The sequence below is a fragment of the Coregonus clupeaformis genome, unplaced genomic scaffold (genome assembly GCF_020615455.1).
Source record: "Coregonus clupeaformis isolate EN_2021a unplaced genomic scaffold, ASM2061545v1 scaf0587, whole genome shotgun sequence".
Lineage (NCBI taxonomy): Eukaryota > Metazoa > Chordata > Actinopteri > Salmoniformes > Salmonidae > Coregonus > Coregonus clupeaformis.
This window is the reverse complement of record NW_025534042.1, coordinates 185,643-257,731: the sequence shown is the minus strand read 5'-3', so window position 1 is coordinate 257,731 and position 72,089 is coordinate 185,643. Positions and strand designations below refer to the sequence as shown.

The 72,089-nt window shown below is 46.7% G+C and overlaps 1 protein-coding gene across 1 annotated transcript; it reads right to left on the bottom strand.

Moving 5' to 3' along the window:
• Positions 1–27,457: 27,457 nt before the first annotated feature.
• Positions 27,458–69,998, bottom strand: LOC123485152 (protein naked cuticle homolog 1-like). Its single transcript, XM_045216045.1, has 10 exons — positions 69,653–69,998; positions 69,493–69,525; positions 69,074–69,213; positions 48,208–48,265; positions 41,501–41,607; positions 33,808–33,903; positions 32,242–32,389; positions 31,310–31,391; positions 30,969–31,129; positions 27,458–30,413 (listed from the first exon to the last, which is right to left on the bottom strand). Exons 1-10 carry the CDS (start codon positions 69,675–69,677, stop codon positions 29,866–29,868), a joined length of 1,398 nt encoding a protein of 465 aa, XP_045071980.1. The 5' UTR covers positions 69,678–69,998; the 3' UTR covers positions 27,458–29,865.
• Positions 69,999–72,089: the final 2,091 nt, after the last annotated feature.

Genomic DNA, 72,089 nt, shown 5'->3' with positions numbered 1-72,089 from the left:
GCTTGTTTATGGTGAGTTCCTGGGTGTGGTACGTACAGATGTTACTGTGTTGTTGATACAGTCTTTGCACTTTCTAAATGATGCACTGTGACTGTAGACACAGCTTTATGATTTGTGTAAAAATGTAGAATTTAGGAAGCAGACAAAATACATCTTCTAGAGTAATATACAGTACTTGGCAGAAATCACTGCCTTATTTCTTCTTCTCTTATAGCTGAAACCATACCCATTCCAGGAGCAATGATGCTAGCCAAGTCTCTACAGAGTACAGACCATTCCTACTAATTTCCTCCCTCAGTGATGAGGTGATTCTTGGGTCTGTGTGGGTCTCCAACGGTGCGGGACAACTTCTTAAATCTTGCCCAGACATATAATAATGTTTTTCACAGATATGTTACAGAGAGTCTGGCTACATTGTGTGTCTGATGATTAAGGGGTGGAAAGAAATCCCCAAATTGTTTGCAAAGGAGGATAATATATCCTGTTAACCCCTGGAGTCTATGCAGTCCTGCTGATATAACCTTGGAGCTAATTGTATCTCTCGTGCCAATTAGAAATCTCTGAACAAACAAACAGGAATATTCTGTCCATGCCGCTCTGTCATTGCTTGTCCATTTATGTATATATTCTTAAATTCCATTCCATACTAGATTTGTGTGTATATTTTGTGAAATTGTTAGATATTACCTGTTAGATATTACTGCACTGTCGGAGCTAGAAGCACAAGCATTTCGCTACACCCGCAATAACATCTGCTAAACACGTGTATGTGACAAATACAATTTGATTTGATTTGAACAGGGAGTCAGATGACAGAAGAGCCAGGATCTAGCTGTCACTGTTATACTTGTTCTTTAGTGTAAAAAGACAGTAAGGACTAGTGTCTGGGTGCCAACGTCTTGACACACCAGTCACCACCAAGCTCTTATGCTCTGGGTCATTGGTTGTAATGAAGGATCAAACTGATGTTGATCTGTTGATGTGGTGCAGGCCTGTGAGCTCTGCAATGGACACCTAGTGACAGACTGACATGTCTATGAATAGCCAGGACTGGGACTTCTCCATATATCTACTGTAGCCTCTAGCTTGTTCCAACCACACAGTCTATGGATCCAGCTAAGTACAGATCCCTGGACCTGAGCAATGGAGTAATAAAGGGGAATCAAGATGCCGATGGGACTCCAAGTTTCTATGGTCCTCCAAATCACCCTGTGAAAGAGAAGGAGAGAAAGAGGGGGATTTTAGAGGGAGATAATGTTCATTTTTCCACAATACCCACAGAGAGCCCCAGCCAAACCCCGACATGGCGGAAATGTTCATCAGCATGTGGTTTATTGGACATTAAAGTAAAGTCCTGCTCCATATGGACTCAATTCAGCTCCCTGCACTGCACTAAAGCAGCTGCAAAGCACTAAATAACTTTACTCCACACAGCCATTTTAACCTGATGGCTATGAATAACATAGCACAGCACAGCCATTGCAGGCTTATGGCAGTGAATAATGTAGTTCAGCGCAGCCGTTTCACCATCATGCATTTTTCTGCTCTTAAGATATCAAAAACAAGTGGTGATCTTGACGTTAGGCCAGGTGCATCGAGTGTGCACGTAATGTGGAAGAAAAAATGTAGGCTAGGAGTTGTTTTGAATACTAAGATATTGTAATACAAGATGTGTGATTGTGGATGTGACTGCAAAATAAATCTGGACCGCTCTTGCTTTGTGCTTGGTGTTAGATCAGTCAGACAAGGATAGGACTGGGAGGGTAGAGTAGGTCCATCCATTACCTGATGGGATCAGTCACAGAGACATTCTATATTTCCTTATCAGTGTTTGGACAGGAATGTAGTGTAGGTACCTATTACTACCTGTCTGTAAATTGGCTCCATGGTTCCATAGCCATCATCAGTAGCTGTAAATGTCAAGCGGCCATCTTTCTTTTCTTTTCTTTCTCCACAGACAGACAATAAAACCGAGTGCACTGTGAGGTCAGATTATGCATCATCATATCAAACTTTATGGACTGCTGAAATTCATGGGTTCCTTAAATCACTGCGCTGAGAACTTGTGGTGCGTTGGTCAAAATTAAACCATTAAATGCAGTGTAGAGGGTCCTCACTCAAAAAAGAGAGTTGAGCTCTGCTGAAATTCATAGAAATCTGGAAGATTAAATCGAAGGTGTGTGTGTTAATCAAAATGATAACAGCTTCCCTAGACAGACTAAATAAGCCACTCTAATGAGAGTGAGAGGGGGGATGGAAGATACAGGTGGGTACATTATTCTCCCAGTCAAATGATGGAGAGGTTAATTGGCAACAGGCTTTGCTGTAATAATGGTAAGAATGGGAGAGTGGTTTTCTGTCTCTTATTGACTTGTATGTTGATAAGATTGGTGTCCAATTAGTCAGTTCTCTCTAAGGCCGGCGAGCGAGGGAGGGAGGGAGGAACTTAAAACAAGAACCGGATAGAACCTATTTTAAAGGGAACAGAGCAAGGATGTGTGTGTGTGTGTGTGTGGCCGCAAGTGTGTGTGTGTGTGTCAATCGGGATTTAATTGACAGGAAGATTAAAGCTCACATCTGAGAGACGAATAAGCTTTTTGTGGGCGCCAGCAAAGCCAAAAAAAGAAGGAGAGTCTGGTCTCCTCTCCAGTGCCTGCCTGCCTGCCTGCCTGGCCGAGGTTTGGGGTGCGGCGGGCACGGCCACTCAAGGTTAGCGCTGGGGCCCCCGCTGAGCGCGTGCTGTCTGAGATGGGTCCTACTTGTTGGACATTCATTATCAAACTCTGTTTGCTCCTTTCATCTGCAGCACTCAACATAAACTACAGAGGCACCTTGCAGCTTGACATCTCTCCATTCATGCTGTACCTTTAACAGCATGCTGCCACTTCAAAGAGGAAGAGCTGCCTTTGATGTTGCAAAAAGAAAGATCCTCAATGATCTACTAAAACCAATGCAGCAACTTTTTGGAGGGAGCAGGCTGGCTGCTTTATTCATCTCCAACTAGCTCACTCTCTTTGAGTTTGAGAAGGGTTCTTCTTCTTAATGTCCAACCTGTTTTGTTCTTCCTGTCCATGGCAAGTCCTTCCTTTGCAGTCCCTTACTTTGCAAGTCCTTCCTTTGCAGATCCAGCAAACACAGAAAACCCAAGTTAGCCTTCGTAAAAGACAAGACACAAGAGCAGGTGGTTAATTCATTTTTATTCAATTTTTTTCAATTCAAAGGGCTTTATTGGCATGGGAAACATATGTTTACATTGTTTATTATCTATTTCACTTGCTTTGGCAATCAAAAATAAACAGTGAACATTACACTCACAAAAGTTCCAAAGGAATAGAGACATTTCAAATGTCATGTCTATGTACAGTCGTGGTCAAAAGGTTTGAGAATGGCACAAGTATTGGTCTTCGCAAAGTTCGCTGCTTCAGTGTTATGAGATATTTTTGTCAGATGTTACTATGGTATACTGAAGTATAATTACAAGCATTCCATAAGTGTCAAAGGCATTTATTGACAATTACATTAAGTTTATGCAAAGATTCAATATTTGCAGTGTTGACCCTTCTTTTTCAAGACCTCTGCAATCCGCCCTGGCTTGCTGTCAATTAACTTCTGGGCCACATCCTGACTGATGGCAGCCCATTCTCGCATAATCAATGCTTGGAGTTTGTCAGAATTTGTGGGTTTTGTTTGTCCACTCGCCTCTTGAGGATTGACCACAAGTTCTCAATGGGATTAAAGTCTGGGGAGTTTCCTGGCCATGGACCCAAAATGTCGATGTTTTGTTCCCCGAGCCACTTAGTTATCACTTTTGCCTTATGGCAAGGTTCTCCATCATGCTGGAAAAAGCATTGGTCGTCACCAAACTGTTCTTGGATGGTTGGGAAAAGTTGCCCTCGGAGGATGTGTTGGTACCATTCTTTATTCATGGCTGTGTTCTTAGGCAAAATTGTGAGTGAGCCCACTCCCTTGGCTGAGAAGCAACCCCACACATGAATGGTCTCAGGATGCTTTACTGTTGGCATGACACAGGACTGATGGTAGCGCTCACCTTGTCTTCTCCGGACAAGGTGTTTTCCGGATGCCCCAAATAATCAGAAAGGGGATTCATCAGAGAAAATGACTTTACCCCAGTCCTCAGCAGTCCAATCCCTGTACCTTTTGCAGAATATCAGTCTGTCCCTGATGTTTTTCCTGGAGAGAATTGGCTTCTTTGCTGCCCTTCCTGACACCAGCCCATCCTCCAAAAGTCTTTGCCTCACTGTGCGTGCAGATGCACTCACACCTGCCTGCTGCCATTCCTGAGCAAGCTCTGCACTGGTGGTGCCCCGATCCCGCAGCTGAATCAAATTTAGGAGATGGTCCTGGCGCTTGCTGGACTTTCTTGGGCGCCCTGACACCTTCCTCACAACAATTTAACCTCTCTCCTTGAAGTTCTTGATGATCCGATAAATGATTGATTTAGGTGCAATCTTACTAGCAGCAATATCCTTGCCTGTGAAGCCCTTTTTGTGCAAAGCAATGATGATGGCACGTGTTTCCTTGCAGGTAACCATGGTTAACAGAGGAAGAAAAATGATTTCAAGCACCACCCTCCTTTTAAAGCTTCCAGTGTCACGGTTTACTAAGCCAGAACCCAGAAGCAGACCAGGACAAGGTAAGTGGTGTCAAAGGTGAGTGTTTATTTAACTGATCCACGGGTGATGTTGAATAATCCAGGGAACAGAGCGGGCGGCGTGGATGAGTTGTAGAGGGTGCAGTGGTTGGTCCAATGATGGCTCGGCAGCCGCCGACCATCAGGCAGAGGTTGGGTGAAGGTTCCGGACGAGTGACTGTAGGGAGAACAAAACGGAGGTAAGCATACAACCAGCAAACAAGGTGCAAAACAACAAAACTAATGCTCTAAGCTCTAGGACTGATCCGCTGATAAACATACTGTTCATGGCTAACGATCCGGCAGGGAATGGATGTCAGGTCAGAGCTTATGAAGGTGATGATCAGGGCCAGGTGTGCAGATTGCTGATGGAATGCAGGTGTGGAAATCAGGAGAGCTCCCGCCTAGCAACGTAGCCCGGCAACCAGGCAGGGAGCGTTCCAGAACCCTCGGGAAACTGGAGATCCCGAGCAGAAAAACTAATACACATACAGGAACCGACTCAGACTGCCGGAATCGTTACAGTACCCCCCTCCGACGAACGCCACCGGGCGGACTCCCGGAGCGCCAGGATGGAGGCGGTAGAAGTCACGAATGAGGTCAGCATCTAGGATCTGTCGCCGCGGAATCCAACTCCTCTCTTCAGGACCATACCCCTCCCAGTCCATGAGATACTGGAAACCCCGGCCCCGCCGTCTGGAATCCATGATCGTCGCACCGTGTAGGCAGGACCACCTCCGATCATCCGAGGAGGAGGAGGAGGAGGCGGAGGAGGCAACAGAGGACTGAGGAAAACAGGCTTGAGGCAGGAGACATGAAAGGTGGGATGGACTCTGAGCGTCCTCGGTAGTTTGAGTCGAACTGCCACCGGATTGATCACCTTCTCCACCACAAACGGACCAATGAACTTCGGTAACAACTTCCTAGACTCAGTCCGTAAAGGAAGATCCCGTGTGGCCAACCAGACCCTATCTCCGATGGTATAGGTGGGAGCGGGGATCCGGCGACGATTCGCCTGGAGCTGATACCGGTCCGAAACTCTAAGGAGTGCCTTTCTGGCCCGATGCCAGGTCCGGTGGCAACGACGAATATGGGCCTGAACAGAGGGGCACTGAGAGCTCCTTCTCCTGAGAAGGGAACAAGGGAGGTTGGTAGCCATACAGGCACTGGAAGGGAGACATCCCAGTGGCAGATGTAGGGAGAGTATTGTGGGCATACTCAACCCAAGGCAACTGAGAGACCCAGGAGGTGGGGTTGGAAGAGACAAGGCAGCGTAGCGTGGATTCCATCTTCTGGTTGGCTCTCTCCGCCTGACCATTAGATTGGGGGTGAAAACCAGATGTGAGACTGACTGTAGCTCCAATGGCCAAACAGAAGGACTTCCAGACAGCAGAGGTAAACTGAGGGCCACGGTCGGAAACGATATCACTGGGCAAACCGTGGACCCTGAAAACCTCCCTAACCAGGATCTCGGACGTCTCCGAGGCAGAGGGAAGCTTGGCAATTGGCACAAAGTGGGCGAACTTGCTGAATCTGTCCACGATAGTCAGAACGACCGTGTTCCCCTCAGAAGAGGGCAACCCAGTGACAAAGTCCAGGGCCAGATGCGACCATGGTCGCCGGGGAATAGGAAGGGGGTGAAGTAGTCCAGAGCTGGGCCGATTGGTACTCTTATTCTGCGCACACACTGGACAGGCAGCAACAAAACCCCGAGTATCCTCGGCCATGGCAGGCCACCAAAAACGTCTGCGAAGAAACGCCATCGTCCGAGCCACGCCAGGGTGACAAGCCATCTTGCTGGCGTGGGACCATTTGAGGACAGCAGGACGAACCGACTCAGGCACAAACAACCGACCGGGTGGACCGTTACGGGACCGGGCTGCGTCCGAAGGGCCGCCATCACCTCCTCCTCAATCTTCCACATAACTGCTCCCACGACGCAGTTCCGGGGGAGAATTGTCTCGGTCTTGGACCCACTCTCCTCCGTCTTGGAGAACATCCGGGACAAGGCGTCCCGCCTTGCCGTTCTTAGATCCAGGTCGGAACGTCAGGGAAAAATTGAATCGTCCGAAAAACAACGCCCACCTGGCCTGGACGGGAGTTGAGACGTCTAGCCGATTGCACGTAAGCAAGATTCTTGTGGTCAGTCCAGACAATAAACGGTTGCTCCGCCCCCTCCAACCAGTGGCGCCACTCCTCCAAGGCAAGTTTCACCGCGAGAAGCTCCCGGTTGCCCACATCGTAGTTCCTCTCCGCAGGCGAAAGGCGACGAGGTAGTAGGCGCAGGGATGGAGTTTACTGTCCGTGGAGCATCGCTGCGACAGGATGGCGCCAACTCCCACATCAGACGCTGGCCCACTTCAACGACGAACTGACGGGCCGTGTCCGGTTGAGAGAGAATCGGTGCGTTGGTGAATCGTCTCTTCAAATCCAGAAACGCTCGATCCGCCTCCGGATTCCACTTGAAGGTCCTGATACTGGAAGTCAAGGCAGTTAACGGAGCGGCCACACGGCTGTAATCCCGGATGAATCTGCGGTAGAAATTCGCAAACCCCAAAAATCTCTGGAGCTGCAATCTCGTACCGGGCTGGGCCCATTCCAGAACCGCTCTAACCTTCTCCTGGTCCATCCTAATCTCTCCCCTGGAGATGATGTACCCGAGAAAGGATGTCGTGTGGGCGTGAAACTCGCACTTCTCGGCCTTCACGAACAGGCGATTCTCCAACAATCGCTGCAGAACCTGCCGGACATGCTGGACGTGGTCGGAAGGTTCCTTCGAGAAGATCAGAATGTCATCCAGGTAAACAAACACAAAGAGACCGATCATATCTCTCAGGACGTCGTTCACCATACTCTGGAATACCGCTGGAGCATTGGTCAGTCCAAACGGCATCACCTGATACTCGAAGTGACCCATCGGTGTATTGAAACCCGTCAACCACTCGTCCCCCTCTCTGATCCGGGACCATGTGATACGCATTGCGTAGGTCTAGTTTGGTGAACACCGTAGCACCCTGTAAGGAGTCGAAGGCAGAGCTCATCAAGGGCAGGGGATACTTGTTCTTGACCGTGATGTCATTCAACCCCCGATAATCAATACACGGTCGAAGAGAGCCATCCTTCTTACCCACAAAGAAGAATCCTGCCCCCCAGGGGTGATGACGAGGGACGAACGAGACCAGCAGCTAGGGACTCCTTGATGTAGGTCTCCAAAGCCTCACGTTCAGGTCGGGAGATACTGTATAACCTTCCCTTGGGGTAGACAGCTCCAGGGAACAGGTTGATGGCACAATCATATGGTCGGGTGGGGAGGGAGTGACAGAGCCTTCTGCTTACTGAACACTTCCCCCAAATCGTGATATGTCTCGGGAACCAGGGACAAATCTGGGGGTTTAGCCTCAATCACCTGACTGGGAACCGAATGGGGACAGGCAGTCTTGAGACAGTTAGCATGACAATCAAGGCTCCAACTTCGTTACCTTGCCCGTCACCCAATCGAACGTGGGATTGTGTTCCTTCAGCCAGGGGTATCCAAGGACCAGAGGAACATGGGAAGACGGCAGAATGAAGAATGAAATCATCTCAGAATGATTCCCCCGACAACAGCATCTTAACCGGTTCAGTCCTCATCGTGATACGTGCCAGACTACTGCCGTTCAGAGTGGTCGCTTCAATGGCTTCCGGCAATTGCTCCTTGGAAAGCCCCAGCTGTTCCACCAACTCGGCATCAAGAAAGCTTCCATCGGCACCTGAATCGATAAAAGCGTTAATCGCTAAGCTCTGATTCCTGTTCATAAGGGTAGCCGGGAAACGGGGTCTGACAGAGGTATTGAGAGGTCGAAACTGGCTCGCTAAAAGTCCTCCCAACTTTAGCGAGCCGCGCAGTTTGACGACCGCCGGGAACAGGTGGCGAGGTAATGTCCCGAACCACCACAGTAGAGGCAACAGTTAGTCCTACGTCTGAGTTGGCGTTCCTCCTTGGTTAACCCGTGCCGCCCTACTTGCATTGGTTCAGAATCGGGAGACAGGACCTCTCCACTAATCCTGTGTGGTGGACGATGATCGACGTATTCTGGTCCAATCACCGACCCGACTGGAACCTGAGAAGCTGATCGATTGGACGGAACCCATTGCTTCTCCCTCCTTCGCTCTCGGACTCGATTATCCACCCGAATAGACAAGGCTACCAAGCTGTCCAGGTCACTAGGCTCCGGATAGGAGATCAACTCATCCTTGAGCTGCTCCGACAGACCCTGGTAAAAGGCCGCTTGCAGAGACTCCTCATTCCACCCACTCTCCACAGCCAACGTCTTGAACTCGATCACGAAGTCGGCCACGCTGCGAGTTCCTTGGCGAAGCGAAAACAGGCGCCTAGCTGCGTCCCTCCCTCGGACGGAATGGTCGAAGAGCTTCCTCATCTCGGCCGTGAACCCCTGGTATGAAGCCATGCAGGGGTCCTGTCGTTCCCAAACGGCTGAAGCCCACTCCAGCGCTCGACCACGCAGCAACTCAATCACAAAGGCTATCCTAGCCTTGTCTGTGGCATAAGAGTAGGGCTGTAGATCGAACACTAACCCACACTGCATAAGGAAAGAACGGCATCTTCCCAGCTCCCCCTCATATTTATCCGCGTCGGAACCTTGGGCTCACGGAAGGACACAGCTCCAGAAGCGGCAGGCGAGATGGGTGAAACCGGTAGTGGATCCTCCACCGGAAACTTGCGCTGGTTCTGGACCTCCGTCAGACCGGTAGAAAGGTTCCGAACTGCCAACGCGATCTCCTGTAGCTCCGTGCTATGATGGCCCAACATCTTCTCCTGATGGGAAATGGCATGTGCGAACAGAGTCCAGGTCCGCTGGGTTCATACTGGCCGGATCGTTCTGTCACGGTTTACTAAGCCAGAACCCAGAAGCAGACCAGGACAAGGTAAGTGGTGTCAAAGGTGAGTGTTTATTTAACTGATCCACGGGTGATGTTGAATAATCCAGGGAACAGAGCGGGCGGCGTGGATGAGTTGTAGAGGGTGCAGTGGTTGGTCCAATGATGGCTCGGCAGCCGCCGACCATCAGGCAGAGGTTGGGTGAAGGTTCCGGACGAGTGACTGTAGGGAGAACAAAACGGAGGTAAGCATACAACCAGCAAACAAGGTGCAAAACAACAAAACTAATGCTCTAAGCTCTAGGACTGATCCGCTGATAAACATACTGTTCATGGCTAACGATCCGGCAGGGAATGGATGTCAGGTCAGAGCTTATGAAGGTGATGATCAGGGCCAGGTGTGCAGATTGCTGATGGAATGCAGGTGTGGAAATCAGGAGAGCTCCCGCCTAGCAACGTAGCCCGGCAACCAGGCAGGGAGCGTTCCAGAACCCTCGGGAAACTGGAGATCCCGAGCAGAAAAACTAATACACATACAGGAACCGACTCAGACTGCCGGAATCGTTACATCCAGTCTCGTTATTCTAACTCAATCAGCATGACAGAGTGATCTCCAGCCTTGTCCCCGTCAACACTCTCACCTGTGTTAACGAGAGAATCACTGACATGATGGCAGCTGGTCCTTTTGTGGCAGGGCTGAAATGCAGTGGAAATGTTTTTTTGGGGGATTAAGTTCATTTTCATGGCAAAGAGGGACTTTGCAATTAATTGCAATTCATCTGATCACTCTTCATGACATTCTGGAGTATATGCAAATTGCCATCATCAAAACTGAGGCAGCAGACTTTGTGAAAATTAGTATTTGTGTCATTCTCAAAACTTTTGACCAAGACTGTACAGTGTCTCTGTCTGTTTCTCCCATAATCTAAGGTCTTTCCTCCTCACACTGCTGTAATCATATTAGTGTCTCCCCCACACCTTAACCTACACAATTTGATCGTTCAATTGTATTTAAGCTAAAACAAACAGTCACAAAGCAGACTATTTCAATCATCATCCTCAGTCATAAAATAGTTACTGATTACATGCAATGTCAGCTTGCGGTAAATAATATGTTGCTCCAGAATCCAGTAATGATGACATGAAACAGGAAATACACATGGTGTGCACAGACACACACGCACACACTCGTCCATCTGGGACCAATCTAAACCAGTTGTTTCCTTTGAATCCTATGTTGCAGTAATTTGCAGTTTTTTCAAAGGATCTGTAAAGCTTGTGGAAATGACAAATGTGTTTTTGTTTTTCCTGTTTGTGACAGAGGCGGAGCCTTTAAATCTGGTGCAGAAATCACAGATATAAAAGGAGAAAGTAGGCGTTCTTCTTGACTGGTTTGTGGCCATCTTTAATCTTAAACATTGCTGGGAAATTGGGCAAAAAAGCCAGTTTGTTGGCCATGTGTGTAGACTGCAGACCCTCACTTTTGGGAAGATGGAGCAGGGAGGCAGGGCAGGCTGGATTACTAGAGGCTGGGGCTGTGAAGGCTACTGTAGGCCGCCCCCTCCACCCCTCCCACCGGTCAACCACACCTGAACACATAGACAACAAGTGCATCTACATTGATTTTCCGCTTTGATCTGTGTGCTGAGATCTGTTGACTTTTTTCCTTTTCAAATCAAGAGTAATTTCCAATCTAAAAGCGGCAATTACAGTCTGTTGGATATAAAAGGCCTGAAGCTACAGCCCCCCTTCATCCTCCATCCACCCAGACACTGAATAATTCACCACAGCAGAGTTCATTAGCAATCAGGCTAACTCCATTACAAACATATCCTTAGTGGCTGGAAAATCCAATGGCAAGCAAACCTGTGGAAATGTTATTATTACTGTACTGACTGACTGAGTCTCCTGGCATGAGAACACCTGGACCATTTAGTTAGTACTGTAGCTCCATGCCCTCGGAGCAGTTTCTGGATAAAATGATTGGGCTCTTACTTTTCATATTGATTAAACATCCATCATCCTCTTGCATTTACAGAAAAGTGTAATCTGATTGTTTAAAGGTGTAAAACTCATTATGTGATTTTGAAAACGTTCACATACTGCACCTTTGGTCCAAAGACATTAAGACATTACTTCACCTCCCTTTCTATGAGTGACAGCTAAGCGTGTGCCCAGGTAGAGCTGGAAAACAGGTCCCGGCTAACCTTGTCCCAGGCTAATTGCTAACGAGCCGGCTGGTGGATGAGGCTAGGTCAGGGCTAACAGTGATGGCCCACGATCAACACTGTAGGATCAGAGATGAGGGGGCGATGCTGCCTCTTCACCACACACGTACACACTCACCGAGTGATTATAGGGATGGCTGTTTAATCCAGCCAATTGTCATCTCATAAAATTTTTAACAAGCGAGGCCCGGTGCAAATGTCAACAGACAGTGAAAAGTGATATTCAGTGCCAGTGACTGACTACAGGGGCAGACGGCTTGAACTTCAGCTCCTTTGTTAATTCAATAAACTTGACAATTATTGAAGTGGCTTTATTTTCTACCCCTTCTTTTCTACACATGAAAGGCTGCCACACCAATTAGCCTTCATTCTATTTTCCCTCTCTTTTTTTCCCTCTTTCTTTTCATGCTCTTGAATCGGCAGAAACCGGCATATTCCAATAATTTGCATTATCCTGTGAATCTGGGCTTTGAAGTTCTGATATGCTGTAAGAAATAGGGGCCCACTTATCCTGCATGAAAAAAATATCAAAGCCCATAAATACGCTGGAACAGATGTACATTATCATTGGATTTGCTTTTTTCTCTTTGCTCCTATATTGGTAATAGAGTACCCCATATCCTTCTCATCCTTAGCGTTTAGCATCTCGTCTCTACAGAAGCTAGCACCCCACTGGGCCAATCCGCACTTCAAAGCTCTCACTGTCTATCTGCTGGAGACAAAGAGAACACATATGGCAGCCTCTCATTTTCCCACAATATCATTGCTTCTCCTGCTTTCGGCAACAACAAGATAGGGTTCATCTCCACCCCCTCCCCAACACCCCCACCTCCTCCCACCCGACTCCCACTCCCATCGCTCAACAACACACAATCTAAGGGTGTTTTCACATAGTGTCATCTTTAAAATAACCGATCTCAGTACTTTTTAAATTGAACTCTGGGGTCAAAAAAAGCCAAAGAACTCAGTTCTCTTTGTATTCACACTGCTCTTGCCTTTGAATGAGGACTCTTTTGCAGATTCACTTCACCTATTTTGGGGTCCGAGTCCTCTTTGCATATCAAATCAAATCAAATTGTATTTGTCACATGCGCCGAATACAACAGGTGTAGACCTTACAGTGAAATGCTTACTTACAAGCCCTTAACCAATAATGCAGTTTTAAGAAAGAATACCTAAAAAAATAAGAATTAAAAGTAACAATTAATTAAAGAGCAGCAGTAAAATAACAATAGAGAGGCTATATACAGGGGGTACCGGCACAGAGTCAATGTATGGGGGCAACGGTTAGTTGAGGTAATTGAGGTAATATGTACATGTAGGTAGAGTTATTAAAGTGACTATGCATAGATAATAAACAGAGAGTAGCAGCAGCGTAAAGGGGGGGGGGCAATGCAAATAGTCTGGGTAGCCATTTGATTTGATGTTCAGGAGTCTTATGGCTTGGGGGTAGAAGCTGTTTAGAAGCCTCTTGGACCTAGACTTGGCGCTCCGGTACCGCTTGCCGTTCGGTAGCAGAGAGAACAGTCTATGACTAGGGTGGCTGGAGTCTTTGACAATTTTTAGGGCCTTCCTCTGACCACCTGGTATAGAGGTCCTGGATGGCAGGAAGCTTGGCCCCAGTGATATACTGGGCCGTCCGCACTACCCTCTGTTAGTTTGTTGGTGATGTGGACACTAAGGAACTTGAAGCTCTCAACCTGCTCCACTACAGCCCCGTCGATGAAAGGAACTTGAAGCTCTCAACCTGCTCCACTACAGCCCTGTCGATGAGAATGGGGGCGTGCTCGGTCCTCCTTTTCCTGTAGTCCACAATCATCTCCTTTGTCTTGATGATCACATTAATAATTCACATTGCTATGTTTAGAAAGGAACCAAGATCTTTTTCCAACATTCACTCAATGCATTCTGGGTTTTTACAAAGTGCAGGACAAGCCATTCCATCAGAATGTGTTATCGGACAGCTAGATTTACATACTTTCATTTGGAAGCTAATAGATTGCATTTAGTTAAAAGATGAGACATAATTATAATCAGAAAATAATAACATAATAAATAGCAGAAGAATACCTGCAGATTAAATACCAGTTAAATGTAACTAAATGTAATTGAAAATGTAATCTATGTAATCCCCCGAAGTAATTATTTATCATGAGAGCATACTAATGCTGCATATCTAAGAAAGGTTCAAATCTGATTTCACTGGTAAAACATGGTTATAAATTGCTGAGGACACAAGCTCAAGTACACAGTACAAATATGATACAAATATGAAAATATGAAATATTTTATGTGATGTATTTCCTATTCAACAAAACTGTATGAATAAGGATTAAAATGACTTACATGCTTTCTAAATATAGTATAATCAAATTATACAATGACAAACTATAAGAGTTGACCTTCCTTATAACTGTAAAATACATATTTGTATGTTTAGTATTAGAGAAAATGTGCAGATTTTCTAAAGGTCTCTCGATCAAAACGTCTGCCCCCATCGCTGTGAACATCTCACATAGCTTTAGCTTGGCTTCCTGACAAACAGAAAGTGTTTTTTTGTTTAAACTCGTTTCATTATTTTAGATTCCTGGCTATAAATCAATCTCTGAATGTGCTACAGTGACGGAACCACTCTCCAGGCATATGCGTTGTTAGTGGCTGTGATGTAGGGTTCAGCCAGGAGTTGATGGACAGTCGTAAGAGCGAATGAAATAGTAGGAGGGACATCCCAGCTTCAATTGGTGTCAGATTTCACATCCTGCTTCACACAGGCAAAAGAAACACACTCCTGTGTCTGTGAGAATCAGGGCTACCGCTTAATGCAAAACATTTCGATTTACCGTATGGTGTCCACAGATCGATTTATAAGCGAAAATGTTGGTCGGAACCGATACCAGAAACACGCAGGTCCCCAAAACAGGGGACTTTACATTTAAGAGGTATAATGCTGTAATTGAAAATTGTACACCCAATGTAGGCTACTGCCCCTTTGAGATAGAATTGTATTTTATACCCTATGTTGTGATTCTGTCACGATTCTCTAAAGCAGAACCCAGAAACAGACCAGGACAAGGTGAGTAGAACGAAGGTGAGTATTTATTTACAGATTCAAATGTGGAAGCAGAATAATCCAGGAGATGGAGCGGGCAGCGGAGGTGAGTTGGTGGGAGTGAATAGGCAGATCCAATGATGTCACAGAAGCCACCGACGACCAGGCAGGGGTGGGGTGAATGTTCCAGGAGAATGACTGTAGACAGAGTAAACGAAGGTAAGTACACGGCAAGCAAAAAGTACAAAACAACAAAAATAACTCTAGTAACTTTGAGGCTGATACGCTGACACAACATACTGTTCATGGCTAACGATCCGGTAGGGAATGGATGTCAGGTCAGAGCTTATGAAGTGGAGAGGTGATGATCAGGACCAGGTGTGCAGATAGCTGATGAGATGCAGGTGTGGGTAATAGAGAGATCTCCCGCCTAGCTTCGTCGCCCGGCAACCAGACAGGGTGCGATCAGGAACCTCAGGAAACAGACTCCAGGACAGAAAACAGGCAACACAGGCAGAAACAGACTCAGGAAGTGGGATTCATGACAGATTCTCACCAAATATGTTATCTTCTCACACTATTCAAACCCCAAAATCGAATAAACAGCTTATGAAGCTCTCAGCCTAATAGATCACATATTCCAAACAAATAATCTGAACTAAAAACTCTACACATATTTTGGAATTTCTCTGACCAATCGATAATCAATATCCAAAAGCAGCACATCATCTTTTCTCTTTTGTGGCACCACTGTGAGGGGTTATGGCAGGGGAAACTGTGTTGCAGTAGTCTAGTGTGTGGTGTGGGAATAATGACAAGCGAACCTGGGGAGCTTTTTGTTCACATTGCCCTAAAAAAGGGAACCGGACTCTGGAATTCAAGCAAACCGATTTGTGGCACCTCTCAAGATGGTCTCAGTTCGGTTCGCTTCGGGGCTCTTTTCAGGGATTTGAGTTCTTTGGAGTGTTCACACTGCACAAGAAATTAAGCGAACCGCACTGAGTTCACAAAAATATATTATAGTTCACAAAAATATAGTTACTCTAAGGCTGCATTTATACAGGCAGCCCAATTCAAATATTTTTTTCCAGTAATTAGTATTTTGACCAATTACATCAGATCTTTTCACATCAGATCTTTTTCAGTGCTAATCTGATTGGTCAAAAGACCAATTCCTGAAAAAAATATTTGAATTGGGCTGCCTGTATAAATGCAGCCTTAGAGTAACCAGGGGTGTACATATGAATGAGTAATGACTTGAGATTGTAGCTTTAAATACCCACTGTGTGATGGGAATGGAGCTCTTCCTCAGCTGAGTGAACATAGCACCATCCTAACTGCCTTCTTTCCAACTTGTTCTCCCCATGTCTCTCAGGGGCCATCACAGACTAATCACTCACTGTATTACAGTGGAGTTAGGGCTCATCTATAAATGATCAGGACTCGTCTTCTGCTAACTGCAAATTCTGCAACCTTCCACACACTATAATAACCCTTTAACCTGGTTTCATCTGAATGCTCACACACAGAGCACCAAACACACAGACACACACAGAAAGAGAGAGAGAGAGAGAGAAGACCACATATTCACCCTGCACACCCTAATTGACAAACAAACAAACCAAAACAAAGGCAAAGTCTTCTCATGCTTTGTTGATTTCAAAAAATATTTTGACTAAATTTGGCATGAGGGTCTGCTATACAAATTGATGGAAAGTGTGGTTGGTGGAAAAACATACGACATTATAAAATCCATGTATACAAACAACAAGTGTGCAGTTAAAATTGGCAAAAAACACACACATTTCTTTCCACAGGGCCATGGGGTGAGACAGGGATGCAGTTTAAGCCCCACCCTCTTCAACATATATATCAACGAATTGGCGAGGGCACTAGAACAGTCTGCAACTCCTGGCCTCACCCTACTAGAATCTGAAGTCAAATGTCTACTGTTTGCTAATGATCTGGTGCTTCTGTCACCAACCAAGGAGGGCCTACAGCAGCACCTAGATCTTCTGCACAGATTCTGTCAGACCTGGGCCCTGACAGTAAATCTCAGTAAGACAAAAATAATGGTGTTCCAAAAAAGGTCCAGTTGCCAGGACCACAAATACAAATTCCATCTGGACACCGTTGCCCTAGAGCACACAAAAAACTATACATACCTCGGCCTAAACACCAGTGCCACAGGTAACTTACACAAAGCCATGAACAATCTGAGAGACAAGGCAAGAAGGGCCTTCTATGCCATCAAAAAGGAACATAAAATTTGACATACCAATTAGGATCAGGCTAAAAATACTTGAATCAGTTATAAAACCCATTGCCCTTTATGTTTGTGAGGTCTGGGGTCTGCTCACCAACCAAGAATTCACAAAATGGGACAAACACCAAATTCAGAATTCTGCAAAAATATGTACAACGAAAAACACAAAATAATGCATGCAGAGCAGAATTAGGCTGATACCCGCTGTGATGGGTGAGTTGAAAGAGTCAGGCGCAGGAGGGTAAATCACAGAATAACAGGATTTATTCAGGAAAATAGAGTTACGCAGTAATGTGTCAAAACGGTCCATTGCGCAAAAAAGGCACACTGGAACCAACAAGGCACACAAAATACAAGGAGCTCCACCGAGGTTCACTAGCCTCACAATAAACAATCACACACAAAGACAAGGGGGCAGAGGGAACACTTATACAGGTACTGATGAGGGGATATGAACCAGGTGTGTCTAATAAACAAGACAAAAAACAAATGGAATGATGAGATGAGGAGCGGAAGTGGCTAGAAGGCCGGTGACAACGAAAGCCGAAGCCTGCCAAACAAGGAGAGGAGGCAGCCTCAGAGGAAGTCGTGACAGTACCCCCTCCCTTGACGCGCAGCTTCAGCAGCGCACCGACACCGGCCTCGGGACGACCAGGAGGGCGCGGAGCAGGGCGAGCCGGATGGCGACAGTGGAAATCCTGCAACAGGGAGGGATCGAGGATATCCCTCACCGGGACCCAGCACCGCTACTCCGGACCATACCCCTCCCAATCCACGAGGTACTGAAGGCCCCCCACCCGACGCCTCGAATCCAGGATGGAACGGACGGAGTACACCGGGGCCCCCTTGATGTCCAGAGGGGGCGGAGGGACCTCCCGCACCTCAGACTCCTGGAGCAGACCAACCACCACCGGCCTGAGGAGAGACACATGGAACGAGGGGTTAATGCGATAATCTGGAGGGAGTACTAACCTATAAGTAACCTAGATTATTCTCCTCAGGACTTTGAACGGCCCCACAAACCGCAGGCTCAGCTTCCAGCAGGGCAGGCGGACGGGCAGATTCCGGGTCAAGAGCCAGACCCGATCACCCGGTACAAAGACAAGGGCCTCACTGCGGTGGCGGTCAGCGTTGGCCTTCTGGCGACGCACAGCGCGTTGGAGGTGGACGTGAGCAGCGTTTCACATCTACTCCACACGCCAAAACCAGTCGTCCGCCGCAGGAGCCTCGGTCTGGCTCTGATACCACGGTGCCAGAACCGGCTGATAACCTAAAACACATTGAAATGGCGTTAGGTTAGTGGAGGAGTAGCGGAGAGAGTTCTGGGCATATTCGTCCCATGGCAAAAACACCGACCACTCCCCCGGCTGGTCCTGGCAGTAGGACCTCAGGAACCTACCCACATCCTGATTCACCCATTCCACCTGCCCATTAGATTCGGGGTGAACACCAGAGGTCAGGCTGACCGAGACCCCCAGATGTTCCATGAACGCCTTCCAGACCCTGGATGTGAACTAGGGACCCCGGTCAGACATTATGTCCTCTGGCACCCCGTAGTGCCGGAAAACGTGTGTAAACAGGGCCTCCGCAGTCTGCAGGGCCGTGGGGAGACCGGGCAGAGGAAGGATGCGGCAGGCTTTGGAAAAGCGGTCCACAACGACCAGGATGGTGGTGTTACCTTGAGAGAGGGGAAGATCAGTAAGGAAGTCAATACACAGTGGGACCATGGTCGTTGTGGAACTGTTAAAGGTTGTAACTTACCAGCTGGGAGGTGCCTAGGTGCCTTACTCTGGCCGCACACCGAGCAGGAGGAGACATACACCGTCACGTCCTTAGCTAAGGTAGGCCACCAGTACTTTCCAGTCAGGCAGTGCACTGTACGACCGATACCTGGGTGACCAGAGGAGGGGGACGTGTGTGCCCAATAGATCAGACGGTCACGGACAAGAGAAGGCACATACTGCAGCCCAGCTGGACATTGAGGTGGAGATGGCTCTGTGCGTAACGCCCGCGTCCATCGCCCATACTACCGGCGACACAATGCAGGAGGTCGGGAGTATGGGGGTGTTGTCTATCGGCCTCTCCTCTGGGTCGTACAGCCGTGACAGTGCGTCTGCCTTCATGTTCTTCGTACCCGGGATGTAAGATAGGGTAAAATCAAACAGGGTGAAGAATAGGGCCCACCTGGCCTAGCGAGGATTCAGCCTCCTCGCTGCCCGGATGTACTCCAGGTTACGGTGGTCCGTCCAGACGAGGAAAGGGTGTTCCACAACCTCGAGCCAGTGCCTCCACACGGTCAGGGCTTTGACAACAGCCAACAGCTCCCAATCACCAACGTCGTAGTTCTGCTCTGCCGGGCTGAGCTTCTTGGAGAAGAAGGCACAGGGGTGGAGCTTGGGTGGCGTGCCCGAGCGTTGAGATAGGACAGGGCCTATCCCTACCTCGGACGCATCCACCTCCACTATGAATGGTAGTGATGGATTGAGATGGGCCAGTACCGGGGCTGAGGTGAACAGAACCCTTAGGTTACTGAAGGCCCTGTCAGCCTCAGCAGACCAGCGGAGCCGGGATGGCCCACCCTTCAACAGTGATGTGATGTGAGCTGCGACCTTGCCAAAGCCCCAGATAAACCTCCAATAGTAGTTGGCAAAGCCAATAAAGCGCTGCACCTCCTTAACTATTGTTGGATTCGGCCAATTACGCATGGTTGAAATGCGATCTCCCTCCATCTCCACACCTGAGGTGGTAATGCGGTATCCAAGGAACGAGACGGACTGTTGGAAAAACAGACACTTTTCTGCCTTGGCATGAAGGTCATGTTTCAACAGTCGGGCCAGCACTTTGCGAACCAGGGACACATGCTCGGCGCGCGTAGCGGAATACACCAGAATGTCATCGATGTAGACCACTACACCGCAACCAAGCATGTCCCGAAACACCTCATTCACAAAGGACTGGAAAACGGATGGAGCATTCATCAAACCTTAAGGCATCACCAGGTATTCGTAATGCCCCGTGGTTGTGCTGAATGCTGTCTTCCACTCGTCTCCCTCTCGGACACGCACCAGGTTGTACGCACTCCGGAGATCTAATTTTGTGAAGAAGCGCGCCCCATGCATTGACTCGATCACAGATGGAATGAGGGGTAGAGGATAACTATAACGTATTGTCCCCTTGTTCAGTGCTCGGTAATCAATGCAAGGGCGCAGACCTCTGTCTTTCTTCTTCACAAAAAAGAAACTCGAGGAGGCGGGCGTAGTGGAGGACGTATGAACGCCTGGCGCAGGGACTCGGAGACGTATGTCTCCATAGCCTCAGTTTCAGCCTGCGACAGGGGATACACATGACTCCTGGGAGGCACAGCGTCTACCTGGAGGTTTATCACGCAGGGTGGTCACCTGCGTTTTGGAAAACGCATGCGCCAGATTGAGGTAGTCGGGGGGAATGCGCACGGTGCAGGTAGTGTCTGGACATTCCATCGTGGTTGCACCAACAGAAACACCTAGACACCTACCCTGACACTCTCGCGACCACCCCGTGGTCCTCTGTAGCTCAGCTGGTAGAGCACGGCGCTTGTAACGCCAAGGTAGTGGGTTCGATCCCCGGGACCACCCATACACAAAAATGTATGCACGCATGACTGTAAGTCACTTTGGATAAAAGCGTCTGCTAAATGGCATATTATTATTATTATTATTATTATTAACCCTCTGCGGCCATGAAAAGGTGGGGTTTGTAGTGCTAACCAGGGAAGACCTAACACAACAGGGAAATCAGGAGACTTAATAATAAAAAAGGTGACTTGCACTCTATGGGTGTTGTGCGTAACCATAGTGACTGGTGCTGTAAATTCCCTAACGACAGTTGACCTAATGGTCAACTGTCAAGTGCTCTGATGGGGAGTGTAATGGATAGGGGAACCAATGTAATGCCTAGTCTATGTGCAAATGCCCTGTCCATAAAGTTCCCAGCTGCGCCTGAATCGACCAGCGCCATACACTGGGGAACTACCGTGTAATCAGGAAAGTGGATGTGTAGGGTACAGTGCACAGCAGAGTGCTCTGAATGAGTGTGGGTGTTCGATACCTGGGTTGAAGGAGAGTGCCCTGCCTGCCGCCTCCAGACCCAAAAGAACGCAGACGACAGCATGCAGCAGAATATCCTCCCGTGCCACAAGAGTGACACTGGCGCTGTCGTTCTCCGCTCTCCCGGTTCGCCGCTCCACCCAGCTCCATCATCTCGTGATCTGGGTTGGAGGGTAGAATGGGCAGGCCCCTTCCAGGACGTCCTCTAGAAGCCAGCAGGTTGTCCAACCGGATGGCCATGTCCACCAGTTGATTGAAAGACAACGTGGTGTCCCGGCAGGCTAGCTCCCTTCGGACGTCCTCTCGTTGATGGCACCGGAAGTGATCGATGAGGGCCCGCTCGTTCCAACCGGACCCAGCCGCTAGAGTACGAAACTCCAGGGCGAAGTCCTGTGCGGTACTCGTCCCCTGCCTCAGGTGGACCAGCAGCCCGAAAGAGGCGAGCGAACTCCCCATAATTGTCCAACGCGGCTCCTCCTTCACTCCAGACTGCGTTGGCCCACTCCAGGGCTGTCCCCGAGAGGCAGAAGACGAGGGCGGACACCTTCTCCCGCTCCGATGGAGCAGGACTGATGGTCGAGAAGTTTATTTCAATTTTTTGGACGAATCCCTGGCAGAGGGCAGCTGTCCCGTCAAAATCCCATGGTCGAGATATGTGAATCCCTCTGGGTGCTGGATCCAGTCGCTCAGCTGGTCCCGAAAGATTGGGTTCTCTCCTCTCCAGGCGTTGGATGACCTGGAGAACCCGATCCATCTCTTCTCCTAAGCTGGTTAGCATAGTCGGATGCTCCCGGACCCGTGCCACGACTCCAGGCAGGTGCTCCTCTCCTGCTGACTCCATGTTCGGGTGTGTGATTCTGTGATGGGTGAGTTGAAGGAGTCAGGCGCAGGAGGGTAAATCACAGAATAACAGGATTTATTCCGGAAAACAGATTTACGCAGTAAGCATCAAAACGGTCCAGTGCGCAAAACAGGCACAATGGAACCAACAAGGCACACGGGGAAAATAACCTGGCGATACAAAATACAAGGAGCTCCACAGAGCTTCACTATCCTCACAATAAACAGTCACACACAAAGACAAGGGGGCAGAGGGAACACTTATACAGGTACTGATGAGGGGATATGAACCAGGTTTGTGTAATAAACAAGACAAAACAAATGGAATGGAATGATGAGATGAGGAGCGGCAGTGGCTAGAAGGCCGGTGACGACGAACGCCGAAGCCTGCCCGAACAAGGAGAGGAGGCAGCCTCTGAGGAAGTCGTGACAGCCGCTAATTATCAAAATCCAGAAAAGAGCAGTTAAATTCTATAACCACTTAAAAGGAAGCGATTCCCAAACGTTCCATAACAAAGCCATCACCTACAGAGAGATGATGTCAGGAGGTCAGTGTGATGTGGTAGGACGAAGTCAGGCGCACGACACAGAGCTAATCGAAAACGTACTTTACTCGTAGGTAACGTAAATAACATAACCTCCACGCAGGGAGGAACAAACCCGCTCACCAGACGACAACCAAACATGAACAAACACGCACAAAACACAGTGGGAGCCAGAGGGTTAAATAGGGAAGAAATCAATACATAATGGGAACCAGGTGTGAACAATAAAGACAAAACAAGTAGAACACAGAAACATAGATCGGTAGCAGCTAGTACTCCGGCGACGACGAACGCCGAAGCCTGCCCGAGCAAGGAGGAGGAGCAGTCTCGGCTGAATCCGTGACAGATGAACTTGGAGAATAATCCCCTAAGCAAGCTGGTCCTGGAGCTCTGTTCACAAACACAAACAGACCCCACAGAGCCCCACGACAACAACACAATTAGACCCAACCAAATCATGAGAAAACAAAATTGACACATTGGAGAATTACTTGACACATTGGAAAGAATTAAGGAAAGCTTTGACTATGTACAGACTCAGTGAGCATAGCCTTGCTAGGCAGATCTGGCGCTCAAAAGAAGACAGGCTATGTGCATACTGCCCACAAAATGAGGTGGAAACTGAACTGCACCTCCTAACCTCCTGCCAAATGTATGACCATAATAGAGACACATATTTCCCTCAGATTACACAGATCCACAAAGAATTCAAAAACAAACCCAATTTTGATAAACTCCCTTATCTACTGGGTGAAATACCACAGTGTGCCATCACAGCAGCAATATTTGTAACCTGTTGCCACAAGAAAAGGGCAACCAGTGAAGAACAAACACCATTGTAAATACAACCCATATTTATGTTTATTTATTTTCCCATTTGTACTTTAACTATTTGCACATTGTTACAACACTGTATATAGACATAACGACATTTTAAATGTCTTTATTCTTTTGGAACTTCTGAGTGTAATGTTTACTGTTAATATTTATTGTTTATTTCACTTTTGTTTACTATCTACTTCACTTGCTATATTAAAAGTAAACATTACACTCAGAAGTTCCAGCACGCCAATAAAGCCCTTAAATTCAAATTGAGAGAGAGAGAGAGAGAGAGAGAGAGAGAGAGAGAGAGAGAGAGAGAGACAAAGCAAGCAACTGAGCCAGATATTGATCTGAGGTCAGTCTAATAATTCCTGTGGTGATATCACTCTGGTGCTCATCATGCTAAACCAACCTGCCTGCTCCACTCTGCTTTGCTCTGAGAGGATTAACAGGAGGCTACACACACAGTAGACGGAAAAAAAGGAGAACAGAAATTCAGCAGAGGAGATACTTACAGACAGTACAGGACAAATCCAACACCTTACAGCAGTGCAATTTCCAATTCCTGCGTTAGTTAAACATAATACCAGCGAGTTCAAAAAGACTTGCCAAAGTCAAACGAATCCAAGAATCCAAAGAATGACTTTGAAAGAGTGATCTTAGATATTGCTGTGGATTCTATACACACTCCTGGCTAACACATCTCCATGTAGACCCTGCAGTGGGCTGGGGATACGATTGATGTACTAAAAGATTAAATGAAGAAAGGGAGCTTCGGAAATGGCGTGTTTTGATGTGTCAGTGTTGGAGGGATTGATACTGTTTATCATGATGCCGACTTCTCCAGACACACACATGTGGATGATTTAAATGGGCTGTATTTGGGATAGAATGGCGTGTCACGTTGCCGAGAGACACGTTGCCGCGGACACTCTGTGGTCGTCCCAATGAGAGATAAGAGCTTAAGCTGCATATCAAAGTGTGTGCATGTAGAGAGCGTGGCATGGCGGGCAGCTGTGGCCAGACAGATTTGGGAGCCTACCAAGACTCCATGGGGTGGGATGGAAAGGATCCTCCCCCTCTCCCTCGTACTCCCTCATCCCCACATGTTCCCACGAACAGCCACATCAAACAAACACATACATGGCACATCAAAACACACACACAGACTAACGCACACACAAGCAGATAAAACGACCCGAAATAAACCCAAACGCACTAACATCACAATGAGGAAATGTATGCATAGAAAACACCATGGGCACAGAGGTCCAGTAGAAACAGATTCCAAGACACACAGATAGGCGACCTGCGGTAGCTTAGATCCCACTCACACTCCCTCATCCATGTACATCCAACACAAATACACACAGCAGCACCACAGAACAAATCCACACAAAGAGAAGTCAGCAGACGTATTCTAGGGAACAGGTTCATACTTTAATGAAAGGATATTTCCCTTGGCACAGTTCTGCTATCAAATAAATAAAGCAATTAATCAAAATCTGTCTATATAAACTAAACAAAGTCATGAAAAAGCCATTAGGGAAAAGAGAGAAAAGGTCTGGTCTGCTATTGAGGAACTGAACAGCAAGTGCTAGACATGTTTCATTTACAACAATCACCAAGAAGAAGTGAGAGAAGTGAGAGAAAGAGAGACAACTACCCTTCCCTGCTAGCACTGATTGGCACAGCGGATATTGTAGAGAAGTGACAAAATAGTAGGCAAGTGTGATAGCTTGGCAGAAATACTGTATATTCGCTCAGTCATTCAATTATTATAAATACGTTTATTCCTTCTACATGATACTGGTATAACCTTTCTGCAGTCCACATACTATTTACATTAGTTAAACATGTAGATACATTAATTTGACAAAACATAACTTAGTGGTGGAATACAGTGAGAAAATGTAATTCCGTCTTGTCTGTAAATACTGAAACTGAATACATTTACAGATGGAGAAGATACAGTGGAGTATTCTGGAGCAGAACTTTAGATGCCGGTGAAGCTGGAGTGTCCCTTTAAAAGAAGCATAGTGTGCACCCAAATGGCACCCTATTCCATACAGTGCACTACTTTTGACCAGAGACCCTGATCAAAAGTAGTGCATTATGTAGGGAATAAGGCTCCATTTCAGACGCACCATAGAGATATCTGTTCCAGTGGCTACCCCAGCCCCACTAATACCACAGTACTCTAGAGGCACTTTGCACCATTCATCTAGTGTCTGTGGTGTTGGGGGAAGATGGCGGAGGGATTGTAAATTTAACTGAGGATGAGAACCCAAGCAGATCCCTGCCTATTAGCCACGGTGTCTGTCTGAGGAGATCACTGAGCTGTGCAACTGAGTGATCCAGAAACCTTCTCAAACACACACACACACACACACACACACAAACACACCTAACGAGGACCACCATGAAGGGAGACGTGGCCCCTCTGCATCTCTCTGGCTTGATATAGTCCCCAATGCAGCCACAAGCCATTTCCATCTTAAGCATGTCTATCCTATGGGCAGGTGCTAGTATCAACACCTCTACTGTTTAGCTCTGGTGTTGCTGTGGTGTGGGGTGAAGACTACAACATGAGTTATAGTGTTGTGATGGGCCATGTCAGATGGGGTTCTGCCATGCCAGGCCAGACAGATGCCAGAGCCAAGCAGATCGCAGAGCGGCAGCGTTCCAGGGGAGTGAGGGCCTGTGGAATGGGGTGCAGCTGCGTTCCCCTTGGTGGTGGCTGAGGTGGGTGACTGACCCGTGGTGAGGCCAGCCTGACTGGTGCCTCTGCTAATGGACAGCCTGCAGCTGTGTGAGGGAGGGCAGCACTGGAGCTCAGGACAAGCCTGGAATGCACCAGATTCCTTGAACTGACCCAAAACACACACTAACGGAAACTTGTAGTAAAAGCTCTAAACCTACACATGACCCAGAGTGGACAGTTGGCTTTGATGTCCACACACCTGGTGTGAGGTTCAACACACCTGTAGAGGAATTCTTGAACTCTTCACACCTGCTCACAACGCATAGCCACTAGCTAGGTCTAATAGCTCATACTGACTACCAATATTCCCTCTAAGATGCGCGAGCGTGCAGCTCCCCCAGGACTGCGTGCAGAAAAAATATCAGCCCGCACAGAGAAGCACGAGATTGAACTTCACTCAACTTTCTAGAGTTTTCCTCGTTAGTTAACACTATCAATGTTTCCCTTTACTGTGGGAATTGTGATTGAATCAACGCAATATTAGCCACTTTCAATGCAACATACCGAAACAAAACGAACTATGCAAGACTTAGTTTGCAAAACGAACTATGCAAGAGATTTGTTGTAAGCAGAACTCATCGGAGTAGGATTCTATTTCATTGACAGGTACAACATACTCTACACAGACCGGTGCGCCATAACCAATCAGAGCTGCAGTAGGCCTATATGCAAGTAGACCATTGGCCATTTATGGATCTGTGCCATTCACTTTGAACTGGACTGTTTTTACAGCATGAGCGTTCATGAGTAGATGCGCTTGTTTTGAGATCAAAGCGAGAGCTACATGTAGCGACGTGTGTACATTTGTTCATATCCTTTGATAGTTAGTTAGTTATTATCCCAGTTATAGATCATTTGTAGTCAGCAATGGGGGAGTGATTGCTTCCTACAAACAAACGTGTGCATTTCTAGACATCTTTGAAAAGCAAGTCAGGTAAATTGCTTATTTGTCTTAAAGGGGCAGTGTTGTATTTTCAGACAGACTTGAATAAGCTAAGTAGCCAATAGCATAATTTGCCTGATTCTCTGTAATAATGGTATGAGAATAATGATGCATTTTATTTTGTAAAGTGGTTTCTTGCATCAAACAACACAACAACATGTTCAGTCGCCTCCTCGTCTGAAGGACAAGCTGATAAACAGGTGAAACACCACACATTGGCTGCTACTGTAGGCATGTTAACATTTTATGGGATGCATTGTCTCCATTGTTTTTGATGTTAGGCCAGTCTGGTAGGCCTACATTATTATCAAATAGCCACAGTAGCCTATTTGATCACTGTTAAAACTTAAAGCGGGTACAGCCTCAGTGTTCACAGTAAACGCGCGCTGGAAGTTGCACAGAATTTTAACAACGTTCAAGTTTGCGCTCAGCAGACCTGAAATTTGCTCAGTGACTTAAAAAAATGAGGGAACATTGCTGATTACAGTATTTTCCCCTTTACCCTGGCCAGATGATATTCAGTCAGGAGCTCCTGGACCCAGATGCAGGCATACTGTAGTGACCTGTCCTAAACAGTGGTGTAGGGCTCTGATGGTTCACCTAGGGTGGAAGAGGATCTGAGAGGTCCTGTGTGGTTGGAGCTGCCTGCCCGACAGCAGGCCTTCAGCAGGGTGAGTTATGGTCCTGGTGGAGCCTGCGGGCCGGGCCTGGTGTCACCTAGCAGCAGAGGAATGAGACAGACAGCTGAGAGCCTCCACCCCGGCCCAGCCCGCCCAGCCAGCGTCATAAACAGAGCCTTGTTGCCTGAGTGCTGGGGACACATGGCATGATGGCGTCCTGGTGAAACGGGTGCTGACAGCTGGGGACAGGGGGATGCCCCATGGGTGGACAGCGGTTAGGGTCATGTGGTATGATCAGACCTGGAGGATCATGGGACTGCTGTGGATTGTCAACCATCACATATTTATGATTCAGCTAATGAGAAAGAGCCTTACTGTGAACTGCTAACCACAACGATTGGACAGACACTATTCAGAAAGCAGAGATGTACTTGAGAAGGTGTACACTGACCATTTGTGTGAAAGAACTGTGTGTGGTGAGTCAGAGTTGTATCTTTGATGGTCTAAATTGTATACAGAGTGGTCTTTCAATAGGGGAAATATGGGGTTGAGGGAGAAAGAAATTAGGATTTAGATTGTTGATACAAACCTATCACATTATAAATTAAGCTTATAATGTTGATAATATACCTGTGTTAAACGTGTACATACAATATATAGGTAAAATATGTAGGAGCGTTTCAACACTACACGACTGCAGATTGTGGCATCTTTAAAAAATAAAACAAAATGTAACTGAAAAATAACATCTGAATAATAACAATAATAACAACAATTCCATTAATAACACCAGAGGTAGCAGCTGATTACAGTCTTCTATTCTCACTGAACATTTCAACATTTTTCTCTCAGGGAGTGTCCTGTATTGCATGTGAGAGTCAGGAGCTGGATGATCTTGTCTTCTTCATCTCCATCTGATGCCTGTCTGTCCTCTGTTCTGACAGCCCAAAGTGTCTCCAATGCAACTGCACCCACAAGTGCTTTTCAAGTGGTTTTCAGTGGCGACAGGGGTGTCACAACAGACAGGGAACACATGCACACAGACACACGGATACTATACATACACACACACACACACATACGCAAACATTCAATTGAACCAATGCACACATGCTCTCACACACACACACTGTATATTCATACACACAAATGTACACATTATTTTTCTCTCTTTCGCACACACACACAAAATACACACATGCTCTCTCTCTCTAACACAAACTCACTGGACACTGGGCATTTCTATTTTCCTTCATATATTTTATATTTTTACATCACAGTCTTTCCATCCAAACCAGCCCCTCACCTCTCATTCCCCTTCCCCAAAACTCAGAGGTCTGTGAAGATGGCGGGGCCCGTATGGCTTCATAAAGTCAGTTAGTCCATCACAGTAGAGGGTTTCAGAGAACCAGACAGACAGAGAGGGATGAGAGGAGTCCTCTGAAGGATTACAGCCAAGTCTCTTTTCTCCTTCTGTGCCTCTCAGGTTCCCCAGATACATCCCTCTGTCCTGCCCTGCTCCTGGTTCCCCAGTTACATCCCTCTGCCCTGTCCTGCTCCTAGTTCCCCAGTTACATCCCTCTGCCTTGTCCTGCTCCTGGTTCCCCAGTTACATCCCTCTGCCCTGTCCTGCTCCTAGTTCCCCTGTTACATCCCTCTGCCCTGTCCTGCTCCTGGTTCCCCAGTTACATCCATCTGCCCTGTCCTGCTCCTGGTTACCCAGTTACATCCCTCTTCTCTGTCCTGCTCCTGGTTCCCCAGTTACATCCCTCTGCCCTGTCCTGCTCCTGGTTCCCCAATTACATCCCTCTGCCCTGTCCTGCTCCTGGATCCTGGCATGCCTGAAGACCAAGACACTGTCCCGCTGCCTCACAGGGACTCTTCATGCCTGGACAACCCCATAATAACCCTCTTCACCCTGCACCTCCATGTCTGTCCAACTCAATCCTCCTGATGTCCTGTCCTCTCAGCCCACAGGGCCAGCTCTTGTGGCAATGCAAGACCCAGCACCCCCTGACAGTGACACAGTTCTGGCTGTGCTGTTGCTGTCCTTTGTGGGAGGGGCCTGCCTGTCTGCACAGTCTACTGTCCTGGCTGTGGAGCCAGGTGGAGGTGGGGCTGTGAGAAGGTGCTCTGGGGCCGGGGGCAGCACGGCAGCGGGCTGGCTGGCTGGCTCAGGACTGGTAGAAGTGGTGGTAATGGTGGTGGTGTTCATGGTGGTGATGATGCTCGTGCCTCTGAACCATCTGGGCCAGCCCTCCTTCATAGAGGAGCACACTGGGAAGGTCCCTCACCTGCTCCTTCTCCATCACAGGCCCCACTGGAGCCCCCAGAGACCCCAAGGCCCGGTACTGCTGCTGGCCCTCCTTGGCCCTCTGCTTGTGCCTGCGGTAGGGGGCTGAGGACTGGTGAGGGGGGGTCTGGCTGGGCAGGGCCGGGGGAGGTGGGGCCCCTCTACTCCTCATCACCCTGCCCGTGGTGGTCTGTGTGGGGTGCGTGCGGCTGTGGGTCTTAGGGGAGCGCAGGGCGTGTTTACCTGAGTCTTTACCTGGTCGTGGGGGACAAAGAGTGTCTGGGCCCGGAGCGGTGCTGCTCTCCATGGCCACCTGCGAGCGGCGGTGGTGGGGGTAGGAGTGGCCATTCTCTGGTTCATGAGAGCGAGACCTGGTCTGGTTCGATGGTCGGGTCTGTGGCTCTGCTTTCACAGGCTCTGTGGTGGGGGCTGGAGAGGAGAGAAATACAGGTCAGGATAAATAACCCATGATGGGTGAATTGATACACCAATAACTTAATTGAAAGTCTGAGCAGTTCATAACTCATTAACGTTAATATTACCAGTTCCAATACCTATTTTAACACCTTTTTTCATTTTTTCTGCTTTCTTTTTTCACAGGACAAAGTGTATTTTTCTGCCTTGAACTAGAGGGAGTCACACTAAAAAATCATCTCGTCAACACAGACATTTACACCAAAGCAGCCCAATATTAAACATAATTTAATTCACTTCATGATGATGCCTGGCCCCTGAACACATATGGTATTGTGCCCTGGGGGATCCAGATGCTTTACTGGCCAGTAGTACGGCTAATGGATCCAGCCTCCAAGCAGGTGCTGGGGTAATGAAGGCCTCTCTCTATCTGGACACAGCTTCAAAGGACCGCGGTGCTGTGATCGGTCGGTGTCTCAAGTCTCCAATCCCTCCATCATCGCCCCTGGCCCTTGCCCCCCATCGCTCTGGCTTTCAACCCCCCGGACCAGCCCCCCTGGGCCAGCTCACCTGCTCCGAAGCGGGATGTGTAATTCTCGATGCCGGCCAGGTCTAGGTAGTGGTTCCTGCGCTCCAGGTTCTCATCCACACAGTGGCGCTGACAGCCCTGACTCTGACCCTGCTGGGTCAGAACCTGGTGCTGGACAGTGTGGTGGTCACTGTGATGGCGCCTGGAGGGGAGAGAGATGGGACTTTAGAACAGCTAGAAGCAGTATTTTAGCTCTCTAAGATGGATTGCAAAACATACCTTCCTTCGGTGTCAAAATAAAGATTGTTATTAGTGTCAAAGATGTACAGAATTACATTATGGTCTTGTAAAACCTTGATGCAGGCTGTAGAACATATGTTACCTGAGGAGGGCTCGAGACTTCTTCTCTGCACTTTTAAGGTCTTCAATGCACTTGTCAGTCTTGGTTCTGGGGAGGGGCATGTCTGTGAGAGAGAGAGCAGGACATTATCAAAAAGAGCAGCACACACAGAGCAGCTACACACACACAGCACAGGCCTATTTCTCTCAGAAGAAAGAAACCTTTGTTCACAGCCTTTTACTTTGAAGATCTATAAAAGAGAAAACACAGCAATGCTTCATTTATTTACTCCAGGCCTCATATAAGACATAAAGAAAAAATATATATAACCCAGAGTTTATTAATGAAGTGAGATATGTTGCGGTTCCTTTTCAAAGCCTGCTTCTTTTGAATCGCTTGACGTTATAAATAGCCACAACAACATGAAGTAAACAAACATGGCGTCATATTTTTTAGCACATTTTTATTCTCAATACTTGTTTACCAAGTCGTCAGTTAGAAAAGTTGCGTTGAATGTAGCTATATTTTACCGACAGCTCTGAGAAGTGGGGGGTGAGGGAGAAGAAGAAACACTTTGGAGAAAAAGAAAATGGTTGTGGTTATCAAAAGGAGTCGGTGCATCTCTTAAGGTTTCTTTCAGAGTATTTGAAGGCACTGGGGGGCTCTCAGCTCTGTCACTACTCCCATCATTAAAAATGAACCCCATTGTGCCGGAGAGATGGAGCGATGGAGAGACAGGCAGAGAGAGAGAGAGAGGAGTCTGACAGGCCTGAAGCAGGTGCCTTTCTGCATGACAACAAACAAGACTGGATGTGCTGACAGCGGAACAGTCAAGTAGAGCCCAAAGAACACCGCTCTCTCTCCTCCCCATCTCATACCTTTTCTTCCCCCTCTCCTCTATCTCCCCCTTCTCCTCCCTTGTCTCCCCTATCCTCACACCCAGCCCTGTGATCCTACCCCAGCCTGGTGGTTACCTGCGGGGCCCTGCGTGCAGCTCCGCCAGCGCTGGCTGGAGTCGGGGGCCACGGAGAGCTTGACCCGCAGCGTCTTGCTGCTGCTGGGGGAATGGTTGACCGACGTGTCTACCACCTCATAGATGGTGTGGAGCAGGCTGGTGATGTCCTGAGGGGGAGGGAGAGAGAGAGATGGTCTGAGTTAGTACACAGCTGACAACCCAGTTACTGTTTCAGGCAAACAGGAGAGATGGAGAGAAGAACATGCTGGGTTGTCAGTTGTTTTATTTCAGTGTTCTCCCTGTAAAGTGATCAGGCAGGGAGTACAAAGATGGGATAAATGCATGAAAATATTTGTCTGGGAGGTGGGAGGAGAAGTGCTAAAAGATGTCAGAACTCTACTCTACAGCAGCTCTGCTCTTAATTTCACTATTGTTTTCTTTCTCTCTGTAGGCTTTTTATGGTGGTTTGTGTAACTTTGGAAGTTTAAAAGTATTATCTCCCTCTTAGTATCTCTCTCTCTCTCTCTCTCTCTCTCTCTTTGAACGAGTGGAGTAGCGGAGGGCCATAGCACAGACCTTTGCCTCAGGGCTAAGATTCAGACATAGACAGAATAAGAGAGAAAATAAGAGGGAAAATCCCGCAGAGAGAGATAGAAAGGCCGAATAACATCCACACACAGTGAGCACAAACCAGACATCTGAAATCTGCACTTGCTTAAGTCTTTAAATGCCTGTTTAGGAAGAGAGCAACATGAACATCCACAGATGGATCAAAAGCATATAATGTTTAATTATACATATTTCAAGTATTTTTTGCATTTTCCCTCTAAAGGTAATTACTGCATTTCTACTAATGTTCCCTGGACTGCCAATGCCGAGAAAAGGGGCTTACAAAACCACTCAGAAATTAGGACCTTTTTGGGCCTGTTAGCCTAGCTTCTGCTCTCTCTCCTCTAAAACGTCCAAATGCCTGAATTCCTATTGCCTTGCCTCTCTCTGACTGCAATATAAAGGCCTATTATGAGCTCTTTGGGGACTGGCTCCAGATACCGTTTCAAACGCTAAAACGTAAAAAATCCTCTTATGTCATTTTTAGTTTTCAATTTTTTCATACGTGTGAAGAAATAAAGAAAGGGAGCTGGAGAAGAAAGCTATTTCTTTCTTTTTTCGACTTCTTTTTGTGAGCTGCCGCCTGCCGTCTCATGTGCCGCGGGGCCACGGGCGATGCCAAAGAAACTGGAGATCCAACCATCCCACCACACAGAGGACGGCTTCAGTCTCTTCACACCGTTTCAACTCAGCTCTCCAAAAATACAGGCCTCTCTGACTGCACTGCTCAGATCTTTACAAGGCAGCAGCCAGACACTAGGTATCTATCGCTGGGAAGGAAAAAGTATCTTTGGTTCCTAGTGGCTGTATTATTGAAATGGACTAATATAACTTCATCTGGTTGTGTCTCACTTAGTCTATATATGTGTTTGTGTATCTGTTTGAAAGAGAAAAAGATCATGGGTGGGTAAAGAAAAGGAAAGTGCCCTGTTACATGTAAGAGTATATTTGAATGTAAATGTCTTTGAACCCTTACCTCTCTGGTGACCTTGCCATTGTTGTCAAAATCATACAGCGTGAACGTCCACTCCTGTCTGTTGTCTTCCTCTACAGAGACGGCACACTCAAGCTCCTGAAACAAATCACATTTCAATATAAGTATCGATACATTCATGACTGTGTGCATGCGTGCGTGCAAGTGAGCATCCTTCAATCCCTGAAAGAGTATTCTGTTGTCGCTCTAGTTCTCCCAAGAGGCACTAATAATCAAATCAAATCAAATGTATTGGACACATACACATGGTTAGCAGATGTTATTGCGAGTGTAGCGAAATGCTTGTGCTTTTAGTTCCGACAGTGCAGTAATATCTAGCAAGTAATATCTAACAGTTCCACAACAAATATCTAATACACACAAATCTAAGTAAAGGAATGGAATAAGAATATATAAATATATGGATGAGTAATGTCATTGTCAGAGCGGCATAGGCTAAGATGTAATGGTAGTATAGAATACAGTATATACATATGAGATGGGTAATGCAAGATATGTAAACATTATTACGATAGTATAGAATACAGTATATACAGTATATATCTCACAAAAGTGAGTACACCCCTCACATTTTTGTAAATATTTGAGTATATCTTTTCATGTGACAACACTGAAGAAATGACACTTTGCTACAATGTAAAGTAGTGAGTGCACAGCTTGTATAACAGTGTAAATTTGCTGTCCCCTCAAAATAACTCAACACACAGCCATTAATGTCTAAACCGCTGGCAACAAAAGTGAGTACACCCCTAAGTGAAAATGTCCAAATTGGGCCCAATTAGCCATTTTCCCTCCCCGGTGTCATGTGACTCGTTAGTGTTACAAGGTCTCAGGTGTGAATGGGGAGCAGGTGTGTTAAATTTGGTGTCATCGCTCTCCCACTCCCTCATACTGGTCACTGGAAGTTCAACATGGCACCTCATGGCAAAGAACTCTCTGAGGATCTGAAAAAAAGAATTGTTGCTCTACATAAAGATGGGCTATAAGAAGATTGCCAAGACCCTGAAACTGAGCTGCGGCACGGTGGCCAAGACCATACAGCGGTTTAACAGGACAGGTTCCACTCAGAACAGGCCTCGCCATGGTCGACCAAAGAAGTTGAGTACACGTGCTCAGCGTTATATCCAGAGGTTGTCTTTGGGAAATAGACGTATGAGTGCTGCCAGCATTGCTGCAGAGGTTGAAGGGGTGGGGGGTCCGCCTGTCAGTGCTCAGACCATACGCCGCACACTGCATCAAATTGGTCTGCATGGCTGTCGTCCCAGAAGGAAGCCTCTTCTAAAGATGATGCACAAGAAAGCCTGCAAACAGTTTGCTGAAGACAAGCAGACTAAGGACATGGATTACTGGAACCATGTCCTGTGGTCTGATGAGACCAAGATAAACTTACTTGGTTCAGATGGTGTCAAGCGTGTGTGGCGGCAACCAGGTGAGAAGTACAAAGACAAGTGTGTCTTGCCTACAGTCAAGCATGGTGGTGGGAGTGTCATGGTCTGGGGCTGCATGAGTGCTGCCGGCACTGGGGAGCTACAGTTCATTGAGGGAACCATGAATGCCGACATGTACTGTGACATACTGAAGCAGAGCATGATCCCCTCCCTTCGGAGACTGGGCCGCAGGGCAGTATTCCAACATGATAACGACCTCAAACACACCTCCAAGACGACCACTGCCTTGCTAAAGAAGCTGAGGGTAAAGGTGATGGACTGGCCAAGCATGTCTCCAGACCTAAACCCTATTGAGCATCTGTGGGGCATCCTCAAACGGAAGGTGGAGGAGTGCAAGGTCTCTAACATCCACCAGCTCCGTGATGTCGTCATGGAGGAGTGGAAGAGGACTCCAGTGGCAACCTGTGAAGCTCTGGTGAACTCCATGCCCAAGAGGGTTAAGGCAGTGCTGGAAAATGATGGTGGCCACACAAAATATTGACACTTTGGGCCCAATTTGGACATTTTCACTTAGGGGTGTACTTACTTTTGTTGCCAGCGGTTTAGACATTAATGGCTGTGTGTTGTGTTATTTTGAGGGGACAGCACATTTACACTGTTATACAAGCTGTACACTCACTACTTTACATTGTAGCAAAGTGTCATTTCTTCAGTGTTGTCACATGAAAAGATATACTCAAATATTTACAAAAATGTGAGGGGTGTACTCACTTTGGTGTCACGACTTCCTCCGAACCTGCCTCCTCTCCTTGTTCGGGCAGGCTTCGGCGTTCGTCTTCACCGGCCTTCTAGCCACTGCCGCTCCTCATCTCATCATTCCATTTGTTTTGTCTTGTTTATTACACACACCTGGTTAATTTCCCTTCATCAGTACCTGTGTAAGTATTCCCTCTGCACCCCTTGTCTTTGTGTGTGATTGTTTATTTTGAGGTTACTATAGCTCGGTGGAGCTATATGGTATTTTGTATCGCCAGGATATTCACCCGTGTGCCTTGTTGTCTACAGTGCGCAGTAATACCGCACTGGAGTGTTTTACGCATTGCTGCATACCGCTGTCTTACCGAATAAACCATTTATTCTGTGATTTACCCTCCTGCGCCTGACTCCGTCCAAATCACCCACCAAAGAATCACACACCCAACAGCATGGAGTCGGCAGGAGACGGGAATATGCCTGGAGTCGTGGAGCGGGTCCGGGAGCATTCCAACATGCTAACCAGCTTGGGCAAAGCGATGGATCGGGTTCTCCAGGTCGTCCAACGCCTGGAGAGGAGAGGACCCGACCCTTCAGGACCAGCTGAGCGATCCAGCCACCCACACCCCAGCACCCAGAGGGATTCACCTATCCCGACCGAGGGAGTATGACGGGACAGCTGCCCACTGCCAGGGATTCCTCCTGCAGCTGGACCTCTATTTTTCTACCATCAGCCAGGCTCCATCGGAGCGGGAGAAGGTGTCTGCCGTCTCCTGCCTCTCGGGGAAAACCCTGGAGTGGGCCAACGCAGTCTGGAGTGAAGGAGGACATGCGTTGGAGAATTACGGCGAGCAGCTTGTTCATCTGAGGCAGAAAACGAGGACCGCGCAGGACTTTGCTCTGGAGTTTAGAACTCTAGCGGCTGGGTCCGGCTGGAATGAGCGGGCCCTCATCGACCGCTTCCGGTGCAGCCACCAGTCCGTCTCTTTCCGCGGATACCACATCACCACCTCAGGTGTGGAGATGGAGGGAGACCGCATTTCAGCCGTGCGTAATTGACTGACTCCAACCACGGTAACGAAGGTGCAATGCTTTATTGGGTTTTCCAATTACTATCGGAGGTTTATCCGAGGCTTTGGCAAGGTCGCAGCTCCCATCACCTCTCTGTTGAAGGGTGGGCCGTCCCGGCTCCGCTGGTCTGCAGAGGATGACAGGGCTTTCCGTAACCTGAGGGCTCTGTTCACCTCAGCCCCGGTACTGGCCCATCCCGATCCATCATTAACGTTCGTAGTGGAGGTGGATGCATCCGAGGTAGAGATAGGTGCTGTGGAGGCACTGGCTCGAGGGGGCGAAACACCCTTTCCTCATCTGGACTGACCACCGTAACCTGGAGTATATCCGGGCAGAGAGGAGGCTGAACCCTCGCCAGACCAGGTGGGCCTTGTTCTTCACCCGGTTTGATTTCACGTTGTCATAAATACCAGGTACTAAGAACGTGAAGGCAGATGCGCTGTCATGGCTGTACGACACAGAGGAGAGGCCCATAGACAACACCCCCATACTCCCGGCCTCCTGCATTGTGGCGCCGGTACTGTGGGCGGTGGACGCGGACATAGAGCGGGCGTTACGCACAGAGCCATCTCCACCTCAGTGCCCAGCTGGGCTGCGGTACGTGCCGTCTCTTGTCCGTGACCGTCTTATCTATTGGGAACACACGTCCCCCTCCTCAGGTCACCCAGGTATCGGTCGTACAGTGCGCTGCCTGACCGGGAAGTACTGGTGGCCTACCTTGGCTAAGGACGTGAGGGTGTATGTCTCCTCCTGCTCGGTGTGCACCCAGAGTAAGGCAACTAGGCACCTCCCAGCGGGTAAGTTACATCCCTTACCAGTTCCAAAACGGCCATGGTCCCACTTGTCAATTGACTTCCTCACTGATCTTCCCCTCTCTCAGGGTAACACCACCATCCTGGTTGTTGTGGACCGCTTTTCTAAAGCCTGCCGCCTCCTTCCTCTGCCCGGTCTTCCCACGGCCATGTAAACTGCGGAATCCCTGTTTACTCATGTCTTCCGGCACTACGGGGTGCCAGAGGACATAGTGTCTGACCGGGGTCCCCAGTTTACATCCAGGGTCTGGAAGGCATTCATGGAACTTCTGGGGTCTCGGCCAGCCTGACCTCTGGGTTTCACCCAGAGTCTGATGGGCAGGTGGAACGGGTGAATCAGGATGTGGGTAGGTTCCTGCGGTCCTACTGTCAGGACCGGCCGGGGGAGTGGTCTGTGTTCTTGCCATGGGCCGAATATGCCCAGAACTCTCTCCGCCACTCCTCCACTAACCTATCTCCATTTAAATGCGTTTTAAGTTATCAGCCGGTCCTGGCACCGTGGCATCAGAGCCAAACCGAAGCTCCTGTGGTGGATGACTGGTTTCGGCACGCAGAGGAGACATGGAACGCTTCCCACGTCCATCTCCAGCTCGCCGTGCGTCGCCAGAAGGCCAACGCTGACCGCCACCGCAGTGAGGCCCCGGTCTTTGAACCGGGTGATCGGGTCTGGCTCTCGACCCGGAATCTGCCCCTCTGCCTGCCTTGCTGGAAGCTGAGCCCGCAGTTTGTGGGCCCGTTCAAAGTCCTGAGGAGAGTAAACAAGGTTATGTATAGGTCACTACTCCATCCTGATTACCGTATTAACCCCTCGTTTCACATGTCTCTCCTCAGGCCGGTAGTGGCTGGTCCGCTCCAGGAGTCTGAGGTGCGGGAGGTCCCTCCGCCCCCTCTGGATATCGAGGGGGCCCCGGCATACTCTGTCCGTTCCATCCCGGATTCGAGGCATCAGGTGGGGGGCCTTCAGTACCTCGTGGAGTGGGAGGAGTACGGTCCGGAGGAGCGGTGCTGGGTCCCAGTGAGGGATGTCCTCGATCCCTTCCTGTTGCGGGATTTCCACCGTCGCCATGCAGCTCGCCCTGCTCCGCGTCCTCCTGGCCGTCCCCAAGGCCAGTGTCGGCGCGCTGCTGGAGCTGCGCGTCGGGGGGGTATGGGTACTGTCATGACTTCCTTCGAAGCTGCCTCCTCTCCTTGTTCGGGAAGGCTTCGGCGTTCGTCTTCACCGGCCTTCTAGCCACTGCCGCTCCTCTTGTTTATCACACACATTCCTGGTTCATATCCCTCCAGTACCTGTATAAGTATTCCCTCTGACCCCATTGTCTTTGTGTGTGATTGTTTATTGTGGAGGTTACTATAGCTCGGTGGAGCTATATGGTATTTTGTATCGCCAGGATATTCACCCGTGTGCCTTTTTGTCTACAGTGTGCAGTAATACCGCACTGGAGTGTTTTATGCATTGCTGCGTACCGCTGTCTTACAGAATAAACCATTTATTCTGTGATTTACCCTCCTGCGCCTGACTCCGTCCAAATCACCCGCCACAACATATGAGACGAGTAATGCATGATATGTAAACATTATTAAAGTGGCATTATTAAAGTGACTAGTGTTCCATTTGTTAAAGTGGCCAGTGATTTTCAAGTCTGTATGTAGGCAGCAGCGCCTCTGTGCTAGTGATGGCTGTTTAACCGTCTGATGGCATTGAGATAGAAGCTGTTTTTCAGTCTCTCGGTCCCAGCTTTGATGCACCTGTACTGACCTCGCCTTCTGGATGATACCGGGGTGAACAGGCAGTGGCTCGGGTGGTAGTTGTCCTTGATTATCTTTTTGGCCTTCCTGTGACATCGGGTGCTGTAGGTGTCCTGGAGGGCAGGTAGTTTGCCCCCGTTGATGCGTTGGGCAGACCGCACCACCCTCTGGAGAGCCCTGCGATTGTGGGCGGTGCAGTTGCCATACCAGGCGGTGATACAGCCCAACACAATGCTCTCAATTATGCATCTGTAAAAGTTTGTGAGGGTTTTAGGTGACAGGACAAATTTGTTGTTGCGCCTTCTTCACCACACTGTCTGTGTGGGTGGACCATTTCAGTTTGTCAGTGATATGTACGCAGAGAAACTTAAAACTTTCCACCTTCTCCACTGCTGTCCCGTTGATGTGGATAGGGGGGCACTCCCTCTGCTGTTTCCTGAAGTCCACGATCATCTCCTTTGTTTTGTTGATGTTGAGTGAGAGGTTATTTTCTTGACACCACACTCTGAGAGCCCTCACCTCCTCCCTGTAGGCTGTCTCATCGTTGTTGGTAATCAAGCCTACTACTGTTGTGTCGTCTGCAAACTTGATGATTGAGTTGGAGGCGTGCATGGCTACGCAGTCATGGGTGAACAGGGAGTACAGGAGGGGGCTGAGCACACACCCTTGTGGGCCCCCAGTGTTAAGGATCAGTGAAGTGGAGATGTTGTTTCCTACCTTCAACCCCTGGGGGCTGCCCATCAGGAAGTCCAGGACCCAATTGCACAGGGTGGGGTTGAGACCCAGGGCCTCAAGCTTAATTATGAGATTGGAGGGTACTATGGTGTTGAATACTGAGCTATAGTCAATGAACAGCATTCTTACATAGGTATTCCTCTTTTCCAGATGGGATAGGGCAGTGTGCAGTGTGATAGCGATTGCATCGTCTGTGGACCTATTGGGGCGGTAAGCAAATTGAAGTGGGTCTAGGGTGACAGGTAAGGTGGAGGTGATATGATCCTTGACTAGGCTCTCAAAGCACTTCATGATGACAGACGTGAGTGCTACAGGGCGATAGTCATTTAGTTCAGTTACCTTTGCATTCTTGGGTACAGGAACAATGGTGGCCATCTTGAAGCATGTGGGGACACCAGAATGGGATAGGGAGAGATTGAATATGTCCGTAAACACACCAGCCAGCTGGACTGCGCATGCTCTGAAGATGTGGCTAGGAATGCCGTCTGGGCCAGCAGCCTTGCGAGGGTTAACACGTTTAAATGGTCAAATCAAATCAAATTGTATTTGTCACATGCGCCGAATACAACAGATGTAGACCTTACAGTGAAATGCTTACTTACAAGCCCTTAGCCAACAATGCAGTTTTCAGAAAGAATACCCAAAAAAATCACAACAAAATACAATACGAAATAATACGAAATAAAAGTAACAAATAATTAAAGAGCAGCAGTAAAAATAACAATAGCGAGGCTATATACAGGGGGTACCGGTTCCAAGTCAATGTGCGGGGGCACCGGTTAGTCTAGGTAATTGAGGTAATATGTACATGTAGGTAGAGTTATTAAAGTGACTAGGTATAGATAATAAACAGAGAGTAGCAGCAGCGTAAAAGAGGGGGGATTAGATGTTCAGGAGTCTTATGGCTTGGAGCTAAAAGCTGTTTAGAAGCCTCTTGGACCGAGCCTCTTGGACCTAGACTTGGCGCACCGGTACCGCTTGCTGTGCGGTAGCAAAGAGAACAGTCTATGACTAGGGTGGCCGGAGTCTTTGACAATTTTTAGGGACTTTCTCTGACATCGCCTGGTATAGAGGTCCTGGATGGCAGGAAGCTTGGCCCCAGTGATGTACTGGGCCGTACGCACTACCCTCTGTCCATGTTGGTGATTCACAGTTCGACTTCACACTCACTTCAAACTGGAGCTGTTTCTGTGTCCCTGCGGGCGCCTGGCTCTCTCTTCCCTGCATCTTCTCCTCCACACAGCAACTGTCCACCATCTTCTCCGGGGGCAGAGCCACTGTAAACACACACGCAACCAAATTATCAAATCAAAGTTGATTGGTCGCGTACACAGTTTAGCAGATTTTGTAGCAGGTGCAGCGAAATACTAATGTTACTAGCTCCTAACAATGCAATAGATACAGTTGAAGTCAGAAGTTTACATACACTTATGTTGGAGTCATTAAAACTCATTTTTCAACCACTGGCAAGTCGGTTAGGACATCTACAGTGAGAGAAAAAAGTATTTGATCCCCTGCTGATTTTGTACGTTTGCCCACTGACAAAGACATGATCAGTCTATAATTTTAATGGTAGGTTTATTTGAACAGTGAGAGACAGAATAACAACAACAAAATCCAGAAAAACGAATGTCAAAAATGTTATAAATTGATTTGCATTTTAATGAGGGAAATAAGTATTTGACCCCTCTGCAAAACAAGACTTAGTACTTGGTGGCAAAACCCTTGTTGGCAATCAGAGGTCAGACGTTTCTTGTAGTTGGCCACCAGGTTTGCACACATCTCAGGAGGGATTTTGTCCCACTCCTCTTTGCAGATCTTCTCCAAGTCATTAAGGTTTCGAGGCTGACGTTTGGCAACTCGAACCTTCAGCTCCCTCCACAGATTTTCTATGGGATTAAGGTCTGGAGACTGGCTAGGCCACTCTAGGACCTTAATGTGCCTTTTCTTGAGCCACTCCTTTGTTGCCTTGGCTGTGTGTTTAGGGTCATTGTCATGCTGGAATACCCATCCACGACCCATTTTCAATGCCTTGGCTGAGGGAAGGAGGTTTTCACCCAAGATTTGACGGTACATGGTCCCGTCCACCGTCCCTTTGATGCGGTGAAGTTGTCCTGTCCCCTTAGCAGAAAAACACCCCCAAAGCATAATGTTTCCACCTCCATGTTTGACGGTGGGGATGGTGTTCTTGGGGTCATAGGCAGCATTCCTCCTCCTCCAAACACGACGAGTTGAGTTGATGCCAAAAAGCTCGATTTTGGTCTCATCTGACCACAACACTTTCACCCAGTTCTCCTCTGAATCATTCAGATGTTCATTGGCAAACTTCAGACGGGCATGTATATGTGCTTTCTTGAGCAGGGGGACCTTGCGGGCGCTGCAGGATTTCAGTCCTTCACGGCGTAGTGTGTTACCAATTGTTTTCTTGGTGACTATGGTCCCAGCTGCTTGAGATCATTGACAAGATCCTCCCGTGTAGTTCTGGGCTGATTCCTCACCGTTCTCATGATCATTGCAACTCCACAAGGTGAGATCTTGCATGGAGCCCCAGGCCGAGGGAGATTTACAGATCTTTTGTGTTTCTTCCATTTGCGAATAATCGCACCAACTGTTGTCACCTTCTCACCAAGCTGCTTGGCGATGTTCTTGTAGCCCATTCCAGCCTTGTGTAGGTCTACAATCTTGTCCCTGACATCCTTGGAGAGCTCTTTGGTCTTGGCCATGGTGGAGAGTTTGGAATCTGATTGATTGATTGCTTCTGTGGACAGGTGTCTTTTATACAGGTAACAAACTGAGATTAGGAGCACTCCCTTTAAGAGTGTGCTCCTAATCTCAGCTTGTTACCTGTATAAAAGACACCTGGGAGCCAGAAGTCTTTCTGATTGAGAGGGGGTCAAATACTTATTTCCCTCATTAAAATGCAAATCAATTTATAACATTTTTGACATGCGTTTTTCTGGATTTTTGTTGTTGTTATTCTGTCTCTCACTGTTCAAATAAACCTACCATTAAAATTATTGACTGATCATGCCTTTGTCAGCGGGCAAACATACAAAATCAGCAGGGGATGAACTTCTTTTTTCCCTCACTGTACTTTGTGCAATTTTTCCATCATATGTTTACAGACAGATTATTTCACTTATAATTCACTGTATCACAATTCCAGTGGGTCAGAAGTTTACATACACTAAGTTGACTGTGCCTTTAAACAGCTTGGAAAATTCCAGAAAATGATGTCATGGCTTTAGAAGCTTCTGATAGGCTAATTGACATCATTTGAGTCAATTGGAGGTGTACCTGTGGATATATTTCAAGGCCTACCTTCAAACCCAGTGCCTCTTTGCTTGACATCATGGGAAAATCAAAAGAAAATCAGCCAAGACCTGTTACATTTATATTTTTACATTTTAGTCATTTAGCAGACGCTCTTATCCAGAGCGACTTACAGTTAGTGAATACATATTTTTTTATACTGGCCCCCCGTGGGAATCGAACCCACAACCCTGGCGTTGCAAACGCCATGCTCTATCAACTGAGCTACATCCCTGCCGGCCATTCCCTCCCCTACCCTGGACGACGCTGGGCCAATTGTGCGCCGCCCATGAGTCTCCCGGTCGCGGCCGGCTGCGACAGAGCCTGGATTCGAACCAGGATCTCTAGTGGCACAGTTAGCACTGCGATGCAGTGCCTTAGACCACTGCGCCACTCAAGCAATTTCCAAATGCCTGAAGGTATCACGTTCATCTGTACAAACAATAGTACGCAAGTATAAACACCATGGGACCACGCAGCCATCATACCGCTCAGGAAGGAGACGCGTTCGTTCTCCTAAAGATTAATGTACTTTGGTGCGAAAAGTGCAAATCAATCCCAGAACAACAGCAAAGGACCTTGTGAAGACGCTGGAGGAAACAGGTACAAAAGGATCTATATCCACAGTAAAACGTGTACTATATCGACATAACCTGAAAGGCCGCTCAGCAAGGAATAAGCCACTGCTCCACAACCGCCATAAAAAGCCAGACTACGGTTTGCAACTGCACATGGGGACAAAGATTGTACTTTTTGGAGAAATGTCCTCTGGTCTGATGAAACAAAAATAGAACTGTTTGGCCATAATGACCATCGTTATGTTTGGAGGAAAAAGGGGGGCTTGCAAGCCGAAGAACACCATCCCAACCGTGAAGCACGGGGGTGGCAGCATCATGCTGTGGGGGTGCTTTGCTGCAGGAGGGACTGGTGCATTTCACAAAATAGATGGCATCATGAGGAAGGAAAATTATGTGGATATATTGAAGCAACATCTCAAGACATCAGTCAGGAAATTAAAGCTTGGTCGCAAATGGGTTTTCCAAATGGACAATGACCCCAAGCTTACTTCCAAAATTGTGGCAAAATGGCTTAAGGACAACAAAGTCAAGGTATTGGAGTGGCCATCACAAAGCCCTGACCTCAATCCTATAGAACATTTGTGGGCAGAACTGAAAAAGCGTGTGCGAGCAAGGAGGCCTACAAACCTGATTCAGTTTCACCAGCTCTGTCAGGAGGAATGGGCCAAAATTCACCCAACTTTATTGTGGGAAGCTTGTGGAAGGCTACCCGAAACGTTTGAACCAAGTTAAACAATTTAAAGGCAATGCTACCAAATACTAATTGAGTGTATGTAAACTTCTGACCCACTGGGAATGTGATGAAAGCAATAAGAGCTTAAATAAATCATTCTCCCTACTATTATTCTAACATTTCACATTCTTAAAATAAAGTGGTGATCCTAACTGACCTAAGACAGGGAATTTTTACTAGGATTAAATGTCAGGAATTGTGAAAGGTGTATGTAACCTTCCGACTTCAACTGTATATTACAGTAAGCTATGTAAACAATCCAGTGTATAAATAAGCATAAGGCACAGACACAAAATACTTTGGGGTTTGGATGCAAATCATTACTATGGGAAAGTGCTAGCATAGCCCCAGGAATGGGTGAGGAGGTGGATGAATAGAACATGGAGACATGGAACTGAACAGACATAGCATGCCTAAAATGCCAAGAAAAGGACATGATGCTACTGTATAATGTGGCGTAAGATATTACATTCTAAACTGGGAACATCATCTGATCTGAACATCAAAGAACCCCATGGGAGCCCTGCCTCTGTCTCTGTGCCCACTGTAGCGGAGCTCATAACTCTAGATGTTTCACTGAGCATTATATCTCCCAGACATATAGCACAGACAGACAGCGTCCATAGGGAGGCCTCACCTCGTCTGTCACACACACATCCTATTCCACATCCTCATCAACACTAGGCCCCAACTACAGTATCAAACCTTTATGGTGTATGTCAGCCCACCAACATCTCCTACTGTAACTTAACATGTCACAGTCCTTTCATATCCTCTCATCACATCATAATCCAATTAAAACCTTTGAGATGCTTCAGACCTGGGTACTACATATGAAAAACAGACTGATAGGCCACTGGCAGAGGCCATGAATACACAGAGTCTCTCCATTGGTCCAAGTAGTGCACTATTTAGGGAATAGGGTGCCATTTTAATTGGGACGCAGTTGGTGGCCATTTGGTTTAGCTTGTTCTCCTGCCTGACCAATCAGGATGAGGAGCTGGCTGGGTTACTGTGCACATATATACACACCCACCCACACTGCACAGCTCCTCACTCACCCCCCCTGCACTTTGAAGTTCCATTCTCAAACCTTTTGGACGAGGATCAGACCAGCCGGCTGTAAAACAGAATCACTAATTAATTAAGCCAAGTCAAATCTGAAACAGTGTTTGTTGTGGTCGCCAAAGGAGCAGAAAGACAGACAACAGCCTCGTTCTCTTTCCTCTGTATCCAAGCAGATCAAAGAGAGAGGAACATGTCTGTCCCGTCTCCCATCCCCTCGGCTGCAGGCACAATGAAAGGCAGCATCCTAGGGACCAAAAAGTTTTTGGAGGACAAAAATATAACCCTCTCTTTTGATCATCACAGGTGCTCAAAGGTACCATTGTGCCGTGCAAGGGGGCAAATCTGTTGGGTAGCAAGCCCAATATTGTGGAGATGGAGATGCTTATCTCCAGGCTAATGAAAAGGCCCAGAGGAATACTGTGGGCACCATATTCCCTATGTAGACGTAATCTGCTATCTCCCTCTCTGACTCTGACCCCCTCGTCACTGAAATACAGTCGGCCTGCTCTTTATGAGTGGAGCTAAATGCTGCCAGAGGATTGGCTGGTGATCCCATCTGAAGGGAGGGGAGGAGGGGCTGGCACTCTCACTATACCATCATGCCTGATTCAACAGCCCTGCCATTATATACACACGCACACATGTGTAACCCCGCACAAGCACACACACACAGCTATCACACCATCACACCCACAGGACCGCTGTCACACACTCTCAGCTTTCAGCTCTGTGTGGTTGGTCTGAGAGTCAAGCAAGTGTGACCAGACACAACAGAGATACAGGTTTATACAGCTGAATAGGACTTCTGAGTCTCACTTAATGACCTCGTGAAAACTACATTTGAAAAGGCACAGAGGATGTAACTGCGAGATCCGAAGAGCCAAAACACGCTTTCATCTTGGATCCCTTTTTCTTCGTCCCTCTTTGCAATTTTGCCAGCAAGTTATTTTTTAATCCTCACAAACTTCCTTTGGAAATGCTTACTGAAGCCCTGAGGAAAGACAGGCTTTTATATGTGCATTGGCCTAACGATAATCTGTAACCTCTCTCCGGCTCTCTATGTCTGTCCCTTTCCCCTTCAACAAACCACTTTCATTCCTGGCTTATAAAGAATCAAAAATCCGGAATGCTCCATAACAGTTTTCATTCAAGTTTAAATGTGATTTAAGAAATCTGTTAGTGAACCCCCAGGTCTAAAGAAGCATTGTACCAAACGGTAATCAATAACTACTTTGATAATAAATCGTCTCTCATAAGTTCTGACTGAAATGTACCACAAACGGTACTTGTCTACAGAGGCTGTAAGAGAACCATGGTGTATATTATGTTTAATTATACATATTTCAAGTCTTGTTAGCGTTTTCCCTCTGAAGGTAATTACTGCATTTCTACAAATGCTCCCTGGACTGCCAATGCCGAGAAAAGAGGCTTACAAAACCACTCAGAAATTAGGATCTTTTTGGGCCTGTTAGCCTAGCTTCTGCTCTCTCTCCTCTAAAATGTCAAAATGCCTGAATTCCTATTGCCTTGCCTCTCTCTGACTGCAACATAAAGGCCTATTATGAGCTCTTTGGGGACTGGCTCCAGATACCGTTTCAAACACTAAGACGTTTGAGAAAGGGACCAAGATGGCTCTTAATCTGACACAGGGAGGGATTTTGACAGGAACAAGGTGTGGTGTGAATGGCCATCTAACGTTACCATACTTTCATGTTCTATAATAGGTTGTATTTATAGTGTTTTTCACCAGGTCTTAAGGCCCTTTTATGTGGAGGGGACTGTGATGAGGACCACCCCTTAAAATAAACCAGCCTGAACTAGTTAAACTCAACAACAAAACTAGCCAGCCGAGACACCCTGACCCACATATTTGGGCTGGTCCCATCCCACTCTCCCCTGCTGCCAGTTAGGTAGCACAACAGAGCTCAGTTCACATGAAGGGGGAGGCCTCTCCTCTCCTTCCTGATTCCTTAATCCAGGATCACACCACACTGGGGGAAAACAGAATAGATGGAGGCGGGTTGCAAAGCACAGAGGGGGAGGGGAGGGCCGGGTGAGAGAAAGGGGGGAGGAAAGGAGAAGGAAGGTAATGGGGGGAGAGAGGGACTGGGGGGGTTCCATACATCCACCTCATCAGCACATTTCAGGAGCTTAGTGGAGGAGGGGGGAGGAGACAGGCGGCCTACCTTCTAAACGGTAATGTTCATCACTGATCCCCTCTGCACACGCCTTGTCCAACACATCCTGGAGAGAGAGAAACATAGAGAGACACATTTATCTTAGTGTATTTGTCACAGACCATGCACAACAAATATATATTCCACCAGATTTAGCTACAGAGTTTATTTCCATGTTTGTTGTCATCCATACAGTATCGAGAAAGAGTATATTCACCATATAAACAAACTATTCTAGCTGGACACTGGAGATCCACATTAGAGCCGCCAATACATAGTGACATGGCCAAATCCAAATGACAGTGTTCAGCTCTATATATGTAGAGCTTGTTTGACAACTGTGAGCTGAAGCTGAGCAGAACCAGGAAGTTAGAGGAGACAGTACAGTAATTGAAGGATCTAAACAGAGTGAGCATACGACTGACTGCCACTGGCACACAGTACTGGAGTAAGTCAAAGAACGGCCTCAATCACTAGTCTAAATCACACTCTTCCTGTGGTGAATTGTGGGTTGTCTGTGAGGTTATTTCCGTGACGGGGTCTATCGTCATTGGTGGTAGCGATTCGCTGGTGGGCTTGTTTTCTCAGTCCACCCGACCCCCGCCCCTCTCCTCTCCTGGCAGCCGTGTCTGTGAGTGCATACCAATGGGACTGCGTGATATGTGAGCTTGGGGCTTCACCATGGAAAATGCCAACTCAGGTGTCTCTGTGGCATTACAGTCATCTGGCCCGATAACCATTACTCACACACACACACCCCTGATCTGAGAGTTCTCTTTCTCACACACATATCGGGAAAAGCTCTCTCTCTCTCGCTGGCATAGACATACATACTACTGAAAACACTGTCACACCGTAACCCTACACAGATATAAACCCAGACACATACTACATGATAAAAACACCACACAACCACACTCTACATACTGTACATGTATTAAAGTTACGGTACACCCTATCCCTTATGTGTGAATTACCTGCTCCAGCAATCAAATCAAACACCACTAAAACAACTCCTGAGCTGCTTGATCTAGTCTATGTTGAGCTACTAGCTCTCTCTGCATCTCTCTCTCGCTGTATCTCTTTGAATCTCTCTCTCTCTCTCTCTCTCTGTATCTCTCTCTCCCCCCTCTCTCTGTATCTCTCTCTCGCTGTATCTCTGTATCTCTCTCTCTCTGTATCTCTCTGTCCCCCCTCTCTCTGTATCTCTCTCTCCCCTCTCTCTCCTCTCCCTCTCTCTGTATCTCTCGCTCTCCCTCTCCGTATCTCTCTCGCCTCTCTGTATCGCTCTCTCTCTCTCCCCTCTCTCTCCCCTCTCTCTCCCCTCTCTCTGTGTTAAATAGGTGGATTTATGAGAGTGAAAAAGTGTAGAAGGGATTTGGGTTTAATCTAGTAGAGAGGTAGAGTTCAGCTGGGGTGATCCTAGCCCAGTCAGCCTAGTAGAGCAGCTCTGCAGCGTACCCCAGTCCAGCCCAGCCCACACTACTCACCACATCACTGACTGACTGACTATAGTGCACTAAATATGGAGAAGGGTGCCATTTGGGACATAACTTGAATGAGGCTGTCTGAATCACTAAAACCTCCTCAGGGTAGCCAGGTTCCTCGCTCTCCCTCTGAGCCGAAACCTTACCAGCCTGCTATTTAAACTAGGCCTGACCCAGACTAATATGGTCAGGCCCAAAAGAAGCCAGCCCAGGAGATAAAAATCAGACACTGTCTGTGTGGATGGAGTGAGAGTGGAGAGGGAGAGAGGAGGGGAGTGGGCGGCGGGGAGGTGGGACAGTGGGGAGAGAGTTACATGAAGCAGTGTTGTGTTGCTGCTTAGCGCTCAGCCCCTGCTTTGCCTTTGAGAGGCAGCCAGCAGAGCAGTCTGCAGCAGATAAGGTAAGTAACAGGAGAGCCTCTCCATGTGTACGCTGCTTTAAAAGATCTCCCTGTCCAACACAAGGCCTGAATGTCTCAGTGCTGCTGAAATCCTGCTGCCAACACACATCTGTAACGCATTTCTGAATGCCTTATATTTACAGATACTCAGCGGGGGGCTCTGAATGTAGTACAGATGAAGCTGTAGTGTGTAGCGCGTATGTGTGTGTGTATGTATGTGTGTGAGTGAGTGAGTGAGTGAGTGAGTGAGACAGAGAGAAAGAGTGAGAGAGAGAGAGAGAGAGAGAGACAGATAGGGGAGAGAGAGAGAGAGAGAGAGAGAGAGAGAGAGAGAGAGAGAGAGAGAGAGAGAGAGAGAGAGAGAGAGAGAGAGAGAGAGAGAGAGAGAGAGAGGGAGAGAGAGAGAGAGCTGCAGTCAGATGGCTGTCCCTGAGTGTCATCAGGACTATCTCTGCAGGTCAGGCAGAGTTCTTCAGGTCAGAGGAGGAGGGCTCAGGAGCGCCAGCTGACAACTTAATTGTCAGTAGTACTGCAGCCAGCATTGGCACCACAGCCACAGAGCTCCAGATCTACAGTACTGTTTGCAATTAAGGCCCTGGCCTGTACAGTAACCCCAGCCCAGGTCCCAGCCCCCAGCCTCCCTCCCTCCACAAACCCCCAGAAAAATCACCCCTCAATCAACATTCCTCCAGCCTCTCTCTCACCAGGGTTTGTGCTCTGAAATCAAACAATGAAGACAGCTGGGCTTTAGTTACAGCGAGCAACATCCCTCCAATCAAACTCTCAAAGTACACACACACACATTATTGCTCTCTCTCATACACACTCACTATCTCTCTATCACGTACGCACAGTCTTGAGTTGAGCACATTTTCTGTTTTTGATGAATGACCCAAAATGATGGCGGGGTTAGCCAAGAACATGAGAACATGGGAAAGAGGAATGTGCTAATTGGTTGTTGTCTGTGATGATGGATGGGATCTGCTCTTGGCATCTCTGCTTAATGTTGATTTTTTTTAAATACATTCAGTAAAAACCTCAGATTTCTTTTTCAGCTCTCTCTCTCTCTCATTTCTCTCATCCCTCATCAAAAGACCTGACCGCTAAATGGCACGAGGAATATGATAAGAGAAACACAGTAATTTACACAGTATCATTTGAAGTCTATTTCTTTCTCTTCTACTTTCTAGAATGTGCCGTTCGGAGAACTGGGCAATTCGACACACACTCAAAGTTTGAACTCAGACCAGGACTGCCCAAAATTTCCCATATTAAGATTCCTCTGGTCCTGGCAGTGAAGTGACTGAATATCCCTCGTTCTTTCTCCAGGGCCTTGTCCCAAAGGAACAATAAGGCCACTCTCTTTGTCCTGTTGTGGCCCTGTCAGTAGGCTTTAATGGAGCTAGAAAAACACTTTCAGTGAGGCTCAGGTCCTCAGGTCCTCACCTCCTCACCAGGCAGGCAGAGGGGTGGACCAACTTTATTCAGCACTGTGAGAAAGAAGTTTAATCCCCTGAACCTCACTTCTGACTCTGGTGGTGACACACTGAGCCCTCTATAGTCTTCAGCCCCTCCCTGCCACCTCAGCATCTCCATTCAGATCAATGGAGGAGCTGGCCCAGGCCCGCACCCCTCAGGCCCTCACCCCTCTAGTGTGGGACTGACTGCTCTTTTCTTCCTGGGGAGCTCACAGGAACCCCACAGCTCCCAGGTTTGAGGATTAGGGAATGGGGATACTGACTAGTGACCTCTGTCCTCTTTTAGGAGGTTCTAAAAAAGGTTTAGGAGTTGTTTTTGTTCATTGATGGATTCTTGGTTGGCACAATAGATGGAAGATTTCACACAGGATGTTTACTGATTTTTTTAAATTCACACTTCAAAGTTGTTTCATCCTCTCAGCTTCATGGCCAATATGGGCTTCAATACACAAGTAACGTTATCAAAGAATAATTAATACTATTCTTAAAATGTTTTCCGGTGATTGCATATTTTGTTCATCCAACCTTTATTCTTTATCTTCCATGACCGTGTTTGCCACTAGCTATAAACATGGTAATCAGCTGACCTTAAAAGAGCCATCCATCTTGACGTGTCAGGCCAATGAGCCAATCACAGGCCTGCCTGGTGACCTTTGCCCTCTGTGGGGTCAAGGATCACAATAGGAGTGCAGCTTAAGGCAAACAGAGTTAGGGACAAGGCCAAGTGCTGCACCACTTTGATCATCTCAAGTAGAACACAATGAACACGGCATCTTCCTGTATCTTTCATACCTTTAGTAACCATCTTCCATACTATATGCTAATCAAATGTGCTTCACTGGTCTAACTCTATACAACAAAACAAAAAAGTGAAGGCCCAGCTGCTCATTTGAGCAATAGCCAAGGATAATTAATTGCTCAGATGATGAACATCGTGTGACACAGTAAGTTGTAAGTTCTTTTGGCTTTTTTTTCTGTGTGTTTACGACTGGTGTTATGGAGTGTTTATGAAGGTTTTACGAAGACTACAGTGAAGTGTCACTTTCCCAGCTCTGCAGAACTTATTTGGCCGCTACTGCAGAGCTTCAGAGTATCATGAAAGGCTGTAAGCACATGAACAAACCTCCTTCCTCCAACGCTTGGGACCACCAAAAACAATTTTCCAGACATGATGTTTAATGTTCTGTGGAAACCAAAGTATAAAGCATTTTACTTTCAACAGGAGCCAGACCCTTCAGAGTGTCTTCTCTTCTGGGCTTGGAGGACGGAGGATTGTATGGCCCCAGTGTATTTTAAAGTTGTTAAAGCCCCTTCACAGAAAGTGATTTATTCCTAGAGCAGCATAAGACAGGAACACAGTGTGACTGTGCTGCATTACAGCATCCCAGTTAGATACATTAGTACTGGACAGGCTGCCCGCTCCGTCTACTAGGGCTGTTTGATTTGGCCTTTGAATCAAAATGGCTAACCCACGTCAATGAGAGACATAAATATGGATTTGAATAAGGGAAAATAAAGGAGAACCCAGATTTGCGTATTTACAAATAATAATATTTTAAGAACTAACATTGGAGCAGAATGGTTATATTGAGAGTATAAGTGAGACAAGAGAGCCAAGGAACCACTGACTGCAGGGGTGAAGAGCACATCATAGACTGACTGAAGGTTGGCAAGTTAGGGCACGAGGTTGCCATGGGGGCCCGCCAGCCTTACCCTGGCACTGTGTTCACAGACATACTGGGCCGTGTGTGTGCCTATGTATGTGTGTGTGTGTGTGCCTATGCATGTGTGTGTGTGTATGTATGTGTGTGTGTCTATGTATGTGTGTGTGTGTGTGTGTCTATGTATGTGTGTGTATAAGTGCGTGTGTGTTTATGTGTGTGACTGGTTGGTTATGAGCACATTCAGTGTATGAGTGCGTGTGTAACTACCATGTGTGTGTTTACATGTGTAAGTGTGGGGTTGTGGAAAGTCCTACAAGGCCCTGGTCTCTACGCTGTCTGCCTCCACCCAACACAGGCTGCTGACAATTTACGCGGGCGGCCGATGACAGCTCCCCCTGATCGTGCGCCAGTCAGCCAGGGCGCAGGGCCCGGTGGAGGCAAGCAGGAGGCCTCAGGAGCCGCATTGGGTTGGAGCAGTGTTACTAGTTACTGGCACTCCTTCAAAACCCAGGAAAAATCTCATTATGGGAGTGAAGCGTTGGGTTGGGTGCCTCCCGCTGCTCTCTGCTCTGCTCTCCCAGGCAGTACTGGGACAGGAGAACACCTTCAGGTCTGACATTTAGACTGGAGCAAGACAGGCCCACGACGCAGAGCAGGGAGGGAAACAACACATGAAAGGCCATTTAGAGAACGTGAGGAAGACAAACAGAGCGAGGAAGACAAGAGAGAGGGGAGAACGAGGGAATGGTTGGTGGCCATGTCTGTCTTGTTGTCTGTCTGTCTGTTAGTCCTGCTGGGTCCTTTTGACAGAGAGACACAGAGGATCACAGCCCACAGGCCTCACCCAAAGCCATCTGCCAGAGGAAAGGGATTTAAGTGTAAAAACTGTCCGGGTGATATCTGTCTACAACAACTAAGCTCCTCTCAGCCATGGCCACATGTCAGAGTCAAGACAGGGGTCATGAATAACCTAGAAAACCACACCACACCAATGCTAACATCTGAAATGTATATATAAATTAAATTCATAATGAAAGAAATCCACTAAAACTGCTCGTTTTTAAAGCCAAGACATTGCCAAATGGCTTGATGACAATGCTATAGGTTGCAGCACACAAATGGCTGACGTTGAAAGCTTAGAACTAAAACAACAAAACGTCTATTGGTTTTAAGGCTGCAAATGAGCTTAAGGTGTAGTGTTACTGGAGCAGGACCTCTTGAGAGGAAATGCCCATCCCCCCTCCGCCCCCAACAGAGTAAGCTGAGACACTCTGGAGGCTGGTTCAAAGGTTTGGGTCTGATGCTGCGACTATATGCTTGAGTAGGGGGATCCGGATCAGAGAGTTAGAAGTGCAGTGGCCCTTTCAATTGTGTGGTACTGTGTGGAAAAACAGAAAGCACCAGCAGACACCAGACAGCAGCTTAGAACTAGGTTGTAAACTGAGTCAAACGGGGTGGAACTACATGGACTTGTCCAATAAGAAATGCAAATTTGTGTTTTCTGTTGCCATAATGAACATGACCCAGGACTCAGCTTCAGTTCTTCATGTGAACCGCTCCTCCTCCTCCTCACCCGTCCCTACCTGACATTTAACAGCCACAGTCAGACTGGGCGGCACGTACTGACAAAACACAACGCCTTGAGATCGTGCCAAGATAGAAAGTGTTGATGTGAGGTAGTGAACGGAGCACTGCCTCTAAGCATGGCTTCAAAGAGGATCGGTTTGCACACATGAAATTAAGATCTCAGATAATCATATACCGTAGCGAACCTGGCAGGAGACAGAAAGACACATCTACCAGGGTGGAGAGAGCAGACAGCCAATTATTGTGTTAGATCAACAGCCATATCTGTGTGCGTGTGTGTGTTGAGCAAACATAATGTAGGTGTCTGCATGTAGCATGTAGCACTATGAGCCAGAGAAACCTGTTCTGTTATTTACAACTCACTGTGAAGAGCCTATCCTCTCGGGCCAGAAGATCTGATGCTACTTTGAGGTATTTCTTGGGTTCCCACCAAAATCATAGATACTTGGACGGACTCCAACATCATAGATCTTTATTAAAAGCAGAAGAGAGGCAATTTGACATGCCAAGAAAAGAGACATATCGGTTTTCTTTTACAATGCTATTTGATGCACATTTGATAATCAACTGAACGTTTTTCGCTGAGTTCAAAGCATGTCAAGGCAATCCGAGGTTTGATCTTTAGGTCCTTTTCAACTTCTGAGCCAAGTCCAGCCTGATCAGATAAAACCCTCTTCAAGGAAACAAAGAATGTTTCCTTGAACTCTAACTGGACCATAACAACTCACTGACTGAACTCCAGGTCCCCCGTTTGAAACACCATGCCAGACGGTCGGACGACAGTGGCTAATTTGACGCTTCTGAAGGAGCAGAGTGGACCAGACACCTTCATTGCAGTCGGCAGGGTTATGGTGCAGACTCTGCGGCCCCACGCCTGACACCACTCACTCACAGCACACCCACTTGTCTTCCCTTCCTGCCTGTGACCCAGGAAGGAAATTATAGCCACAGGCTGGGGATTCGTCAGCAGCCAGTCAGCCAGTCAGGTTGGAGGGAGGGAGGAAGCTGCCTTATGATTAAAGTGTGTGTGGTATGCAGTGAGCAGCACCAGGGTTCTGTGATGGCTACGCTGGGCTGGTTAGGAGAGGTGGAGGGGCCTGTAGGGGTGCATGCCAGTGGGTTTACCCTCTTATCTCTAGTTAACTGAACAGGTCACATACAGACAGCTCTATCCTCTAGCAACACTGGGAAGGGAAAAAAAGCCTTGTGATTGGAGGAGCTGTGGTGTCCAATCTCATGGTTTTATGCTGGTATATTTATTGACATTTGGTGCATCCATGCACACCAACTGCATAACATAACATTGCTGAATGTGGTGCCTTTGATACCAGATTTAACTCATGGGCCTGGAGAGAGAAAATGATGTGTGTGCGCGCGTGTATGTGCCTGCTTGCGTGTGTGCCCGTCTGCGTGAATCCAGCTCTGTTGATAGCCCCCCAGAAGACTCTCCCCTAATGACTGCCTCTGGCTTTTATAGTTTGATTGTGCACGGCCTGCCCACCAGTCATTTTCACCACGTCAGATTAACATTGCAAACATTGCTGGTCACATTACCTCATCCACATCAAAGGCTTCCCCCTAAAAGGCTCAGTAGAATATTAGTGGAGATTTACAGCCCTCATTTCTGTACTTCAGAAACATGCTGATTTGAGCTAATCTCCCTCCCTCCTTCCCTCCCTGCCTCTTTGTGCTTCATGTGTGAAGTTAGCCAACGCTTTAATGACCCATTTACAAAACTTTTACACCTGCAAAGATAATCTTTTACAGCTCTGCTAGCTTGCTAACCCCTCGGGCAACGCACTCCACTGCAACCTGCCTGTTTCTCAAGGCATAAGGCAAGGTATTTATTAGGGCTTTGAAAAATATGTAACCACAGCAATTAGCTTTTATCAGGCTGTTTATCAAACGAGTGTCTCACAGAGAGAGGAGGAGGAGAAAATGGCTGCTAGATCAAGGGTCTTTAAAGCTCTTGTTATTCTGCGGTTGGTTTCCCCCAGCCCAGCAGCAGAGAACTGAGAAGGGGTTAATGGAGATACAGTAGATTTGTATTTGTATTTATTATGGATCCCCATTAACTGCTGCCAAGGCAGAAGCTACTCTTCCTGGCGTCCAGCAAAATTAAGGCAGTTTATACAATTGTAAATACATTACAATACGCTCTTGCTGCTGGTGAAGCTCGGATCCACCTCTATGCGGACGACACCATTTTGTATATATCTGGCCCTTCATTGGACACTGTGTTAACAAACCTCCAAACGAGCTTCAACGCCATACAACACTCCTTCCGTAGCCTCCAACTGCTCTTAAACACTAGTAAAACTAAATGCATGCTCTTCAACCGAACGCTGCTTGCACCCGCCCACCCGACTAGAATCACTACTCTCGGCGGGTCTGACCTAGACCTATGTGGACAACTACAAATACCTAGGTGTCTGGTTAGACTGTAAACTCTCCTTCCAGACTCACATTAAGCATATCCAATCAAAAGTTAGATCTAGAATCGGCTTCCTATTTCGCAACAAAGCCTCCTTCACTCATGCTGCCAAACATGCCCTCGTAAAACTGACTATCCTACCGATCCTTGACTTCGGCGATGTCATTTACAAAATAGCCTCCAACACGCTACTCAGCAAATTGGATGTAGTCTATCACAATGCCATCCGTTTTGTCTCCAAAGCCCCATATACTACCCACCATTCTGAAATTAGCCCACCCAACTACCTCATCCCCATATTGTTATTTATTTTGCTAATTTGCACTCCAGTATCTCTATTTGCACATCATCTTTTGCATATCTATCATTCCAGTGTTAATATGAAATTGTAACTATTTTGCACTATGGCCTATTTATTGCCTTACCTCCATAACTTACTACATTCGCACACACTGTATATATATTTTCTGTTTGTATTTTTGACTTTATGTTTTGTTTACCCCGTATGTAACTCTGTGTTGTTGTTTTTATCGCACTGCTTTGCTTTATCTTGGCCAGGTCGCAGTTGTAAATGAGAACTTGTTCTCAACTGGCTTACCTGGTTAAATAAAGGTTAAATATTTTTTTTTTAATTAAAATTCAGAGAGAATATGAACTCCAGGTGGACTGCTCTCTCTCATTCAATTCAATTCAATTCAATTCAATTCAATTCAATTCAATTGAAAGGGTTTTATTGGCATGGGAAACATGTTTACATTGCCAAAGCAAGTGAAATAGATGAACAGTAAACATTACACTCACAAAGGTTTGAAAGAAATAGAGACAATTCAAATTTCATATTATGGCTATGTACAGTGTTGTAAAGATGTGCAAATAGTTAAAGTACAAAAGGGAAAATAAATAAACATAAATATGGGTTGTATTTACAATGGTGTTTGTTTTTCACTCTCTTCTCCGCCAGCCAGCCCAGCCACTATGATGAACCCTCTATGGGAAAAAGCCTCCATTCCCAGGGGGAGCCGGGATTGGAAAGGAATGGAGACCGCTTGTCACTTGGCCTTGATTTACCAGTGTCCTAGTCTGCCAAGAGTAACAAATCACTACGTTATAGCCGTTATAGTCTTTGAATGCAGAGTGAAGTGAAGCACATTTCTAAAGCATGGAAGAGATGAGGGGAGAGGAGCCATATAGGCAGCAGTGTGGGGTTAACACTGCAGAGAGAGAGAGAGAGAGAGAGAGAGAGAGAGAGAGCTGTATGAGTTCCAGAGGGCGTGACGCAGTGTGTCTAGGAGGTCTGGGTAATTAGTTGAAGTATCATGAGTGGGTTTAGGAGACGGTGCTGTAGGGGTCTGTGTGGGTTCAGACACCGGTCTAAAGTGCTTCAGAGCGTGGGAGGGAGGGAGGGAAGGAAGGAAGGAAGGAAGGAAGGAAGGAAGGAAGGAAGGAAGGAAGGAAGGAAGGAAGGAAGGAAGGAAGGAAGGAAGGAAGGAAGGAAGGAAGGAAGGAAGGAAGGAAGGAAGGAAGGAAGGAAGGAAGGAAGGAAGGAAGGAAGGAAGGAAGGAAGGAAGGAAGGAAGGAAGGAAGGAAGGAAGGAAGGAAGGGGGTATTTTAGTCAAGAACTATAGCCCTCAGGGGAAGTAGAAAGTGACAGGCACTTCAGCCTCTCACCGCAGACAGAGCACTGGGGAGATATCCAGCTAAACACACCTCTGCTCTCTACCTTGTCAGGAAATGACATCTGGGCCTACACCTGCTCTGACTGTCCATCTTCTTTCATTGTCCCAAGCCATTATCTAAAGGGACCATTCACAGCCACTTCGAGATAGTTGTGTCTTGTTATTAAACCTAGGACAAAGGTGGAATAAGGTTTAGGTGAACACTTCTCTAAGGCTGACATGGGAAGGAACCCAGAGACCTGAAAGACAGAGTCACCACACCTTAGACCACACAGACTTTTTCAACTCAGTCCAGACAGACACACAGACATCATCCCTAGTCCCTATCATATTGAACTACCTCAAAACCATCTCTCACATGTTGAACTTTAAACTTTACACTAACATTCTCTCTAATTACAGACAACTTCTCAATTTAGCAAATAAACACAGGGGCAGAAATAACCACTTCCACTACAGAGAGCACTCTTGTGCCAGTGGCAGGTTTAAGGGTTTCTATTCATAGCTCTAACCAGAATTAGTGGTCAGGGTTAGCTGTCAGTTGGTCACGATAACGAACTATGGTGGAGCATGTTGTTCACGCTCGTGCTTGACTGAATCCCCTGCAAGCACACATCAACAATCGCCTGCACAGCATGTGTATTCACTACCGCACACGCACACACAGGAAACGTTACCAGCGACAAACCAATCAGGAAACGGGAACTCAAACAGGAAAGAACAAAACAACTCTCAGAGCACCCCACTCACAGAATCCAGAACTCAGTCATTGAACCTCTCACTTTTGTTGCTTTCAAAGATCTTGGGGAATGTGTAGCATTAGCAGCGGCTTCATAATCTCAAGTGAAAGTATCACACCGACGGCATACAGGCGGATTGCCTTAGAAGCATCAAATATGAATCGGTACAGTCGGTTTGTTCCACTTCCACTCCCTTCAGGCAACCCGTCTTTCACTTCTTAAATCTGTGTGGTTCCACTGATAATGCAGCAGAAAGTTAAGGCAGAACCGTTTCAGATAGATAGCTCACTCAGAAGAAGGAGGAGAACGACACACTGCATTTGAAACAGTATTTCCAACTGCCCCAGGTGTACCTCAGAGAGGGATAAAACTTAAGCTAGGCCCACCACAGTCCAATGGCTGGGCAGACTTAAGCTAGAAGAACACTGAAGCTTCTGGAGTGGAAATGACCCAGAAATGTTACACTGTGTTTAGTAAATATAGTTGTGCTGTTAGAGTTGAAATGGGGCAGCAGAGGCAAGACAGTGAGGCATGTGCTAACCTCTGCCTGGTGCGGAGGCCTACAGCTCAGGCCGCTGGTTGTTGCTACACAACCAAGGGTAGAGAGCACTCACTCACTGTCCACTGAGGACTGTCAAAGCCCACAGGAGATTCCCTCAGCTGCCCTCATCATCCACACACAGTCACATGCAGACACACAGACACACCACATGCATACACAAAGCAACAAAAACAACTCTGGGCAAGGCATCATAATCAGAGGCTACGGATGGAGAACCAACCAGCCACGCACCCCCACAAACCAGTAGTCACAGTTAAACGCTTGACAGCCTGTGGCCACTTTACATTCAGTTCCATTCAGAGTTCACACAGACCAACTCCATCTCTGGTTAAGCACTCTTCCGGTTGAGGTTCCTCTGCCTGTGTTTAGTATGAGTAATGGGTTTAAGGTTAACAGCCAGGCCAAATGGCCCTTTAGGGACTCCTCCCTGGTCGTCCTGCCCCAGTGAGAGGCTGTGACGTGGGGTAAAGTCATCTCCTCTCTGGGCCTCTCTCAGGCACCTGTGGAGCATAAACACACAAGAGCAGCAGGGAGCAGAGCCTTCCTTTACAGCTGGGCCCCCCTCTCCTGTCCTGTGTTTGGGTTTCTCTCAACCGAAAACATCCCCTAACAGACAATCCAGGCCACCTCCAGCCCAGGCCACCTCCCTCCAGCCCAGGCCGAAAACATCCCCTAACAGACAATCTAGGCTCAAGTAGGGAACCTCTCTCCAGGCCAGGCCCAGGGCCCCTGGGTCCCAGGCGCCATGGGAAGGGCCTACGCCCCACGCTGGCTGTCAGGAGGAGGCCAGAATGGTCCCAGAGCTGTTTAATGTTGATCTATGCCCCACTTCCTCTGTTCTCTCTCAGTCTGTCACTCAGGTGGCCACAGGGACCTTGTGGTCACCCTGTGTCTGAAGCAGAGAGTAAATACTCCAAGAGTTGTAGACTGGAGACCATCATTGGTGTCTCCCTGTGTCATCCTACTAATGAAAACATACAAATGTGGGAGTAGACTAAATTGGTATTTGGCAGTTACTAATCCTCAATAAACACAAGTAAATACATATGTTGAGAGAGAGTGTGTATGTGTGCATGTGTGTGTGCCTGACTGTGTGTCTATGTGTGTGATTGCAGTTTTATTCAGATTATGATCTTGTCCTATTTATAAGAGCCGTATACATGCAGCGACTTTGTTTGTCAAATTATTCCGTGCTTACTACATGGGCCAGAGCGCAACCCACAGGGGGACCACATAAACAAACAAGAGAGAATTATTCAGGGTGTAAACGCTTAAACGCCCACTTCAGCAGAGTCTTTTAAGTGTGTGATTAAAACGGGCACTGAGCTTCACATGGAAAGCTCAGCGGAGCCCAACGCCACTACATGAGTCGCTTTCCCGCTCTCTCTCTTTCTCTCAATCTCTCTCCCCCTCTCTTTCTCTCAATCTATCTCTCCCCCTCTCTTTCTCTCAATCTATCTATCCCCCTCTCTTTCTCTCAATCGATCTCTCCCCCTCTCTTTCTCTCAATCTATCTCTCCCCTTCTCTTTCTCTCCATCTATATCTCCCCCTCTCTTTCTCTCAATCTATCTCTCCCCCTCTCTTTCTCTCAATCTATCTCTCCCGCTCTCTCTCTCAATCTATCTCTCCCCCTCTCTTTCTCTCAATCTATCTCTCCCCCTCTCTTTCTCTCAGTCTCTCTCCCCCTCTCTTTCTCTCAATCTATCTCTCCCCCTCTCTTTCTCTCCATCTATCTCTCCCCTCTCTTTCTCTCCCCCTCTCTTTCTCTCAATCTATCTCTCCCCTTCTCTTTCTCTCAATCTATCTCCCCTTCTCTTTCTCTCAATCTATCTCTCCCCCTCTCTTTCTCTCAATCTATCTCTCCCCCTCTCAATCTCTCTCCCCTTCTCTTTCTCTCAATTTCTCTCCCCTTCTCTTTCTCTCCCCCTCTCTTTCTCTCAATCTATCTCTCCCCCTCTCTTTCTCTCAATCTCTCTCCCCCTCTCTTTCTCTCAATCTATCTCTTCCCCTCTCTTTCTCTCAATCTATCTCTCCCCTCTCTTTCTCTCAATCTCTCTCCCCCTCTCTTTCTCTCAATCTCTCTCCCCCTCTCTTTCTCTCAATCTATCTCTCCCCCTCTCTTTCTCTCAATCTATCTCTCCCCTCTCTTTCTCTCAAGCTATCTATCCCCCTCTCTTTCTCTCAATCTATCTCTCCCCCTCTCTTTCTCTCAATCTATCTCTCCCCCTCTCTTTCTCTCCCACTCAGTCTATACATGGTCCTTCCTCACACGCTCCATCTTTACCAATTCTTCCTGTCCCATATAACATCCATTACTACTAACACTCTCTGTGACCATCCCTTTCCAATCAGCCAGAGTAAAACAAAAATGGGGATATAGCCTACAGATGTAGGATCTGAATTTGATCACTCTTTTGCAAAGCAGGAAATGCAAACTTGTATTGTATTTTAGTTTTTAAAATGCTTCTAAAGTTTGTCATTTCCAATTTGAAATGTCAGACTTTATTTGCCCTAATCAAAAATGTATCAACCCCTAAACATTTTTCCATTAATTATCATCCACATTTCATGTTGCTGCAAGATTAGTTTCCTGCTGTTGGAAACTGGCTCAAAGTAAGATCCTACATCTGTATTTGCTTTCTAGATCTGTTTTTCAAAACACAGTGTCTGATGCATCCACACATCAAAAGGATAAAGAGAAGTGAGCATCTCGTCTCAGCATGATGATGTCAGCGTGATTAGCTCTATATTTAGATGTATAATCTACTAATTAGGCCTTTCACTGATACTTTATATGCACACGCTCATCAATTCGATAAGCCATCTCAAAACCGGAAGCTTTAAACTCTATCACAAAACAAAGACAAAGGGAGGGTCAAAGAGAAAAAAGCACTAATATCTATCTGTGGTCCGTGGTGTTAAAATAACACTAAAAAATTATATATTCTAGCATACTGTACATACAAACAACTCCTACTGAAAGCAAAGCATCATAAGAGAAGAGAGAGGAGAAGAGAAACACTTCCAATTGATGGTGGGCTATCTGTAGCACCACAGTGAGCAGATATGTGGGGAAACAAAGCCCAAATCTCAGCTGCTAATCCCTGGAGATTCCGAGCACATTCCGGGGACTGCTTTGATCTCCTGAGTGCATCCGGACAGCCCATCCCAGACACACGGCATCCTCACACACACACACACACACACACACACAAGTCCCATACCGTCCCCCCTGCACGCCCCCATACCTCACATGCTCAATCACTATTATTACACATTCACACACATAAACAATCAGATCAAAACATCACACAGACATGGAACCCAACAATAAACGGAGACAAATCAACAATGGAACAATATTGTGAAGATACTCAGACTAAAATGAATGGAGAACCACGTGAGATGTAACACAGGAGTATCACAACACACAACAGAAAGTTGTAAACAACAGGGCCAACAGATGAAATGTCTGTGTATCTTGTATAGATAATTTTACATCATTTAGTATCATTATTATCTCATTCTTTCACTGAAACCTTTTCCAGAGGATCCATTGACAAAACACCCAATGAGGGTTATCCGCTTTACATTGTCACATAGGGTCCAGCTATGTAATCTAATTCCACCTGCGTCTCCTCTCCCTCCCAGTCCCCCAGATACGACAACACAAGACTTCCTCTCCTCTCTTCTATTCTCATTGGAATAACACAGAGCCAGGTGCATGTCCCCCTACTCTCCAGCCCTCTCCCCAAAGGCAAACGCTTTCTTTTCTTAGACCACAACTCCAAACTTCTCCTAGCCTCTTCAAAGACCAACAACAGGCCTGTCCTCCCAGGGGGGCGTGGAGGGGTATGGCCTGGCGGGAGAGGGGCATATTACACACTGTCACACACAGCATGCAGGGGGACAGCTGGTGGGAACAGCACAGGCATGGGGAGAGGACAGAAAGAGAGAGAGGACCGAAAGAGAGAGAGAGAGAGGAAGAGAGGAGTCTGCATTTGAAAGGTGCATTCAGCGCCGAGACAAGGACCCTGTGCTTTTGTGAAGACAATAAAAAACCACTACAGGAGAAGAAGTAATAAAAGAAGCTAGGCCACAGAACTGCCATGTCTTTTATCAGACTCAGAGGCTGAGGGGAGCACATTTAAAAGCTTTACTTCAAAAATCAGAGCGCTGGCACCCAAATGAGAAACACGGGGGATGGGGGCAGAAGTTCTACTCTACGATTCATTTCGGAGCGCTGTTCGTTGTCAGATGTACCTTAAGATTTTTTGTCTCAGTTTTGTATGGGTTTAGAATCTAAACCTTAGATGGAAGGTTTTGAAAAATGTGCTTTGGAATTGTCAGGCCAGAGCAGGGGTTCGGCGACTCCACCAGTAGCATCACTTGGGGCCTCCTTTTACTACACAGAGGGTTAGGCCTCACAGAGGAGGGGGCGTCTATACATCCACCTCCCTGTCCCACTTCAAATGCAGTCTAATTTCATCAGCAACAACCAGGCAAGGCCACAGGGTAAACACAAGAAACAGATGGAGCCTGAGAGGGAAAATGGGAGAGGGGGAGAGGAGAGAGCTGAGATGGAGAGAGGGGGCTTTAGGGAGGAGGAAAGGAACTTGGCAAGGGTGTGGGGGAAAATGCGTTAACAAATCATCAAATGAAATCTTTGTGATTTACTTTCAGCACATTGCAAATTCCCCAGACAGACCGCTGGCTTAGGGTACAACTCACAACACTGCCTGAAGAGGACAGGAGAAGGCAGGGGAGGGCAGGAGACCTTCAACACCTGGGCTCAGAGACTTCTTAAAACACAACAAACCAGACCAGACAGGCATTGGAACTGCCAAATCATAAATTGTGGAGTTCTCTACTCCTACTTAATAATCTAAGTTACAAAACTTTATAGGAGATATAAAAACAGCATAGTAAAAAACAAAAACTGTGTTTAGAATCAGAATTAAAGCTGGAATCCTTAGTGATGAAACTGACACATCTGTTTGGGATAACACAACAACAAAGAAGTTACTGCAAAGAACAAACACTATTTGTTCCCCCTCAGACATTATTGCACGTGCGATAGAACTGCAGATTACGTAATGCAATTTATTTTACCACACTGCTCATTTCCATTTGGACGCTGCTCACCTCCATTTAGTCAACAAAACAAAAACAATAACAATGGCGCTGGGGCGAACAGTGGCGCTGTTTCCACTAATGTGGATTCTATCTTTAAAGGGCCATAGCCTGGAGAGAAAATGTACCCAGGTCACCTGTTGTGGACCTCAAATGACAATACCACAAAACCACTTGTCCTTACTGCTCAGTTCCACATAAAATAACTTTGGTAACTTACTTAAATTTTGATTTCAAATAATACATAAGAACAAGTGAGTTTAAATCATCTATATGCACTAAATCTATATGCAAGGACACTCTTCTTGGCTCTGGAGTCTCATCTCCCCACGACTTATCCTACCACTTAACACAATTCAATGCATATGTACCTCAACTAATGATAACAACCTTGCTAAAGCTCTACAAAACAAACATGTTCCATAAAAGGGCATTTCATTTTGATGGAGGAGGTAGGCTATGGCAGTAATCCCCTCACTCCTTTCAAGAATATGATAGTTTGGTTTGGGAGGTTTCAGATCAAAAGGATTCTAGTCTCAGACTCCCCGCTGCTGCCACCATCTGACCCACATTCTCCTGGATCTCAGTTCAGCCGGGAGGCAAAAAGAACACAGTCTTTAAAGTACATGTATCCTATACAACATGAACCGCTTTTAAAGGCTAAGAGGGTTGTTTGCATTGCATTCTTACCTAGCTAAGGTTTTAGCCCTTTTTCATTTGACAATACTATGGGGTTAGGATATTTACTACGACTTATGTAAAGCAGTAACTTCCACAAACTTCCTCTCAAGTTTTGTAATGTTAATTCTTCATGGTAAGGTTAAGTCATATATCATTTATAAGACATTTGCTAGTAAATATCTCACAATTTATAAAAATGTTATCACTAAATTGCTATTACAAGAACGTAATTTCAAGAATTGTCATACTTAAGTGTCTTAAAATCTTTTTTTTAACTGTGAATACAAATATAAGAATCCCGCAGTGCTGTGAAAGCCATTAGGCACATATAATAAAATTATTTATAAAACAGAAACTCTGCCGAGCCCAAATTGTTCAAATCCATCCAACTTTTTCAGTGGGGTTCCTTTTCCATCATGGCCAAATATCACTTCACACCATCTGGGGAATGAAAAAATGCTCCACAAAACAATCCCACCCTTTCACATGTATCCCACAATGCCCTCTGGTGAGTCTGCTGAACCAGAGGGCCCATGCATACCCTAACCGCGCCCAGAGGGCTGCTACACTACACGGAACAGAACACCGAACCCCTTCCTCCCTGATGATGATGTCATAAGGAGGGTCCGATTACAATATGAAGATGTTTATTAGAGGCCTGACAGCATGTGCATGCAACAAGCAGACCTGTCGCTGACCCCATCACGACACTCAGTGCTACACTTGATCACTCGTACGTCAATACAAACTGGGCATAAGTCATAAAAAGCTCAGCCCGCTGCTTTTCTCATCAACCTCCCTGGGCTAACAGAGCCTCACACCTTCGCAGCCCGCCGACCAATGTGCTGCTATTAAAAACACCTCACGGCAGGGATAGAGAAAACAACTGTGTACTTTAGACGCAGGTTGGACTTTGATCAAGATATTTTGCCAGCGTGCTTGAGGCTGATTGTCACTTCCTGAAGGAGTCCTTGGCTTGGCTTGGCTCCTCACCAGCATATCCCTGTGTCTTCCTCATACCAGAGACATTTAAATGAAATGAACCAGACTGGTCTGGTATGCGCTGCAATCGGTCATTTCCTTATGATAATGGCATGATATATCATAAGAAGCAAAGCAAAAAGAGGCATATGCTATCACATAAAATATTCACTTTAGATACATTCCTTTGCATGCATTGACAAAGTTTCAAAGTGCTGGGATAATAAATGCTTGGGATAATCCAACCAGAGAAACAACGGCAAACGGTTAGAACACCTCTCGTTCAGGTAACACAAGGCTTTTCTTGTGCTTTTCATGCACACAAGCATGAGCAGCTCACTAGAAATGCAATGTCCATGAAATAGTGTGATAGCGAATGCTTGATTCTCATTGAGGGCAACTGTAGCATGAAATGTAGCATGTAAACATCCTAATGGTGGTATGTCTGTGGTCGCAACATGATGGCCACTTTGCTGGACAGAGTGTATTAGCTTCCCACTGTTCCAGTGGGCTGAGTGAGCTCAGTAGCTGAGAAGGGGAAAAGTCCTGGTGGATTTTTTGATGAGCTCTCAATCCTAAAAAATGCTGCCTTTGAGAAGTGAGCATCCCTAACCAAAGAGGCTTACACCCGGCTCCTCTGAAGCTTTTCCAAAAAGGAGTTCTCCTCTCGACAACAACAATACAGTCTGCGTCCCAAATGGCACCCTATTCCCGATATCAGGTGCCATTTGGGACGCAACCACTGTGTGTTTACCGGGATGACAAATCTGAAACAGACATGACCTCCACCACCTCTACCCCAGCCTTACAATGCAGCCCTGTCACCAGTCTGTCAGACTGCAATGCTTTCAACTCAGCCGTGATCTATTACCTAGAGTATAAACATCAGCAGCATCTGTTCTTGGTGGTGTGACACATTTGTTCCCATGCACCAAAAGTGTCTGACGATAAGACAGTTACCAAAGTAAGCAGTGTGTATCAAGTCAGGGCTCCTTTAGGACAAAGTTGTACTAACATGTTGTTTTGTACTGTACGTTGAAACAAACATGGGGAATATATTTGTTAATAGTGAGGTTTAAACACAAGCCTACAAAGTTTTCCCTCTTAAATATTTGGTTTATCATGTATATGGGGCAAATTATGTATTGTCAACAGCCATGTTAGTGTCAACATGTCACACTTTCATTCTCCAGAATCACAAAACACACAACATCCTGCTTCAAATGGATCATGTCCTTACAAACTGTTTGCAATGGGAATGAAATTAACACACTGATAAGAATTTCACAGGTCAAGAGGAAGAAGTTCCTGCACACTGAATTTTAAATAGCAGCTTTTATCTTGCCACACCTGCATTAGACTTCTTCTAATGTGCCACTGCATTCAATAATTCCCTGGGCCTGGATGAGAGAGTCAAGAATGTCTATCTATGTTGTCTAGCCAACAAAGCAAATAACGATTATCTCAACTTTTTTTTAACCCATATGCAAACTATCCGTGTGATGTCAGCTTTATATTATCATTAATTTCCCTTTTTTTTTCATTGAGATTATTAGTCAACTAGCCTATAACTAAACACACTGCTATTTTCTTTTTACAACATTTCTGGTTTTCTTTTCAACTTCTGCATAATGCACAGAAAACATAGAAATAAGCAACATTTCTTGAGAATATCCTTGAATAGGTCTACGTCAGAAGCAAACTTTATGCTGTACGAGTGTTTGAAGAAAAAGTAAGCGGGCAACATCTGAAGAGTTGGTAGGCTATTTATCAGGTATTATCATTCCATTGGTGTATTGCAATAAGGTGACTGAGAATCTACTTTTGTATTTTTAAAATGTACTTTATTCACAACAACCGATAAATTCAGTTGAAAACTTTAGCCTACAACTTCTCCCACTAAGAATAAATGCAGCCTTGGCTAAAACCTCGAATGGGAAGCTAAGAATGTTAGGACGGTCCAGGCTCCACTGTATCAACATCAAACTGAGATGAACAATCTTGTTTTTGAAATCATAATAACGTCATATTGAAATATTTATTTCACTTACCCGAGTAGACAAGCCGCACTTATTCGTGTGGTGACAGTCCTGTTGCTCAAGCCGCGAGCCCGTGCAATAGTATTTCTGTTTCACGAGCCAATCGTCAATTCCTTTCCTTGCCAAACAGGCATTAACTACAAAACTGTCGCCTGAAATCAACATAAAAGGTGCGTTATTACAATGTAAACAACATGTTACGGTTAGGTTACAATGTAACATCTTTCCTCAGCGTTGTGTTTTTTTCATAATTTTCTTGAATGATAGTAGACTTCGTCGGATGTTGCCGACGAGTCGGTCATTATTGGTGCATGGTTACATGGGAAGATAGACTGGAAATACTTTTTAAAATGTATTTTTTCAACAAATATATTAAAATATAGACTACAAATGTATAGCCTGTCTTAAGTGTAGGCCTATGGGCTACTCACCCTCCGGACTCTCCCTCGGTTTACAAATCGCAGCTTTTCGGGACAATTGGTGAGAGAAACAGAGAACATAAAGATAGGCATTATTCGAAAGTATTACCGCAAGTGAGCATTCAAATCAACGATTAGGGGTGACATTTTTCAGTAAAACATCATATCTTACCATGTTTCGAGTGAAGTTTACCCATTTCTCTGCATTGAGTTGGGATTGAAAACCATCAAATGTATTTATAATCCAGAAATCAGCGATATCCAGACGATACAAGAAGCGTCCGTAAAGAAAGCAGCAGGCTGCGCTCAGTACATCCTACGGCAACAGCGCCACACTAGCCTTTGATCGGTAGAAAGCTTTCCCGGCTTCGACTCCCTTCCAGGCGTAAAGGAGGCGGTTACCAAAACCCGCACTTCAACCGCTGAATGAACATGATTGACACCTCGCCCAAGATTAGACGACTTGCAGGCAGGCTCTCTTCTGTTTTATTGGACGACGGCGGCACATGAAAGCTAGCCGAGATTCTTTCGGAGTCTCCAAATATAAAAAGAGCAGCAATGCAGCAGCCCCCGTCACCACTACCACCATTCCCAGCCAGCCAACTAGGCGCGGTGGTCGAAGAGCAGCGCAAAAGGGAGTTAAAGGATATTTCGCTGGAGGATAAAAAAGAATGAATAAAAACATGTCTTTGATTGATAGACATGCAAACATAATATTTTATCAATCATATAACTATTTTGGGTTAATTGCTTCCTATAATAACTTGTTTACAAATTTTTTCATAGTTCACACTGTGGGAGGGAGTCCTGAATAAACAAAAACGAATATGAAATAGAATACAACTTATAATATTTATGGCACTTATAGAACACTTTATGATCCCAGTTTTATAACTAAAATAAACACAAGACAAACTAATTTGGGGCATACATTTAATAAACCATAAATGCCCTTCAGACATTTTACAACATATTGTATGAGCCTGAAGACAGGGCAGCTTGTGTCTCTATCAAGAGAAACATAGCATTTTTTTAATGCATACAATACTAGCTACATTTCAAATTAGTCATCTCATGAAGTCCCATACAACTTTGAGACGTGTTCAAGGTCTTACCAAAAAAAATAGCCAATTATTGCTTTAACAAAAAAAGTGCACAATTTAACAGGATGGCTCCCACGTGGCCCAAGTGTAATGGCCCCTAAATTATCCCGGGCCTCTATAACGGTCAAGGCTATGTTTAAGTTTACAGGCCTGGTCAGCCTCATGCAGCAGTTTAGATCTACCAAGCCAGGCAGCCACCTGCACCATCAACCCACATGCCTGGACAGTGTGCGAATTAACCCCCGAATGAGTTATGAGCTCCCCTAAATGCAACAAAAGTCAAACTTAGGTGGTTCTCTAATTTAACCATTCTCCTATTTGTTTAAAATGCAATTTTGTACTGATACAGTGGTAAATATGAAAATAAAAGCTTATTCCAAATGAAACCAACACCCCACTTCTCTGTCATGGTTTAAACCAGTGACAGATGGTTCAGGTTCTTTCAATCACATTCATCTCTCTATTCCCCCTGTCTGCCTCTCTCTCTGTCTGTCTTGAGCTTTCATTAACAAACTTGCAACAGTATCAACTGGGTCCAGCGAACTTGCAACATTGTTTCAACTGGGCCCTCACAGTTTCCCACACCGATGAGCTCCGGACAGACACAGCTGTATTTGCGTCCCGTATTTCAGCCCCTTTTCAGGAGTCCCGACTTTTCTTTTTACAAAAAAGGTCAATTTGTCAGCAAGACACATCAATTAATTCAGGCTACAAGAGTGCAGGCCTAATGACAATCGCAGAAGGTCATTATGCTACACTTTATGGTGTTTTGTAACATAAATTATGTCACTTTCCATTCACCCAATGGATGCTGGAATGATTGTGGAGTGGACGAATGTGCGCAGGTAGCCTACTTTTTGATGTAATTTGTTTGACAATCAGATGAAAACCTCACGACTGGTTGTGTTCATGCCACATTAAAAGGTAATAGATGTTTTCTGTTAAAATACATGTCTTTACTATTAGGCCCATGCACATTGTTTGTGCACGGCACAAATAGGAAGTCCCATGAAAAAAAAAGAGACCCCCCAAATGTCATGGTATAATTCGCACTCTGTGCTTGGGTGTGCAGCTCCACGGCCTGCTCTCTACTAGTCCTTCCCTGGGGCTCAAGACTCCAGGCCTGGCTTGCACTCTGCTGGTCCTTCCCTGAAGGCTCCAGGCCATGCTCCATTAGCAGTGTCTGCCTCTGACAGGCCCTGGGCCCTGCAGCAGCAGATAAAATCACTGGCACCGGGGCCTCTACCTCCATCATAACTGCTGGCAGCAGCCGCAAAACTGCTCTCTTTGTCTCTCTCTCTATCTCTCCCCCTCCCCCTCTATCTGTATTCAGCTGCAGTCGAGCCTGAAGACACTCGTGGGAGCAGGTCCATGTGGGAGGTCTGGTCTCAGAGTGTGTGGTCTGGTGGCGGTATGGTACGAGCACTATACCAGCTACCTGCACAGGAAGTCTCCTAAAGTAGTGCACTGAGAGAAACTTTACTGTGGTTTCATTTAAGTTAAAGC

What these genes read in the sequence shown, in the direction of transcription:
- LOC123485152 (XM_045216045.1), bottom strand. Translation starts at nt 69,677, where the DNA reads ATGGGTAAACTTCACTCGAAACATG. An exon ending in TAAACTTCACTCGAAACATG is followed by an intron (nt 69,526 to 69,652) that starts GTAAGATATGAT and finishes TGTCCCGAAAAG; the next exon opens with CTGCGATTTGTAAACCGAGG. An exon ending in ATGGCAAGGTCACCAGAGAG is followed by an intron (nt 32,390 to 33,807) that starts GTAAGGGTTCAA and finishes CCTCCCCCTCAG; the next exon opens with GACATCACCAGCCTGCTCCA.